Genomic DNA, 72,089 nt, shown 5'->3' with positions numbered 1-72,089 from the left:
TAAGAAAGAGCTTTCAAAGACATAATAAGGCAATGTAGCTTAGGGCAGCATTAAAAGGGTATAATTATATTGATTATTATACACAGGTAATATGTTCAGGTAGTTTTCACCAGGAAATGCACTGTCCTATCCAAAGATCAAAACTCAACTTCCTAACTCTCCTATCACAGACACATTGTGCCTCCTAAAAAACCACAAAGAACTATAAGGCGTTCTGTTCAGGTGGAACGTGAAAGTGTATGGATAATGAACAAGGAAACACTTCTAAGATAAAGGGCAGGGAGATGTTAGAGATTTCTTGGGTTCAAAAAGATACCAACTAAAATAAAAAGCACAGCCTACTGAGAAAAAAGCAGTGGAAGACCTGGTTTGATTTTTCAAATTAATGTTTATAATTCATTCATTATGATCTAAAAAGAGCAGTGTCTGTCACTTCTAATTTCTGAAGACAATTTTGCTCAACTCTTAGAATGGAAACTACATTTCTTTGTAGTAGAACTGAATCCCAGAACTTAATCACTTAAGTAAGATAGGCAGCTTGCTTTAACCATTTTAAACTATATCCATCAAAATTTTTGGCATATCTCTTTCCATTGTTAATGATTTCTAGAAAGGATTTTGTTTTCATTTAAAAATAGTAAGGTAAGTGTTATTTCAATCTTTCACAATACTTTGTTTTAGCTTCTGGAACTATTCCAGTACCTTCTTATCTTTTTGCCAAAAACATAAAATGACTTTTTGTTTTTTCCATCAGTTGTAAAAAGTGCTTTAAATGTGCCCAGTGCGAACAGTTTACAATGATTCATTTTAAGTACCTATTCTGAGGCACATACTTTCTTATTAGCATATAACAGGCTAGCACTTTTTTTAATAGACTAAAACTCTTTTATAGGTTAAAATGTCTGATATTAATATCTATCTTGTTAGTAATTATAGGTATGAGCCTTATTTTTAGCAATTAGATGTGTTTCAGGAAATATGGTTACATCTTTAAAATCCAAATCCCTTTCATATGTATCTAAGGTCCATTAATTAAAAGAACCCAGCTGCATTTTATAAAATGAAGAACTACGCCTAAATGTTTTGCTTTACAAATCAATTTATAATTTTTTCTCTTAAAATCCTTAAGCTTTAAATAAATGAAGTTTTAAATAAAATAGGAAGAGGCTTTAAATGGATTACAGACACCTCCTGAGTTTGTGAATATTAGAATTTTATAGTCTGAATACTGAACTTTTAAATTTACATGACGTGTTAAAAGTTTGCCCCTCTCTTTATCAAAGTAGCTCCCAAAGCCACTCCATTTTCCCCTCTGTTGTTCTCTTTGAACTTAGTACCTTTCCTAAAATAGGGGCTAATAGATGTTACAACATCCAGTTAAGGTCAAAATAACATGCACTATGTCTTTCTCCTAAAGGATTCATAAGAGAAAGAACTATAAACAGAAGCATAAACACTCATCAACATCAGTCCAAACAGACAACATACTTGAAGAATTTGTCTACTTAAGCAGCAGATCGTCATAATTTTGTTCTCCTTTAGTACTATTTCAGTATCTAGCAAAGTAGATATAATCATTTCCTTTAACTCTCTGTTCTTGATTTTTCAAAAACAAACTTAACATTTAGAGCAGTTTTAGATTTACGAGAAAGTTGAGAAGATAGTGAGGAGAGTTACCATACTCCTGACATCAGTTCCCTTTTCATTAACATCTTACATTACTATGGTACATTCATCACAACTAACAAACATATATTGTTATTAACTAAAGCGTATAGTTTATTCAAATTTCTTTAGTTTTCACCTAATGTCTTTTTCTGTTTCCAGGATTCCATCCAAGATACTATATTGCATATAGTAGTTCTTTAAGCCCCTCTTGGCTGTGATCATTTCTAATATTTTTCTCATTTCGATAACCAAAATCAAGATCACATATATTTTCTCATATGTTTTCTTCTAGAAGTTTTATAGTTTTGCATGTTACATTTAGATTCATGATCCATTTTGAAATAATTTTACTGTATTGGCTCTGTCTAGGTTTCTTTTCTTTTTCTCTTATTTATTTATTTTTTGGCATATGGAGAGTTCCAGCGAAATTTGTGGAAAAGATTATTCTTTCTCAATCAAATTGTTTTTGCATCTTTGTCAAGATCAGTTGCCTATATAAATATGAGCCTATTTCTGCGTTGTCTATTCTGATTCATTGATCTGTATTTCTGTTTTATCACCAATACCACACCTCCAGAGGTAGCTTAATAGTAATGGGGCGGGGGAAGGAGAGAGGGGGAGAGAGAGAGAGAGAGAGATGATAAGAAATTGTCTTGAATAATTATACAGGCTGTCAAGTCCCAGGATCTGTAGGGTGAGTAGACAAGTGGAAGCCCAGCAGAGCCAATGGTCTAGTTCCATCCCCCATATCTCCTCCCTCTTGTGTTTCCCTCCCACCCTCCCTATACCACCCCTTTAGGTGGTCACAGAGCACTGAGCTGATCTCCCTGTGTTACGTGGCTGCTTCCCACTAGCTGTCTAATTTACATTGGGTAGTATATATAAGTCCATGCCACTCTCTCACTTCATCCTAACTCTTACCCTTCACCCGCCCCGTGTCCTCCAGTCCATTCTCTATGTCTGCATCTTTATTCCTGTCCTGCCCCTAGCTTCTTCAAACCATTTTTTCTTTTTTTTAGATTCCATATATATGTGTTAGCATATGGTATTTGTTTTTCTCTTTCTGACTTACTTCACTCTGTATGACAGACTCTAGGTCCATCCACCTCACTACAAATAGCTCAACTTTGTTTCTTTTTATGGCTGAGTAATATTCCATTGTATATATGTGCCACATCTTCTTTATCCATTCATCCAATGATGAACACTTAGGTTGTTTCCATATCCTGGCTATTGTAAATAGAGCTGCAATGAACACTGTGGTGCATGACTCTTTTTGAATTATGGTTTTCTCAGGGTATATGCCTGTATTGGGATTCCTGGGTCGTGTGGTAGTTCTATTTTTAGTTTTTTAAGGAACCACCATACTGTTCTCCATATTGGCTATATCAATTTACATTCCCACCAACAGTGCAAGAGGGTTCCCTTTTCTCCACACCCTCTCCAGCATTTATTGTTTGTAGATTTCTTTACGATGGTCATTCTGACTGGTATGATGTGATAGCACATTGTAGTTTTGACTTGCATTTCTCTAATCATTAGTGATGTTGATCATACTTTCAAGTGTTTGTTGGCAATCTCTAAACATTGTGAAAATGACTATACTCTCCAAAGCAATCTACAGATTCAATGCAATCCCTATCAAACTACCAATGGCATTTTTCACAGAACTAGAACAAAAAATTTCACAATTTGTATGGAAACGCAAAAGACCCCGAATAGCCAAAGCAATTTTGAGGAAGAAAAACGGAGCTGGAGAAATCAGGCTCCCTGACTTCAGACTATACTACAAAACTACAGTAATCAAGGCAGTATGGTACTGGCACAAAAACAGAAAGATAGAAAATGGAACAGGATAGAAAGTCCAGAGATAAACCCATGCACATATGGTCACCTTATTTTTGATAAAAGAGGCAGGAATATACAATGGAGAAAAGACAGCCTCTTCAATAAGTGGTGTTGGGAAAACTGGACAGCTACATGTGAAAGAATGAAATTAGAACACTCCCTTACACCATACACAAAAATAAACTCAAAATGGATTAAAGACCTAAATGTAAGGCCAGACATTATAAAACTCTTAGAGGAAAACATAGGCAGAACACTCTATGGCATAAGTCACAGCAAGCTCCTTTTTGACCCACCTCCTAGAGAAATGGAAATGAAAACAGAAATTAACAAATGGGACCCAATAAAACTTAAAACCTTTTGCACAGAAAAGGAAACCATAAACAGGACAAAAAGACAACCCTCAGAAAGGTAGAAAATAATTTCCAATGAAGCAACTGACAAAGGATTAATCTCCAAAATTTACAAGCAGCTCATGCACCTCAATATCAAAAAATACAAACAACCCAATCCAAAAATGGGCAGAATATGTTCTTTTACTTTTAACCTATCTGTATCTTTATAATTAGATTGGATTTCTTATAAATAACATAGTTCTGTTATGTTAATTATTTTCAGAGCATTTTTAAATTTTAAAACAATTTAACGATATTTAAACTATTAGTATTTTAACCTTATAAAATTTTACTTAAATGATAAGAAGTAGTAGTAGCCAAGAATCAGATAAGAATTACCTTGGTTTTTAGAATACATTTAGAAGTGCTGAAAGACCTCTTTGATCTTTTAAAATTCAAATTTACTCTGCTGTTCATTTTAATTCCTCTCATGACATTTGATTTTTTTATAATTAGTTTTTAATATGCTTCCAAGGATATCTGGGGTAAAATCAGGATTATAATTGCTTCTATCTGACATCAAATTAAAATAATTTATTGAAATACTTTCCTTTGTGGTTATATTAGAAATGTAGCTAGAACTATAGTCCATAATTTTATTGTCTTCTATTGTAGATAGATGATGAGATGTCTTTACAGCTGATCAGATGTTAGTATAATTTAATAGGTACTTGCAACAGGTTTGTAATCAAGAAGGCAAAGTTTCAAATCCTTACTATGCCAGGTGCCAGATATATGACTATGAACATATTATCTAAACTCTCTAAATTGCAAATGTCAACTAATATAGGATTCAAAAAAATAAAATGTGGACTCAGAGAGTTGTAGCTTCTTGACCCTGCTTTACCATTTATTAACTATATAAATTAAGTCCACTTACTTAATTTTCCAGAGTCTATTTTCTCATCTGTTAAATGGGATATTACAATTTAGTCAGAGTGATTTTTTAATTAAATAAATTTTATATTATATTATTAATATAATATAAATTAGAAGGTGCCTAAAAGAGCTTAACACAATATAGCTCCTAAATAAAATAAAACTTGTTCTTAATTCTAGAATTAGAAATCATCAAGATTAATAAGATTTTTGAGTTTTTCTCATCTTTTTATGGTTTTTTGTTTCTTTACCATTACAGTTTCTCTCACTAACATCTCTCTGTAAATCCCATCTTATCTGGCCATGTGCTTGAAAAACAGAAAACTAGATGTGTTATAAATTAGCTGATAAAGCTAAAGTAGAGATAAAATCATGAATAATCAATTTCTATAAAAGGCAGAGACAGAGGAAAAAATGACAATGAATAAATTGAATAAATAGAAAACATAAAGATCATATTGGTAATTACAACAAATGTAAATTGTCTGAACACTCCAACGAAAAGGCAGAGGATATTCACATTGTTTGAAGTAGCAAGATCCAATTTGATGCAAAGTAAAAGAAGCCAGACACAAAATATTATACAATCTATGATTTAATTTATATAAAGTTATATAAATGACAAAATTTTAGTGATAGAAAAAACACCAGTGATTGCCAGAAACAGGGATTGAGGAGATAAAGTTGATTTCAGTTGGATTTGACAGCAGTTTGGGAGGTTATGTAAATCTTTTATATCTTAATTGTGAGACTGATTATATAACTATTTGCATTTGTTAAAACTCATCAAATTGAGCACTTAAAATGGGCAAATGTTACTGTGTAAAATTTATACTTTAATAAAAATGAATTAAAAAGAGTTTATGAACATTCATATTTAGAAATCAGGAATGGTTTCCAAGAGGCCTTCTTCTCTGTTATGTTCTTTTGGTTTTCAGGCTTTTATATTTAGTTGTGGATTTGCAGAGAAGAAAAAGATTATCAAAGTATCCAGTTTATGTAGGTATTCAGAAAATTATTCTTAATAATTTCTAAAGTTGGATACTCAAAAAGGGCAAATTTGAGGTGAGGAATCAAGTCAGTTTTAGCACAATGTATTTTTTAAACCTAAAATGCCTTGAACATATGGCCTTTGTGATTCTCATTTCAGTTTTCCAAAATTATACTCCCTCTTCTTTAGCTGGCAGACTAAAATCAGTGGCAGCTCCATTCTAGAAACTGGTAACAGTGAGATTCAGATTCAAAACCATTGCATAGTTGAACAGGCTATTTGGAAGAAGCTTCTTTATATTATACAAGGCAATAAACATATTCTTTCCACAGTTGCTTTTCCATTGCCTGAGAAATTTCACAGGGATTGCTCATAATCATTAGCTTATATTCTGGTGCCAGTAGGTTAGCATACATTTGTTGTTGGTTAATATTGTGTGTTAACATCACTATTATGTAATACAATTTTTTTAAAGGAGATGAAACTTGTAAAAATGTAAAAGGTGGTTTGAGCTAGTGTTTGAGTGAGCAATGAGAGAGTATTTTAAGAACCTGAACCAAGGATTTAAAGTTAAGATGGTAAAATTCAGACCCTTTCTGCAAATGGGCTTTAACTATAGGTGGAGCAATTTAATGACACATCTTTTAGCTATTTGTTGCTTACCATGAAGTTAGTAATGGTGAGAAATTTGAACTTTATCCATAAAGTAATCAGAAACAGAAAATGCAAGCATATGTAGCAAGTGACTAGATTCCCTCTCTGGTAATTTAAGGTCCTGGAATTCACTTAAACTAAGATAAATTGTCAGAAATGTCCCCCTGGGTGTCCATTAGAGCTTTATGGCAGATTTAAGGACTTGGAATAGCTTCACTCTGGACCCAGGAGGCCTGAGCTTCTCTTTGATCAATTATTGTACTTCCATTAAAGAATTTTTACTTTACTGTGGGGGCATCTTGATCACTCTGCATCTTGCTTCAGTTGTCAGATCATCTAAGTCTTTTATTTTAAAGGTTATCATTCCTCTCTGCTAATGTGTTCAATGTTTAAGGAGTCCAATTCACAGTTGATACAAATTTTTCCTGCTGGACTAAGAATCGACTTCACTTTGCAGTGAAAGATGTTCATCATAAAATATCCTAGTGAAATTCATGGGCTATCCTCTTAAACAATTTGGCTGATAGAGTAAAATAAATAGTAGCCTTGATGACTCAGCTATGTTGACAACTTTCTATGATAATGAGTGCTTGATATATGCTGTAATAGTATATTGTGACTATGTAGTATTTCTTTGCATTTCAATGTTGAAGTGAATGGTCTGCATTGAAAATGGTTAATCGCCACCAAAGAGATTGTTAGCTATAGGTTGCAAATCTCTTGTTCTTTGAGTATTTACTAGACCGGTTATTAAAAAATCACATCATACAGTGAAGTGAATGCTCACACCTCCTATACTAAAAGCATGAAAATTAATTAGATATCTGGTAGATGCTTTGATTTCTTGAAATATGCTATATATATATATATACACACACATATATGTGTAGTATTACTTTAATAGTAGTATATCAATATTTAGTAATCATTAAATGAAAGTTCATCTTTGTTACTTGGTATAGTCCCCTTTATTTCTAATTTCTATTTCTTTCATTTATTTTGTGTTTTAATAGCACTTCTATACAGGCTTTAATGTTCAATTAAAAACAAAATTGGATTCCTATTGGTTTGGATTAATAGGTTCAGAAGCCAAGTTAATAAAATATACTCTACTATACAAAAAAGATCAGGCTAACATCTTTGTTTTGCAAGTTAGCAACATTCAAACATCACAGTCTTAGAGAAAATTCTTGTGTCAATTAGTGCATAGTTAGTTGGCATAGATCCAGGTCAAGCAGTCACAGAATAATTTCATGTATACTGTATTCCATTATTTTCAATAGCATCAAATATACTCAAAAAAGTTACACTCATAATGTTATATAGTTTAGGATGATGGTAATGGTAAGAAATGTGATATTTATAAATATTATATCAGTAAAATCAAGAGAAGGGAGAAATAGGCTTTCAACTTAAACTAACCACCATTACAAGTTACTAAGAGGACAGAACAATGCTTGAATGTTGAATAACAATCAACCTGATGTACAAGTATCATAGTATTGCTCATTATAATTTAAGATTTGTGTTCATAAGAGTTTGTTCTTCTGTGTACATTGAGCTTGATGTATGTTATTGAATAATAGTTTTATTTGAAAATTTTATGAATGCCATATAACCATTATTGCATTAGAAACTGACTAGAGGTTAAATGTTTATGGATAACCTTAAATCCTTCTGAACCCAGTATTATCTCAAATTAGACCAGAATCTCAAATAAATTATAGTCCTTAGGTATATTCTACAATCAAAAGATGAAGTTCATGTGAGGAGATAACGGATGACTTGGATCTGTTCCTTGTTTCTCTGAGGAAGAAAGTCATTTATATATTATTCAAAAGGTGGAGAGGAGAGAAAGAAAATAAGCCTAAAGACAGTGTTATCATAATCACAATTTGGTAGTTGAGGCAAAGGAGTGTGTGTTCGTATGTGCTTTTAAGTAACTAAATTAAAATGTTCATAACTATACACATTGATGTAAAATTACTCGTTTATTTTCTAAAATTCTCTTTAATTTCATTTTTTGCCATATTTTCCCTTTCCTCTCTCCCATGCTCATATAGATAAACAGGTTTGAGTGTTTAGGTGTTGTATCAGTGTTCTAGGGTGGTCATAACAAAGTACCATAAATTTCATGGCTTAAAACCTCAGAAATGTACTCTTCCATACTTATGGAGGCCAAAAGGCCACAATCTAGGTGTTGACAGGACTGTTTCCTGCTGGAGGTTCTGAGAGAGCATTTGTTCCATGCATCTCTTGTAGCTTCTAGTGATTGCCAGTGATTCCTGGTATTTCTTGGCTGTAGACACATCACTCCATTCTCAGCCTCTGTCTTCACATAACATTCTTTCTCTGTGTCTATGTCTCTTTTCTTCTTACAAGGACACCAGTCATATTGGATTCAGGGCCCACCTTAGTCCAGAATGACCTCATCTTAACTTGACTACATTACAGACATTATTTACAAATAATTCCACTCTTAAAGGTACTGGGGATTGGGACTTCAACATCTTTCTGTGGGACGCAATTCAAACCACAACAAGTGTTTACAGAACATGGATGCACCCAGACGCATATAGTTTCTGTATCTTCCTTTCTTCACACAATAATGCCTCATGGAAATCCCTTAAAGACAACTGTTATAGCTTTAATACATTTTAAAATGTCAGTATAATTTTATTATATTAATTCTCTTATACTTAAAAGAATATACTTTTTATTCTCTTAAGTAGTAATTCTTATCTAGTTTATGGTATTGGAGCTTGCTAATTTATTCATCTATTCATCACTGCTAGACCTTCACTTTTTTTTCCTGGTTTTTGTCACTACAAACCAACTTCATAAGTACCTTAGCACCTATGATCTTACCAATTTGTCCTTCTGTATCTATGTAATAGATTCCTGGGTTTGGGATCAAAAGGGAGATGTTTTAAAACTTTCTAGTGTTTCCAGGTTGGTTTCTAAACGCTACAACAATTTATCTTTCCCTCAACAGTTGATGAGCATAGCCCTTTCCTTGCATCTCTACTAGAATAAGTATTGAAATTTAAAAAAATCTTTTAGTATGATGGGTGTAAAGTGGTATCTTATTGCCTTAATTTACATTTCCTTGATAGTGGGTTTGACCATATTTTCATGTCTTTTTTGGGGATTTGGATTTGCTTTTTATTGTGATGTATGCCTTTTCGCTATCAATTCACATGAACCTGTTGGATATGTAATCTTTATTACCATCTGCATTATAAAGATTTTTCTCAAAATCTGTCATTTGCTAATTGACTTGCATGAAAACTTTTATAATTTTATATGATCAAGTATAAACTATCTTTTTTTAAATATACGTTCTGGGATTGACGATTTTGGCTGAGTAACTTTTCCCGGGAGAAGCTGATCCCTTCATTTCTTAAAGCAATTTTTGTGGACACTGCTACTTGTCTTTCATATTCATTCGGTGCTTATTTCTCATACTAATAGAACCCTTGAATTTCCATTGTGCCAATTACAGCCTAGACAAGAGTGAGCTTGACAAGCTTCCTTCTAGCCTGGCATGGCCATGTTATTCAACTCTTTTACATGAAATGTAAGCAGAATTAAGTCATGCCTCTTAAGTTTCTTGCTCCACACTGGCTAGAATGTTTCTGAGTTACACTGGAGCATAAGGATGTGGTCAATACCCAAGCATTGCAAAGTAACTAGGTGGAAGGAAGGTTGATTCTTGCCATCATGGAGCCACGATACGAGCCCCCAAAATAAACTATCTTGTTTAAGCTGTTGCTATTTGAGGACTCAGTTATAGCAACCGCAACTATACCAGAAATAATATAGCCACCTAAGAACCTCATGTGTTCCACATTTAGAAACAATGTCAAAGGGTCATTAGAGAGAGTAGCATTATTTGGGATTCCATTCATGCTAAAAGATTGATTTGCCTACATAATTGTCTGTTTAAAAAATAAAATATTAGTCCCATTATTTTCCCGCATATTGTTTAATGATTCATTAGTATCTCTGTGTTTATTCAGGAACCTACTAATTATTTTTCTGAAGCAATGCTAACAGATGGCTAAAGAAGTTTAAATAATAATTTTGCAAATATGAATTGCAGGCTCAGAATTAAGTTTGATATTTTCAATGGTGGGTGTGAGATTTCCTGAGGCAGCAGGACAAATGGATGTTTAACACCTGTTAGCTTTATTGAATAACAACAGCCTCTCTCACCCCAAAATCTCTAAGCAAACCTATCTTCACACTCTAGAATCTTCACATTCTAAAAGCATTGTTTGATCTAAAACTACATTTTTATTCTCTTAAGTAGCAATTCTTATCAATGCCATCTTTATCAATATCGATCTTCTTTTATACTAAAACATTTAACTTTAATAAAAGTTTAACTGGAAAGATAAAATTCGACGTGATAAATGTTTTCCTTTTTTTCCTGTTCACTAATGTATCTTTTTCAACCTAACCTTAATGTATCTTTTTCATCCTAATCTTAAACTGTTGTCTTTTTTCAGGTTGTAACTTCAGTCACATTCTCACCTCCCTCTACATTTTCATAGTTAACTATCTTTTTCCACTTTTTCTAAGATCCAGAGCTGAACTTGTTTCTTCCCTATGCAAGAAGAAACTCTTTCCCATTCTCCTCATATTTCAGTATCAGCCTATAAAAGAGAAGCATTCTGTCACCACCTTAACTTTCTCAGAAATTCTGGGAGAAACTTTTCACCTTTACTTACTTAGACTCCTCCTCTCTATATTGGTTTATTCACGACCACCTCCAAGTTTAGACTGGGTCAACCTCTATTTTTTCTCCGGATCTGCCTGGATTAAAATTGGAAAATTGGTTAACAGCTGAAGAGTAGAAGCAGAGGGAATGGAGGCAGCATCATATTTTTGGTGATGTGGGAAGAACGGTGATGAGATAACACAGCAAGCATGACTGGATCAGGTGCTTCTGTAGGAAATCAGGAGTCTATTGGTCCACCTCAAAACCGAACTTTAAGCAGTAGTAATTATGGTCATGAGTGTTAAGACGTCTATGTCTATGTCTACGTCTACGTGTACATCTATGTCTATACCTATATCATCTATATCTATACCTATATCATATCTGTATCATCTATCTATATCCCCTGATATAGTATTGTTTTGAATAGAATTAAATTACTAGACCTCATTCTACATATTTCCTAGAGAGGAAACACACATTTTTTTCCTTTTTAAAGTCACTGTTTATTTACTTAATTAATATTTATTGTGTTATTCAGTTTACTAGATAACCAATAATAAAAGAGTAAACATAAAAAGTAGTTTATCCTTGTGGAATGTTCAGTGAGGTAGAAAATGTAGACTTAAAAAATTATATTGTGTCAAGGAAGAGAAATTAGAAGATGCCTGGAGATAAATAACTCGAAACTTGATTTTTTTCTGAGTAAGAGACTGGACATGGGTCAGAGGGCTTCCTGGTGGAAGAAGCAGGAGAAATATTAATGATACTTAAAAATGAAGGGACGTGAGAGGGCTTCATAGGGACAGAGAGAAGCTCATTTAAGTCTGGAGGGGAGAGAGATTGTGGTACCTTGACAAATTAGAAAAATCTCATTATGGTTGGAATAAACAAGGGTAAGGGTGGTAAAAATGGCTCTTAAAAGAGAGGTGTGGACCAGGCAAATTAAGGATTTCAAATTTTATTGTAAAGAGGTTGCAAACAGAGGAAAGGCATGGACACATTTGCATTTGAGACAGATCACTCAGGAGGCAGCATGTTAAATGGATAGGACAGGGCAAGAGTAAAGGCAGTGGAGAAGAATGGAAGCTTGAACTTACACACCAGTCCAAGCTTCCATTCATGAGAATGGAGTGGAGTAAGTTAATTCTAAAGGTATTTAAGTGGTAGGATAAAATGATTTCCTGCTAGATTTGAAGGCTGAGTGAGGAAAATGCAGGAGACGATGGGGATAAATTCTAGCCTAGTATCTGTGTGGAGGAGGATACAGTTTCCCAACATAAGACATAACTGGAGGGCCATCATTTCTGGGATGAGGGAGTTCTCCCACTGCCTTTTTAGATTTCCAACAATCAAGCCTCCAGCCTCCATGAAAATCCTGTTTCTCTGTATTCATCTGCTAGGGCTGTCATAACAAAATACCACAGACTGGGAAGTATAGCCATATAAATTTATATTCTCACAGTTCTGGAGACTGGAAGTCCAAAATAAAGGTGTTGGCAGGCTTGCTCCTGAGGCCTCTCTCTGCCTTGCTGAGGCTGCTTCTTGTTGTAGCCTCATATGTCCTTTTTTTGGGGGGGTGTGCACGGGGCTTAGCTGCTCTATGGCATGTGGGATAATCCCGGACCAGGTCTCGAACCTGTGTCGCCTGCGCTGGCAGATGGATTCTTAACCACTGTGCCACCAGGGAAATACCCCCTCTATTTCTTTTTCTTTCTTTTTTTTTTAAACATCTTCATTGGAGTATAATTGCTTTACATTGCTGTGTTAGTTTCTGCTGTATAACAAAGTGAATCAGCTATATGCATATGTATATCCCCATATCCCCTCCCTCTTGTGTCTCCCTCCCACCCTCCTTATCCCACCCCTCTAGGTGGTCACAAAGCACAGAGCTGATCTCCCTGTGCCATGCAGCTGCTTCCCACTAGCTATCTATTGTACATTTGGTAGTGTATATATGCCAATGCCACTATTTCACTTCATCCCAACTTACCCTTCCCCCTCCCCGTGTCCTCAAGTCCATTCTCTTAAGACTGTGTCTTTATTCCTGTCCTGCCCCTAGGTTCATCAGAAACTTGTGTTTTTTTTTAGATTCCATATATATGTGTTAGCATACGGTGTTTGTTTTTCACTTTCTGACTTGCTTCACTCTGTATAACAGTCTCTAGGTCCATCCACCTCACTACAAATAACTCAATTTCATTTATTTTTATGGCTGAGTAAGATTCCATTGTGTATATGTGCCACATCTTCTTTATCTATTCATCTGTAGATGGACACTTAGGTTGCTTCCGTGTCCTGGCTATTGTAAATAGTGCTGCAGTGAACATTGTGGTACATGACTCTTTTTGAATTATGGTTTTCTCAGGGTATATGTCCAGTAGTGGGATTGCTGGGTCATTTGGTAGTTTTATTTTTAGTTTTTTAAGGAACCTCTATACTGTTCCCCACAGTGGCTGTACCAATTTACATTCTCACCAACAGTGCAAGAAGGTTTCCTTTTCTCCACACCCTCTCCAGCATTTATTGTTTCTAGATTTTTTGATGATGGCCATTCTGACTGGTGTGAGGTGATACCTCATCGTAGTTTTGATGTTCATTTCTCTAATGATTACTGATGTTGATCATCCTTTCGTGTGTTTGTTGGCAATCTGTATATATTCTTTGGAGAAATGTCTATTTAGGTCTTCTGCCCATTTTTGGATTGGGTTGTTTGTTTCTTTGATATTGAGCTTCATGAGCTGCTTGTATATTTTGGAGATTAATCCTTTGTCAGTTGCTTCATTTGCAAATATTTTCTCCCATTCTGAGGGTTGTCTTTTCATCTTTTTTTATGGTTTCCTTTGCTCTGCAAAAACTTTGAAGTTTCTTTAGGTCCCATTTGCTTATTTTTTGTTTTTATTTCCATTCCTCTAGGAGGTGGGTCAAAAAGGATTTTGCTGTGATTTATGTCATAGGGTGTTCTGCCTATGTTTTCCTGTAAGAGTTTTATAGTACCTGGCCTTACATTTAGGTCTTTAATCCATTTTGAGTTTATTTTTGTGTATGGTGTTAGGAAGTGTTCTAATATCATTCTTTTATATGTAGCTGTCCAGTTTTCCCAGTGCCACTTATTGAAGCCTCATACGTTCTTTACTCTGTGCACACATCCCAGGTGTCTCTTCCTTTTCTTGTAAGAACACCAATCCTATTGGATTAGGGCCTCACTTTCATGATGTCATTTAACCTTGGCTACCTCTTTAAAGGCCCTATTTCCAACTACAGCCACATTGGGGGTTAAAGCTTCAGCATATGAATTTGTGGGGGACACAATTCCATCCACAGACTTTCCCACACTACATTCACTAACTACTAGATTCTTTCTTCACTAGACTTTAACAAATGTAAAGCCAAAGCCAGTATTATTTATGTTAAAAACAAATGTCTACATATTTTATGACATTTCTTTTTTTATATAAATAATTAGAATGCAGAAATATGGTCTTAAAAAATTTTCTATGTCTCTATTGTGTAGGGCTAGGCCCATAATCACTCAAAAAAGAAACAAAGCAAAAAGAGAAACAATGTTTGAATGGCCATGAATATTTTAGAGATTTATACCATTCACTATCAGGTTGTAAGCATCAAGAAGATAAAACACATTATATATATGAGGTATTATAGGTCTAGATAGTTTTTCATTAATGAGAGAAAGAATTCATATTTATAAGGTCAAATAATAAATTTAAATATTGGGACTTAATATTGTAGTCTTCCTGTCTGTAAATTTGCCATATGTCTCATTGTTAACAAACCAAGCTTTTACTTAGCAAAGAATTATTGTGTTTGTGCATTGTGAATTAATCAAAATTATTATAGCCAAACAAGAATGATAGTTAACAGATTAGTTATCATCCATGTTAAACAGAGGCTAAATCCCTCCTTACAGTGGTTCTGAAAATGTTTTACAATATTGAAATGGACTCATTCCTTCAGATCTGTTCTCATAATCATATCATGATTATTCATATTTGTAGATTAACACAGAGTTTGTCTAAGCCACTGGTAAAAATACAATTTGTGTTTTTGTAGAGATTTTCAAATTGGTTATGCATGTAAAACAGCATCATATTTGCATAAAATATCTTAATAAGGTAGTTGAACGGAATAAAAAATCATTAAGAAAATATGTCTTAGATGTGAGTTTACCTCCTACAGGCAAAAATGTGATTATCCTAATATTGAATATAAGTGTCATTAACAGTCTGTGAGAGATAACAGTTCATTCTTGGGTTATTCACTTAGTCAACCAATCTTCATGAAACACTTACCAAGACATCACTATATGTAAGACACAGTTCATTTTAAAAAATAGACAATATTCAAGAACATAAGAAATTAAAAAGACATCAAAGTGGGATACATAACATATGGGATATATAACATTTCCACAATATATCCCTCTATACTTGTATTATTTTTCAAGGAACTTTGTTTGTTTTAATAAATATGTAAGAGAAACAAACATAAACCAGTTAACTTTTGAAAAGAAATAAGTCAATGAAAAAATATGGACTCTTGGAAAGGAGATTAATTATGTATTTTTTTTTTTGATAATAGCCACTTTAAGAGGGTGAGGTGATACCTCATTGTGGGTTTGATTTGTAGTTCTCTGATAATTAGGGATGTTGAGCACCTTTTCATGTACCTGTTGGCTGTTCTATATCTTCCCTGGAAGAATCTGTGTTCAGATATTCTGCCCATTTTCAATTGAATTGTTTGGGGTTTTGCTATTGAGTTGTGAGAGTTCTTTATGTATTTAGGATATTAGCCCCTTATCAGACATATGGTTTGCAAATATTTTCTCCCATTTGGTAGGTTGCTTTTCATTTTGTTCATAGTTTCCTTTATGTTATAGAGCTTTTTAGTTTGATGAAGTCATACTTATTTATTTCTGCTTTTGTTGCCTTTACTTCTGGTATCAAATGCAAAATAGCATTGCCAAGACCAATGTCCAGAAACTTTCCCCCTGTGTTTTCTTTCAGTTTTATGGTTTCAGATATTACATTCAAATCTTTAATCCATTTTGAGTTGATTTTTTTGTATGGTGTAAAATAAGGGTCCAATTTCATTCTTTTGTATGTGTATATCCAGTTTTCCCAACACCATTTATTGAAAAGACTTTCCCCATTGTGTATTCTTGGCACCCTTATCAAAAATTAGTCGACCTCATATGTGAGGTTTTATTTATGGGCTCTTGATTCTGTTCCATTGACCTGTGTGTCTGTTTTTATGTAAGCACCATACTGTTTTGATCACTACAACTTTGTAATATAAATTTAAATCAAGAAATGTGAAGTCCCCATCTTTGTCCTTCTTGCTCAAGATTGTATAAACTATTGGGCATCACTTGTGGTTCCATAGGTGTATGCAAAGATGCTCAACATCACTGATCATCAAAGAAATGCAAATCAAAACCACAATGAAATATCACCTCACATTTGTTAAGAATGGCTATCATCAAAAAGACCAGAGATAAGAAGTGTTGGCAAAGATGTGGAAAAAAGGGTACCCCTGTACAATATTGGTAGGAATATGAATGTGTATAGTCACTATGGAAAATAGTATGGAGTTTCCTTAAAAAAAAATAGAACTACCATATGATCCAGCAATCCCAATTCTTGATATATATCCAAAAGAAATAAAATCACTATCTTGAAGAGATATTTGAACTTTCATGTTCATTGCAGCATTATTCACAGTAGCCAAGATATGGAAATAACCTCTCAGTTAACAGATAAATGTACACGGTGGAATATAATTTGCCTTAAAAAAATGAAATCCTGATTATGCAACAACATTGATGATCTTGGTGGGCTTTATGCTTAGTGAAATGAACCAGATACAGAAATGCCAATATTGCATAATCTCACTTATAGGTGGACTCAAAAAAAAAGTCAAACTCATAGTAACAGAGTATGATGGTGGTTACTAGAGGCTGGGGAGAGTGGGAAAAGGGGCGATATTGTCCAAAGGGTACAAAGTTTCAGTTATAAGATGAATAATTTCTGGAGACCTAATACACAGTATGGTGAATTAGTTAATACTAATGTATTGTGTACTTGAAATTTACTTCAAGAGTAAATCTCATACACACACACAGTAAATATATAAAGTGATGGATAAGTTAATTAACTTGATTATGGTAATAATTTTACAATGTATACATATACCAAAATACCACATTGTGCACCTTAAACACATAGAATTTTTATTTGTCAGTAATACTTCAGTAGAACTGGAAAAAAAGAATACACACTTATTGATTCATTCTGTTGATATTTATTTAATAACTACACTGTATTAGTCATTATTCTTGGGTCTGAACCAAGTGCTGTATTTCTCAAATTCTAACTAGTGAAGCTTCCCTGCCTCTGTCATTTGCTGTAGACTGATAATTTTGTAAAATACAGTGTATATATTCTTAATTATTGCAACATTATCAATTTGCTCTTAAAGTTTCTAAATACTAATGCTCATTTTCCATACTTTTGTTGTAGATCAGTAATAAAAATTTACAGAAAGTCAAAACATCAGTCCATGCTTTGAGTTGCACTGTAGAAGGAGATATAAAATAATAATGCAGAGGCTCTGAACTTCATTTCAGTAGAGAATTCATCAAATAAATAAACTAAAATGTAACACCAATACCATGATATATTACTTAAGTCTTAAGTAGTACAAAATAGGTCGGTCTATAGTGTACTAACAGAAACCAATTGTATAAGCAGAAAAAAAAAAAATCTCTGCAAATCCAAATCCAAAACCAGTACTAATGGTTTCCTCCAAGGATAGAGACTAATGAAGTGGGGAGGGAGTGTGAGGAGGATGTTGGTAACACTTCTTTTCACTTTTGACTTTTTATACCTTTAAATTTTTAAAATTTCTGTGCCTCTATTCCTTACTCAAGATGATTAATTAATTTACAATTATAATTTAATAATATAATAAAGGTGTAAATATCTTTTAATACATAAATACCTTTTAGTAAAAATAAAGATATTTTCAATACTCTTTTAAAATGTTAATATTTTAATGATAAAACTATTAGTTTTAATTCATTTAATCTTTGCTCATGTGTTTTATACCTAACCTGCTCCTCTTACACCATAGGACACACACACACACACACACACACACACACATACATACACACACACGACTTATGTGATATATGATATTTATTCCAGTTGTTCTGCCATTGATTTCAAAAAATTATTGTATATTACATTGTGTGCTGTGTGATTATTTTCTCTTAAATGTGGGTTTTTTAGTGTCCTTTCTTGTAGCTATCTTTTTTCTTCCTGTTTTATTGAGATATAATTGACATACAGCACTGTATTAGTTTAAGGTGTACAGCATAATGATTTGACTTATATCATGAGATGATTACCACAATAAATTTAGTAAATATCCATCTGCATGAAAATAATATTAACATTTAAATATTTATTCAGTTTCAAAGAAGGTAGTTTGAATTAGATGTGCTAAGCATTTGTGGAAAATAATTTTTTTCCTTAATTCCACTGGGGACAACACATCCATCCAAATAAAAGATCAAAGGATTTAAGTATGGTGAGATTTGAGCATACTGTTTCTTTTCTTTCAGTCTGATATTCTAGTCATGCGTGTACCACATGATAAGGTCAATTTGAACATGGATGCGGATGATAGTTTTTCAAAGGGAAATCCCAACACTTATTATTCAACTTTTCCTGTTAAGAAGATTTTCAGATATTTGAGCATACTTTTCCTGAACATTAAAATCTGAGAATCCAAGTAACATGAAAAATACAGAAATCATAAAAAGACCATCTGTGTCATACTTTCGGTTCTGTTGCTAGGAAGATTCACAAGGGTAAACTTGGCCCCATCATATACTGATGTCATTTCTGGACACTGAAAGTAGATAAAAGTCATAAGTGCATTAAAACAAATAAAGGCAATGATCATGGTTGCAGGTTTTTTACCTTTCATTAGTAAGTAACTGAATAAACTGGCTCATTCAACAAATAATCTCAGCACTGATCTTCTATCTGGAAGATGGGTGATGCAAAGTGCTACATGTGGGAAATGTAATCACAAAAATAATAAAATCTAGGGTTCTACCTGTAGTATTGGTAATTCAGGAAGAGGTATGTCAGGTGAATAAGTACTAACAATACACAATGGAATATATTATAAGCTGTAGCAGATGTACCAATAAGTCTAAGAAAAATGTAGATTAAGGAAATGTCACCTGAATTTAGGGCTTCAGGGTGAGTTTCACTAAAAAGTTTATCAAACATCAAGGTCTAACTGTCAAGGAAATGTGCCCAGCCCCATCGTCTTCAGACATACATGGAATACATTGTGTTAAGTTCTTTCCACAAAGAGTCAAGCTCCTTAATGGGTTGACTCCAGGTTATCAATTAGACAGCTCCAGGTTGTTCTCAATTAGAATGCCGTCATATCATCTTAGCGCAGTTACAGGGATATTAGGTGTTGAGCAGTCTGGTCTAGTTATAGGCTCCTCAATCCGGTTGAGAACGCCGTCATATCATCTTAGCGCAATTACAGGGATATTAGGTGTTGAGCAGTCTGGTCTAGTTATAGGTTCCTCAATCCAGTTCACATCCTGGATTGTAATCTCTCCTGTTTTTCCTGAGCACATACCCAGGAAGCAGCTTTGACCTGAAGCTGAGTGAGAGGACTATAGTCTGCATCTTCCACTGACTGCCATCTTTTTAGAATTAGGAGGAAAAAGCTCTTGATTATTAACTCTTCTTTTGTTCCTAATTGTCCATAGTTTTGCAAAAACTTGGCAAGATAAGGTTTGGAATTAGACATGCTTAGGCTCAAGCCATTACTCTGAAATTTGCCATCTGTGTGACTTGGATAAATTACTTTACCCCTCTACACCCTTGATTGTTCACTTGTAAGATGAACATTAGGTAAAATGATATGTATATGTCTGGCACAGAGTGAGCATCCAATAACTTTTACCTACTGTAATGGTAATAGCATCACTTTTATTTAGCGGCCAACCATAAATCCTCTGCATTTAAGGCCAGGTGTACAGTTCCCTTTGTCTAAAAATATCTCCATTGATTTTCCACTTACCGAGGCCCACTCCATTTTTATGATCCTGTTTAAGTCCAACCTTACATTTCCTACAATAACTAGTTATGGTCCTCAAATTAAATGTTTATTTGGCTAAATGCAAATTAGTGTTTGATAGTCAAGTGAGAGAGTTAATAAGTGGTTAAAATATGCTAAGATTAATGCATATTAGTTAATTCTAGTATCATAATTTGAATACCAGACACAATATGATTGGAAGAATAGTTAGGTTGCCTAGGTTCAAATTACAGCCCCGTTATTACCAGGTGTGTGACTTTGGGCAATTTGTCTCACCTCCCCAAACCTCAGTTTCATCATGTGGAAAAAAAAAAAGATGTTAAGCATAATATTTCATAAGGTTGAACTTCTTGATCTGTGATCAGTTTTTTCAACTTTATTGAACATGCTGTGACACCAGTGGCTATGGTGCCACCAGTATCCATTCCATTGTACTGCAAAAATATATACCAATACTGGTTACTTCTAGGACAAGATTTGATTATAGCATATCCTCACTGAATATTTTAAGCTTTATCTGATTTGAAGAATATTTACTGGCTCTGGAGTCAAATGGCCTAGATTCAAACTTTGGATCTCCCATTCACTATCTCATAATTCATAGAGTTTTATTCAAAAGATTGGTGATTCCAGAGAGGTATCTGACGATGAGTTTTCTTGGGAGTTTCTGAACAGCATTTCTGGCACTGTCAATGTACATTAAAATTTGCCATTTTTCTTTTCCACAGAGTAAAGATTGGATATGTTAAGAAGGGAAGAGCAATAATAATAGATAAACAGCATCATTAATCTAACAGTAAGCCAGGAATTTGAACACCTGGATACATAAAACTGAGTATTATCTAACTAAACATGGGTGCTTGCATGCCCAAACAGAGTTTCTAATCACAGCTATCACCTTCTTAATAATAATAATTTCAAACAACTTCATGAAAATATATTGAATTTTTTATTCCAAATAGTGTTCATGAGCATATGGATGAAAATATTTGACTTTATATTGATTTTTTAACTCTGAATGTAAAAAAAGTATTGTATATTACATTGTGTGTTGTGTGATTATTTTCTATTAGATGTGGGCTTTTCAGTGTTGTTTTTGTAGCTATCCTTTTCTTCTCATTTTATTGAGATATAATTGACATATAGCCCTGTATAAGTTTAAGGTGTACAGAATAATGATTTGACTTACATCATGAGATGATTACCACAGTAAGTTTAGTAAACATCCATCTAGATGAAAATAGTATCAACATATAAATTAAAAAAAAAATTCTTCTGGAAAACCAACTTTTAGTCAGTGCATACCATTCCACTACTATTCCCAGTCATAGCAACAACCCTAGAAAAGTACTGTCAGAAATTAAATGGAAAGTAAAAGTGAGTTTCTAGGGACCTCACACAAGCTGTCTATCTTCAGCTTTTAGATTGTATTGGATTTCATGTTGCTGAACAACTATAATGATGATAGGCCCATTTTAGAGATTGAAGCTGTAATGACAATAATTAATCAATCATTTATTTATTTACTCATTAATGTAATCAAGTAACATTTTCTGAGTGCTTATCATGGCCCAGGACCATACTATCTTTGTGATAGCAAAAAATACTGCTTTTTGTTTGTTTCCACATTAAAATATTTTCTTCAGCATGTATGGACTGGAAAATTTTGCATAAGAGAAGTTCCACATGTAAAATAGGAAAGGGAAATATTAATATGTAGTCTACTTTACATTTATTACACAAGAAATACATGAATAGATGCTCTTACTATCATGAAGTACAGAAGCTGGAGAAGAATATAGAATAAAAAGTGAAATCCCCTTCAATGTTTCACCCACAATTTATATGTACCCTTCAGAATTTTTGAAGTGTATTTACATATACTCCCATATTCCCATATATAAAATACATGCTTATTTATTTATATGCATATACATATGTACAATTTTAGAGTTGTGTGGGTTTGTTTTAAACATACATCAGTTTGTGCTATAATATGGTTCTATAATTTGTTTTGTTTGTATCTACACTTTGGAGATTTTTCCATGTTAGTATATTTAGCCATACTTTTTCTTTTAACTGAAGCATGGAAGGCTAGTGCAGGGAGGTGTGCTTTAAAGTTGATCATTAAAATTAACCTGTAAGATGGCTATTACGATCACCAGTTTAATAAGCCTGCAAAGGTGAAGAACAATTTCCCCATCTTGGAAAGTAGTAAGTACTGGGGTCTGGATATGAATTTAAGTCCTTGTGTGTCTTATTGTTGTTTCTTGTTTTTTTCTTAAATTTTATTCAATATCTCATTTGTACGAGTTTGAAAGAAAGAAACATTATAATTTGTGCATGTGTAAAATGGGATGGTCTAGGTCAAAAGAAGGAATATTGCTTAAACAAAAATGCTTAACTTCTGGGTGCAAAGATTTTAAAAAGACTTGTTTGGATCAACTAGGTTTATTTCAGGTTTTTTTACATCAAACATTTTACATTAAATTAGCAATAATACAGAACTGTGACAAAGGTTCTTGTGAGGAGGGTGGATGGGGTACAAATTAAACAAAAGGGGACAAAAGTTAAGGTCCCTTGTGTCTTTGGGTTCCCCCAAAAGTAGTTGCTAAGGCAAATACGTAGATCTAGGTAGTTTATTTTGGAGGAGATTCTACAAATCACTAGTGAGGAAGTGAGGAAAGTGAGACCAGGAGAGGAAAAATCCAATACCAAGTGCATCAATAGCTTCTAGGTAACTGTGGCTCAACTCTTCAGATGACCCTTTGAGTAATAATGCAGAAACTGCTTCAGACATGTCCCACAAAACATGGAACGAGTCTAAGATTTTCAGTCACAAAATCCCACACCTCAACAGTTGAGAATTGTGTTCAAAGGTATTAATTCCCCTGTCCTCCACTGTGGGTTGCTTCTGTGCTTGGCTGAATGGCCTTTCAAGTCATCAGAGAGCAAAACAGAGAACCTCTTATCAAACAGCTGCAAAGTGTAGGGAAATCCACCGTCACTGAACTGAAATAGGGTGGGAAGAAGTGATATAGTTTAGGGCATCATGAATGTCAGCTTCAATCTCATTAACCATTAAGCAATGAAGAGCCAGGCCTTGGTTAGAATTACAAAGTAGAAGGAAAATCTCTGTGGGGTTCTTCTATCTCTCCATCAATAAACTCTCCTCTTCTTCTTCCTGCATCGACCATCCTAGACTAACCTCCACACAAGCTTTACTTGCATCGTGCCATCATCAAACACATATGTACATCAACAAAAATGTTAAAAGAATGTTAATTGATAAGTTATATTTCACAAATGCAATTAAATTTTAATCAAAAGCCTTCAAAGAAGGGAAGGATTCATGGAACCAAAGAAATGATGTATTACACACAGATGGATGGTGAGATTGTTATTTTGAGACTGGTTTTTATTCTACCTAATTGTAATGAGAAAGGAAAATGAATATGTTCAAGGAAATTATATTCACTAATACATTCGTTTGTTTCTTTTTTTCTTATGTAACACTGATTTATAAAGGACATTGTATGTGCCAGGCATAGTTAAAGGTACTACAGATATTACAAAATACAACCTAGAACAAGGCAGAGGAGGTCACAAAACTCAAGAAACCTTGTCCAGAGAAGAGATGCGATTAATATGTAACAAATAAATATGTGGAATAATTACTGATTCCCAACAATGTTATGAAAGAAACCGACAGGGTGAGAGATAAAGAGTTACTGGCTTGAGTAGGATGGGTAGAGACATTTTAGATATGGTTGTGAGAAAAGGCCTCTTTGAAGATATAATAAAAAGCTGAGTTCCTTAGAGGGGAAAATCAGGCCACCATGTTACAAAACTCTGGGGAAACCAGTCACATCATAGTCTAAATTAGTGTTACCCCTGGAATTGTGTCGTACACATGGCATAGCTATATATGATAGATTTGATGAGAAAGGAAGATTTGGAAAGATACATTCTAGGCCAAACAAATAGCAAATGTGAAGTTTCTAAACTGGCAAAAGGTAAGTTTAATGTGGGAGACTAATATGTGTGGGGAAAAAAATGGGGTTGGGGGAAAGGGGATTAAAAGAGATAGACAAGAGCAGTTCATGCAGACTCATGTAGACCATGAGAAAGAGGTTAGATGAAGATGAGAATAGAGGACAAAAACAAAGAAGGAAAAAGAGAGTGAGAAAGAGGAGGAAGAGGAAACAGAAAAGGAGGAAAAATATAGAGAAGTGAGGGGTAGTAATGTTGCTTAAAGGCTAAAAATTAAAGACCACGGTGATTTAAAATAAATTATTAAGACTCAGAAGACAAAAATGGTAGAACTTGTCAGTATCTCAGAAAAAAAGAAAACCCTAATAACACTTAGAGGTATAACGAGTATAGTTTCTGACATATAAACAACTATAATCTGGAAGGAACAACTAATAAAGAAATAGGAAATGGGAATTCTGCTTTCTTGAGATTTTAAAGCCAAGTTTGTGCAGTAATCCCTATAGAGACAAATATGGACGGAGAGTTTTATAGGATCTGTAAACAAAGATTCCTATCTCCTGTATTATATTTTCTATATTTATAGTTTATTAACCCATGAGACAGATTTTCCTAGGATGTTCTTATTCTGACTTAATTTCAAATATGTCTGAAAGAAAAAAATTGAAGCAGTTATACACTTTGACAGGCATACAGAAATTTTGCTCTGCTACCCACATTATCTGTAGGATTGTCATTCTTTTTGTCTTTCTACTTTGCATTCACAATGTATAGCAACAATTATTTAGTTGTGGAGAAATTCCTGTGTTGTTTTGAAATTAGTTATAATCAGTTATAAAATTTGACATGCATGTATTTTATTGTCCAAAGACATTAGAACTCTCAGATATGTTTTCTATTTGTAGTAGGGATAAGGACAAGATGAGGATTTAATTTAGTTCTCACCCATCCAAAGGTGTCAACCTTTGTTCTTCATAAATTTCTCTGCGGATAAATATTAAGAAAAAATACCTTTGCCTGAAGTCTGGCCTGTTATGTCATTGTGCACTTCATGTTTGCTTAGTGGACAGAATATCAGGTTGAGGCAACACCCACCACAGTATGCATAAGAGCACAACGTTATGAAAGCAGATTTTGCCAAGAGTTGCTGGGCTTGACTTGGCTGTGTCAGTTAAAAAGATTTTAACATCTTGGATCAAGTGTCTAGTATGTGAAGAATTGGAACATGTAAAGATGGGTTGCCTGAACCCATGTAGGTATGCCATTTGTGCAGACAGCATCTCTACACAGCTTCCATGATTAAATCCTGATTGATGAGTATTTAGGGTGTATAAAGGGATGATAACCTTTATTTTTAAATGGATCACTCTGACCACTGTTTGCATGTGTATGAAAGGGATACCACTGGAATCTAGAAGACCACTTAGGAGGCTACTGCAAAGAAATGGAGGGACGTGGACAGGTTCAGTATGTCTCTTGGAGGTAGACTTGATAGGACTTGATAAAAATGTGAAAATGCCTTATAAAATTCCATATACAATTTAGATTTTTGAATCTCTTAAAAAGTGGAAAATTTTAATAACATCGGCTAATAATGAGCTAAGTGGTGGTTTCCCCTTAATTAGAACAGGTGACCTCAGGGTGCTCAGACTGCCCATCCATTGCTTCCTGGTATCTTATACATCTTATTTTATTCCTTGACAATGTATGCTGGGCTGTTATATGCCAGGCCTTTATGAAATGTTTAATACACAATAGCCTTTTTTCTGTGAAGTTGGTATTATTTTTAAGAAATTTCATGGAAGAATGGAAAGAATATTGGGCTTTGAGCCAAAATCGCTGAGCACAATTAATGCAACACTAATTATCCCAGTCACACTGGACCTTTCAGAATCTTCTAATCTGTAACAGTGAGGATAAAAACATCTGTTCAGTCTCCTCTACAGAGCGGTTGTGAGGATCTAATGGGGGCAGTAACTCTCTTCTCTGGCTCTAATACCATGTTGAGTATGCATCTCACTTTGTTCTGCCTTCTATTTTAATTTCTCACGTAGTTTATATGTAGTTCTTCTCCACAAGGTCATTAAGTCCTTGAGGTCTAGTAATGTGCTTGATTCATCTTTGCATGTCCCACAGCTTGAGCATAGAGCTTTGAATACAGTGACACCAAGGAAAAACTTAAGTTTGTTGAGCAAATGTATTAGGGATATTTTATAAGTTGTAAATGGTTCCCAACATATAAATTTTTAGTACATTGATGAATCACTGTGTCCTGATTTTCTACTGGCCACCTGAGCAATACAGGTAGGTCTGCTTTCAGCCTGAATCTAAAGACAGGTACCAATTGCAGTAGTTAGTTGATCTTGCTGGCAAAATTCAAGAAATCTAACTCAAAGTGACTTAAGCTCTAAAGGACTGAGAAGCTCACAGGTAGGAAATGTGAGCGGTATGGCTCAATTAGGGTACTGTTTGTTCTCTGGTTCTTGTGGCTTGGTTCTGCTGTCTATGGATTCTTTTACCTTGAACTGGTTTGCCTGGTTATGGAAAGAAGTTCATAAAATTCTATAGCGTTTTAGGTTTTACATCAGCTCAACACTCTCAATAGGAGAGAGGTGATACTCATAAATGGTGCTATTGAGTTTGGGATGTGATATTTCTTTACCGTGTGAAAATATACATATATATAATTTTTCTTTTTGCTTCCAGTCAATCATTGACAGAAGCGCTGCATTGACTAAGACTAATGAGGGTTCTTTCCTAAAGCTGGCATAGAATCAAGTGCTGCTACACACTGAAGAAATGGTGGAACAGCTGCTGGAGATTCAACCTCAACATCTGATCTGGACTTAATGTCTCCCTCCCCCAATTCATATGGTGAAATCCTAATTCCCAATGTGATGGTGTTTGGAGGTGGAATCTTTGGGAGATAATCAGATTTAGATGAGGTAATGACAGCAGAGCCCCATGATGGGATAAATTCCCTTACAAGAAGAAGAAGAAGAAACACCAGAGTGTTCTCCTTCTCTGCCTTTCCCTCCCAAGTGAGAATGCAATGAGAAGATGGATATCTGCAAGCCAAGAAGAGAGCTTTCACTAGAACCCACCACGCTGGCACCCAAACCATGGGACTTCCCGGGCCGCAGAACTGTGAGAAATACATTTCTGTTCTTTAAGCCATCTAGTCTATGGTATTTTGTTATGGAACGGATCGCTGACTGAGAAAACATCCAATATATTCTCAGCCAGCCTGAAACCCTAGGGAGACTGGTGGCCTCTCCCATTGTTTAGAATCATAACACAGAGACCAGGACATACTTTTCTCTCTCCAATTCCATTAAGAATAAAAACAGCAACCGTTTACTGCCATTATGTTAGATACTTTACGGCACCTTATCTCATGTAATATCCCCAACAGCCCTGCAATGAGTATTACTACCCCTTACAGCGGAGCAAACCGAGGCTCGGTGTAGTCTTAGTGAATAACCCACTACCACAGTTGGTAAGAGGCTATACCAGTATAGTATACCATATACGGTACGTTGATGGCAATCACTTTTAGTAAAGGGCCAGATAGTAAACATTTTATGCTCTGTGAATGACGTAGTCTTTGTCACAACTACTCTGTCACAAAAGCAGCCATATACGATATGTAAACAAACGGATGCGTGGCTACGTTCTGATAAAACTTTATAGCCACTGCAATTTGAATTTCATATAATCTTCACATCAGTAAATAGCCTTCTTCTTTTGATTCCTTTCAATCACATAAAATGCAGAAAACATTCTTAGATCATGAGGGTATCAAAATAAGCAGTAGGCTGGATTTAGCCTGGGGGACATAGTTTGCTGATTCCTGGGATACACTACATCGTCACCCAGAAAAATCTCACTGGATTCTAAGATGGAATTGAGAGCATTTCTGTGGCCATTTGGTTGTTGAAGCACAACTATTAGTCTCACACCCTTATGGAAAGTGCATTCCATGCCTACATTGTCAGTTAGTGACCCACAGACTGGGGTCTAGAGGCTGGCACAGTGAGATCCTGCAGTTGTCTTGATTCTTGACCATTGGGTCAACCCATCCACCTGAATTCAAGGCTTTAGTGATCATATGAGCATGTCCCGTGGATTACTGGACCTTGTAAAGTGCCCAAATCCCGCTAGTGATGTCACCTCTTTGTTGTGCTACCATTGTCTATAATTGTGCATTCACTAAGGAAAGGTTTTCTGTAAGCCTGATATTGACCTATTACTTTTTCTAGTCTATGCCTTTTATTTAAAGCACAAACACTGAAACATTGAGTTAGAGGAGCAAGTGTTTGATGTCTCCTTTCTTTCCCTTTGTTAAGAAATATACCACACCATGCCACTGAAGGCAGTCAGGAGCCAACACCTGTCATTCAGCACCAGCTGAACTTGCTCATCAGCGATGCATCCTGGACCACGTTCAGGTCCAGCCTGAAGCAGAAGCAAGTAGGCAGCTGCCTGGGGGAGAATCAGCACAAACTTGAACAGGTGCTCGGAAGCCTGGATACTTCAAATATTTAAGATGGGAGCCTTGCCCACAAGTAATTTTAAACACACACATTTATCTTTGGTTTTGCCTTCAAGCCCATTTTTAAAAAGCATATCAGTTTCCTTCTGCAGGTTCACTCTTCATTTTAGGAAAGTTTCATGTATTTTTATTTTTCTTTCTTCTTTTTACATGGGGAGTCAATATATTGTCAAACAGCTTAGTGATCTGTTTTACGTATGCCCAGCTTGCTAGGGTATGAATGAATAAAATAAGTCCCCAAACTAAGGCATAAGAAAACCAGTCTGCTTCTTATAAAATCTCTCAGCATAAAAATATAAGGTACATGACCATATTGCCTTTAAGATCTAATTTTAATCTAGTTCTGAATTTGGGTTGTAGAAATTGGAGTCATAGGCAAGAAGCAAAGAGCCCACTGGCTTGCAGACCTTGCTGAATGGAGCCATTGTGAGCATTTGTGAGCAGTGGCTGTATTGGGCCACCCTTTGTCTCCTGAATGCAATTTAAGGCGAGACTTGGGTGTTTAAGATACTTGGTAACCACATGTAGAGATGTGGGGTCAGCCTCCAAAACATGTCAGCCTCCAAAACCTCCATCAGATACCTCAAGTGAGGTCAGCCTCCAAAGCACATGGCTTTGGTAGTTAGCTCTCATGACCATCTGACAGGATCAAGGCTGCTGGAAAAATGTCATTTAAACACCTTGCTTTGTGATTTTGGTTACTATTTTTTGGTTAATTTTTGTTTTATTGATTGGTGGTTCTCATTTTAACCATGGCCTTAGCCCATTATGTTTAATTCACTTTTTTTTTTTTTTTTGCGGTACGCAGGCCTCTCACTGTTGTGGCCTCTCCCGTTGTGGAGCACAGGCTCCGGACACGCAGGCTCAGTGGCCATGGCTCACGGGCCCAGCCGCTCCGCGGCAAGTGGGATCTTCCCGGACCAGGGCACGAACCCGTGTCCCCTGCACCGGCAGGCAGACTCTCAACCACTGAGCCACCAGGGAAGCCCCCTAATTCACATTTTTAATCTCAAAGAGAAAAGACATCAATTTAGTACGTCAACAACTTAAAGATTTATCAACTGCCTTTGAGCCTTCATTTTCTTTCCCATTTGCACAATTTTGATTTTATTTGATATTTCCTAGGAAATGCTATCTAAATAACATAGGTATTCTGCCCTATGCTGACTCCTGGGGTTCAGCTACAGGTATTAGGTTTATCCCTCTTTCCTTCTCTCCCTTCAGCCTTTTGAGATTAAAAGAGGAGACTCAGAGGTAGGGTGGAAGTGAGAAAACAGGAATCTTCCACTCTGTCATTATGGCCACCATACTCATTTTTTCCCAAAAAGGACCAAATCGTGTTTGTTTTCAGGGTGTATCAGACAAACTCATTATTAGTCCAGGGTCTTCCGGGAAAGGAAAAAATAAACAGCAACAAAACCCCTCTCCTCTGGTTTGTTAATACTTGGCCTTTCATTTAGAGAGATTTCTTTCATCCCCCAATTGATGTTTTTAGTTAAGCAGTTGAGCTCATATAAACAATCCTGTGCCTCCTTCCCAGAGGATGAATTAATCAAGGTATCGCTGCTGGGAAGAAGTTGAATCATTTAGCATCTTTTAGTCAAGAATTAAATAAAGTCTTGATATTTATTTTATTTTAAGCATGTTAAAATGAATACATTTCTAACCATTAGTGACATACTGAAGGTTACTGAGATGGTTGTGGATAGAGCTATAATTTTTTAACACCATAAGGCACAATTATATATTTAGCTACAAAAATTCTGTTGGGAAATAGGTTCATTTTATGAAGTAAACATGGGAACTGTCAAATAAATATCAGCTTGATCTGCTTAGTTATTTATAACCTCTAATAAAATAGATAAATCTACTTAGCCAGTAACTGCTTGAAGTCTAAAAATGCTATTTTCTAGATTTAAAAAAAAAGTGTTTGCTTATCAACACTCCAGAGAACAAATAAATCTTAGGATTAATTCTCCATAAATAATCTGATTCATATCATTCCCTGAATGCAATTTACATCAAGCTGTAAAAATGTCTGATCCACAGTAAGCAAGTTGATGATCTACCAAATGACGTAAAATATTTAAGAACTGGAAAGGTAACATAAGCTGTATACATTTTACTTTATCCTTTTGAAGGGTATAACATCTCATTAAGGTAGAGTAACCACTCTAAATCCAATTATTTCACATTTTATATCAAATTGTCTTCTAAAATCTATTTCTATGTTGACCATAATGAAGCCATCAGTTTAATGAAAAAAAATTTAAAAGATACAGGAAACAACTGATGTCTCCAGCTTCATCTTTATAAATGAATTAAATTTATATTAAGTTTCACTATTTCTTTGTGGTGTATCATCTTCTGGAAAAGTTTAATTTTTCTAGCTTTTACACTGCCCAACTGCTTGGTTGGAAATACCAAGTTGTCCATCTACAAGTATTTGATACTTTAGTTTAATTCTGTCGAGAATAATCATACTTATCCCTCGGCATTGTGAGAATTAAATATGATTCTACATGTAAAGCTCTTGCAAAGTGCTTGGTAACTGTTAAACACTAAAAAGTTTAGGCATTATTGTTAATATTAAAATAAAGAATGTACATTAAAACACCTGCCCAGGCAAAAATAAGACTTTGAGAAATGTGTTTCTTCCTTTCTTGTATTATTTATTGTTTTGGTAAGGTAATTTTTTGTTTCTAAACTCAGCTTCCAAAAGAATACTATGCTTTTTTTTTTTTTTTTTAAATGCATAAAAGTAAGATCTTTAGGGGCTTCCCTGGTGGGGCAGTGGTTGAGAGTCCGCCTGCCGATGCAGGGGACACGGGTTCGTGCCCCGGTCCGGGAAGATCCCACATGCCGCGGAGCGGCTAGGCCTGTAAGCCATGGCCGCTGAGCCTGCGCATCCGGACCCTGTGCTCTGCGACGGTAGAGGCCACAACAGTGAGAGGCCCACGTACCGCAAGGAAAAAAAAAAAAAAAAAGTAAGACCTTTAAAGTAAATGAAGTCAATTAACTGATGCATGTACTCAGCAAATACCAGTGAAACTCTGTGATAAAAATTATACTCAGGTTCAGAATATACAAAAAGGGATAATGCATAGATCATACCTCTGAGGCCAAGAACCTCACTTGAAGGGAGACAGATGTGAAAATGATTTTACAACTATGCCATTCATGAGTAAAGTGTTATAATGGGAGTACTAGATGAAATTTAAAACTCAAGTTTTAAACCCAATGCTAACTGTTTCTTACGTACAATATCATTTAATTAACATCTATGCAATAGTTGCTTTTGTATACCTACTTTTATAATGTCTGGGGTTTTTGTTCCCTGCCTTTGTAGACCTAACAATCTGGGTGTTGAAATAAAGACTTACAAATAGTAGAAATATATAGCATTGAGGGTGAAATAATAACACAAATCAACACTGTAAATAATGTCAAATTGCAGTGATATAAGATTTCAAAGGAGGGATTAATAAATTAAGGTGGAATTTTCTGAAAAGCCTTTGTAGTAGAAGAAAAGGCTTTAGTTGGTCCTTGACACATAGATAGGACTTAAATACCTAAAGGCCACAGAGGGAGATTTTCTAGGCTTGTGTAAAGTTTTTAGGCTTGCAAAGGCACAAATCTGAGAAAGTACAGATGGAATGCTATGGTTGGCAAGCGCTGCTTCTTAGTTATACGAAGGAAGGTTTTGTGGGAGAATCAAGGATCATGCCTGTGGGTTTTGACATTCCTTAATTACAATATGGAAGAATTTTCTCCTGTAAACATAGGAGAGAGTTATAGTACCCTGTATATATTAGATATTCAATAAATAATTTAAAATGAAATAAAGAAAACATGGTTATTCATGCTTTCACAAATTGCATTTTGAAAATGGGAAACACTAAAGAAGGGACCCAGTTAGGAATTTTGATAATAATCCAACTGGAAACAAGAAACAACTTAAAGTACTCAATGTATATGCAGTTAAAAAAATCATACTTACTAGCCTTATCTTAATAAACCATAGTGACTCAAAATGACTAAATTATTGAGGGCAAGTTTAGAAGGATCAGTACAAAGAATACAGGTAACCATTGTTCCATTGTCTCAGATCTCTAACAAGCACTGTTGATACAAGATGAACACATGAGACATAGTAGCACAAATCCTTCTTTTCTAATTTTTAGTTATTACATACAGTTTGCTCAGAGCATTAAGACAATATGTCAATAGGGAACTGATTTCACCCTGAACCCCACTATTATAATATATTACTATTTGCACTTTCTTTTACTTCCCTTAAAATCTTTATCCATGTGTATATATGGAATTTAAGGAAAAAAAATGTTATGAAGAACCCAAGGGTAAGACAGGAATAAAGACACAGACCTACTAGAGAATAGACTTGAGGATATGGGGAGGGGGAAGGGTAAGCTGTGACAAAGTGAGAGAGTGGCATGGACATATATACACTACCAAACGTAAAATAGATAGCTAGTGGGAAGCAGCCGCATAGCACAGGGAGATCAGCTCGGTGCTCTGTGACCGCCTAGACCGGTGGGATAGGGAGGGTGGGAGGGAGGGAGACGCAAGAGGGAAGAGATATGGGAACATATGTATATGTATAACTGATTCACTTTGTTATAAAGCAGAAACTAACACACCATTGTAAACCAATTATACTCCAATAAAGATGTAAAAAAAAAAAAGTCTTAATCATTAAATACCTGCAATTTTGTGCTCTTTATTTTCACTAACTCCACTGCATATAGTTTTCATGTTGCTTCATTCAGCATTCACAATGACAATTGTAGTGACTATCTGATATTTTTGAAATTTTAATGTCCCATAATTTACTACCCTTCTATTGTTGGATATTTAGGTTTTTTCCATTTTTTTCCACTGGTAGAGTTAATGCTGTAATTAATACTTTTATGCATATAGTTGTGTTCTTCTTTTGAATTATTTCCTTAGGATAAATTCTCCAGAGAGATATTACTGGGTCAAAAGGTATAAAGGTTTTTATAGCTTTCCAGACAGGTTGCCAAATTGCTTTTCAAAAGGATTTTACTACATCAATTTGTAATACCTAGGTGTATCTCCTGATAATAATGCATGCATTTCCACTCGCTTCCTATCCCATACTGTCCATTATAGAGTCTTCTATGAGTATCCAAGCTGTGGATCAGGTGGCTTATTCTTACTCTATCTCTATTCTCCCAAAGATAATCATGTCTTCTTTTGTTGCATGAAGGAACTCCTGTTCCCACTTATAGCACCCTGCAGAATCATGTCTAGGATTTTCCTTATAAAGAGCTGTGGATAAATAGGATTTTTGCCTCGCTGAGAGAAATTTTTGAAAAGACCTTGCAGAGGGAAGGATAATGGATTAAGGCAGAATCAGTGACATAGACTATTTGTTGAACTAACTAGGTTTTCCTGGACTCCAAATGACATTAGAATCCTATCTAGTATTTTATCTTTTCAATAAATTATTTATAAATCCACAATTACTTTTGATTTTGTCCAGCCCCTCTAGTCCAGGAAGGCATTATTGTTGTAGCATAGCCTCCTCAAACACATTAGGTACAAGGATCGTAAAAACTTTCCTTTGGTGAAAGACATGGCCTCAGATCCTGATGCTGCAATGTATAAACCGCGTGACCATAGAAAGTAACATGAATTCTCTGATCTGTGAATTCCTTATTCAGTGGATGAGGATGGTATTAACTCCTTCTATGGAGCCTGCATGAGATTACATAAGTGGGGTGTTGAGCACAGTGACTAGGACATGGCAAATCCCCAATAAATATCAACCCTTTGAAGGCAGTAGCACAGATTAAGTATGTTTTCTCTATTAAAACCAGTTAAAATATAGCAAGAAGCCCTATGATAGAACAATTTCATTTACTGTTTCAAATATACTGAGAGTATTTCTGAAACATTTTTCAGCCATGGCATATTTGAACATTTGTTAAAAGCTATCAATCCTCTCTCCCTAGACAAATACAAACTTTACATCCTAGTCTTCCAAACTGTCTAAGCTGAGTCCATGAATTTCAAATAAAGCCTTATTTTTACATATCTAATTTCAAATATGAAAAAAACTAAGCTTCCAAGAACTTACATAGTTTGTTCAATATTGTACGATTATCTAAAAACATAAAGCAGATCAAAGTAACTGTACCTATTTTTCCAACATATTTATATCTGGAAATGTTCAGTGGGAGCTGGAGTTCTTAACTGTTATCTTCTCTAAGATGACTTTTTTTTGTAAAAACAAAATAAAAACTGTAAAACAAAAGTCATTTTTATGAAAACAGAATTTTTGGTCATTTCGATTGCTTCTTTCCTGCCAATGCCAAGGCTTACATTTGCTAGACAATATAGAAATTTTACTTCTTTATGTTTTCTAATTCATATTTTTCTAGTACATCATTCCTCCTGGCTTGTGTTACATACCAGGAAGTGTCAGCACATTTAGTTGAATGGAATCGATTTTCGGGATTACTGACTCAAAGGCAAGTCATAAAGAGAATTATTTTCACCGGGATTTAGTTTTTGCAGTGTCTAATTATGTGTGAGACTCCATACATACTAATGTTTTCAAAATTCAAAGAAAAAAATACAACTTTTTTTTTATAGGAGGCAGATCTACAGTTAAAGAAAAATGACTAATTCACAAGTATCTAAGAGACGCTCCCTAAAGAAATCTTGTCAGGCAAGCAAAGCAGCACTACACCATTCAAATGAAGTTGCAGACCTGCCTGTGTAGTGTGGGGAAGGTGGTATGTGAAAGTAGATTTTTATAACAGAATTTTTAAAGGTGAAAAAGGAAACCAGAATAAGGTAATCTTCAACCACATCATGGAAACCTACAATAACAAGAAGAATGACTTTCATTTGCAAGGCTAGTTATCCAGTTAGAATACAGAAATTGTAAGAGACTCCCACTTCCATCTGAAAAACCATAACAATGTAGATAAGCTTCAAACTCACAGATTTGTACAAATCTGTGACAGAGTAAAGGGTGCAATAAAACCTAAATAAATTTTAAAAACATTTTTAAATTATAAGCCTCTCATAGGAGAGAAGAGACACACAGCTATCCTTATTCATGAGAGAGGGAAGAATTCATCACTGACAAGATAAAGAATAAAATAGCCAAAATTTTAATTGTGAACAACCTATTAATGGATGCTTCTGGAAGCGTTTGCCAAATTAGAATTTTAAGGAACCCAGCACTCCCTGTTGCTCTAATTCCTCCATATGGATATTCAACAATTGTTAGGTCCTGTATGTCAGACATTGGTGGTAAGGCAGGACAAATGAAACAAACTCCCCTTAGGTGCATGAGATCTCCCCCAAACACAGGGCAACTGTTTGCTGAATGGAAATGAAGGAGAGAGATATAGTGATGAGAGGATCCCATTTGAGGTACTCCAGACCCTCAACTACCTAAAGTTAAAAGCCGGAAAATATTGTTGAGAGAAATCAGTTTGAGGCACTCTGGATTTCATCTCCCAAAGGCTAGATATTAGTAGAGGAGAGCTGAGAAAAACGCCTCTGAGGAATTGTAAACATTCTCAGATTATAAGGCAGTTTCCTTATTAGAGCTTGAAGGAAAATATTAGGGTGGAATATTGGAGAAGGAAGAGAACACTCCAATGGCCAAATAACAGGTTTCCTGCCTGTAAAACACACAGAGCTCTCTGTGATATTGTCAGTATTCATACCCCAAGTTTTGCTAAAGGGTGGATCCTGACCTTGCCCACAACATTTGAATCTAGTGATGACTTCAATCAAACTAAAGGTGTGACAAATTCCTCATCCAAATCAAATAACGATCTCCTTGGTCTATTGGTCTGATTGAAGACAAAGGGTGATCTTTGGAAGTAAACGTTTTGGCATGCAATAAAATAGTAAAAGAAACAAGAAAGTGTGATGTATGGTCAAGAAAGGAAACAGTCAACACAAGCAGATCCAAAGATTACTCACCTGTTGGAATTATCAGATGGGAACTAAATAACTATCATAGAAATATTAAATAATATATTAGGAAAGATGAACAGCATTCCTGAAAAGATAAGAAAAACAAATGGAAATTGTAGAAAGGGAAAACACAAAATAAAGTATACATTAGATGGGTTTGACAGCAGATTGGGCATGACATAGGAAAAGACCAGTGACTTTGAAGTCAGGTTAATAGAAAATATCCAACCAAAACCCAAGAAAACACGAGTGATTTCAGAACATGATCACACATTTTTTGATGCTCTCCCATCAAGAGGAAACTTTGTGATCTCCTTGATAAACAGAATGTGATTGAAGTGACATTTTGTGACTTGTAAGAGTAGATGCAAAAAGACCGTGGCACTTCTGCTACAGTTTCCAGGGATACACAGTCTTGGAATCCAGCAGCTAGGCTGTGAGGAAGTTCAGGCCAAATGAAAATGACATGTGTTCTGGTTGCCAAGCTCCACTGAAGTCTCAGCTGACAACCAGCTTCAATGGGCAGGCACATGAGTGAGAAAGATTTTGAGATGACTCTAGCTAAAGCCATTGTCAAATCACATGGGAGATGCTTGGTGAGAACCAACTAGCTGAGCCCAGTCAATGCCAATTGCATGAGACAATAACAATAAATGCTTATTTTTTACTCCACTAAATTTGGGATTGTTTAATACACAATATTAAGTCCATGGAACAAAGCTAGAGTGACTAAGACCAGTGAAACAACAGTGAATGATTTAAATGTGTCATATAAATGGGGTCCCAGAGAAAAGGAGATGTAAAATAGGGGAAATGGCTGAAAATTTTAAAAAATTGATGAAAGACACCAACCCCAAAATACAAATAAATAAATACAGCATATTCAAAGCAGGATAAATAAAAAGAAAACACACACGTGTGTGTGTGTGTGTGTGTGTGTGTGTGTGTGTATGTAAAGGACTTATATACAGAATCAAAATCAACAATGAAAAGATGAACTAATTAAACTAAGAAAATGAGCAAAAAACTTAAAACGACACTTCACAGAAGAAAATGTTTAAAATGTTCGTAGCAACTTTATGCATAGTTGTCAATAACTGGCAATAGTCCAAATGTTCCTTAACAAGAAGACAAATTGTGATGTATTCTTATAATGAAATACTACTCAGCAACAATAAAGAATGAGCCCTGGGCCTACTGAACATAAGAAAGCAGACACAAGAGAGTACATTACGTATCATTACATTAACATGAAATTCTCCAACACGCATAAACTATTCTGTAATATGTGAAAATTGTAACAGTGATTTACTCAGTAGAAACTGTAAAAATGACTGGAAAGGGGCATGAGGGAACTTTCTGAGGAGCTGCAAATATTCTACTTCTTATCTTGGGTATAGGTTATAGAATTGTCAAAACATATTGAATTTAATATCTCTGCATTTTAATGAATGTAATTATACCTCAATAAAAATTTAAAACATTTATAAAGCCAGGACTAGGATGCCATATTACTTGAAAAAACATCAGGAAAATTCCCTGCATTGGTATATATTTAGGCCAGCTTTTTCAAGCCTCTCGAGGAAGGGTAGTACCTTCAAGAACGTAAATTTCTTTCTTTTTCAACTATTTAATGGCAGCAACAGTGTTTAATATGATGTGGAATGAGAACTCTATTTTCCCAGCTTCTGCATAGGTGCCCAAAACTTAAAATAATAGGTAACAAACACCTCCAGATTTTAGAGAGATGTGTCAGCCTATATATCCAGGACTTAGTAAATGTTTGTGACCACTGCCCAAATTCAGAGTTATGCATTCACACATACACATACACACACACACACACACACACACGCACACATATTATAATGAGGGAAAGTTAAGTATGACAGGTTGATGATTAACTACCAACAGCCCATTTTCCCATTCTATCATTGTTTAGATCAAAGTGTTCAGCTTAGAGAATCTCCTTCCAAGCTCCCTTGCAAACCTTGATAATCATTTGGCATAGTTCTCATAAGTTAAAGGCTTTGACATAGCTTTTAATGCCCTGATTTTAAAAAAAAAAGGGGGGTGGGGGGAAGCTACAGTGAAATTGAAGAGTCTTTTATTTATTTGTTTGTTTGTTTATGTACTTATTTTATTTATTTTCCTGTTCATGTACCACTTCCTCTTTCTTGAAATCAAGTCCCTATGCCTATAGGTTCTGGAGCCATCCTCTGATTGTGAAGACAGATGCCATATGCTGAGAAAAGGGAAACTGGAAACCAGACAGAACTAGGTCGTGAATGACTTTTGAAGGAGCTCTACAAATGTACAAATTTCCTACTTAACCTCTTATTATTTGTAAATAATAAAACTTCTATCTGGTTAAGTAATTGTAGTTGACTCTCTCTTATATACAGCTAAATTCACTCCCATCTAATGCAGTTGGAAAGTGAAGATTTTTACAAGATTTTAGGGAGTGTTGCCTCACTCACAGCCTCACTCTCACCAGAAAATGTGAATTGTAATAAAATAAAGTTTTTATACCCATCACAGTAATTTAAACAGAAATAATAAAGGAAAAATACATATTGCTGTTGGAATTGGAATTGTTAGAGATCTTCCCAGAATATTCTAGAAACATCTCTTGAAATATAGATCAGTGGAACAGGATAGAAAGCCTAGAGATAAACCCACGCACATATGGTCACCTTATTTTTGATAAAGGAGGCAAGAATATACAATGGAGAAAAGGCAGCCTCTTCAATAAGTGGTGCTGGGAAAACTGGACAGCTACATGTAAAAGAATGAAATTAGAACACTCCCTAACACCATACACAAAAATAAACTTAAAAGAGATTAAAGACCTAAATGTAAGGCCAGACACTATAGAACTCTTAGAGTAAAACATAGGCAGAACACTTTATGACATAAATCACAGCAAGATCCTTTTTGACCCACCTCCTAGGGAAATGGAAATAGAAACAAAAATAAACAAATGGGGCCTAAAGAAACTTAAAAGCTTTTGCACAGCAAAGGAAACCATAAACAAGCATAAAAGACAACCCTCAGAATGGTAGAAAATATTTGCCAATGAAGCAACTGACAAAGGCTTAATCTCCAAAATTTACAAGCAGCTCATGCAGCTCAATATCAAAAAAACAAACAACCCAATCCAAAAATGGGCAAAAGACCTAAATAGACATTTCTCCAAAGAAGATATACAGATGACCTAGAAACACATGAAAGGATGCTCAACATCACTAATCATTAGAGAAATGCAAATCAAAACTACAATGAGGTATCACCTCACACCAGTCAGAGTGGCCATCATCAAAAAATCTACAAACAATAAATGCTGGAGAGGGTGTGGAGAAAAGGGAACCCTCTTACACTGTTGGTGGGAATGTAAATTGATACAGCCACTATGGAGAACAGTATGGAGGTTTCTTAAAAAAACTAAAAATAGAAATACCAAATGACCCAGCAATCCCACTACTGGTCATATACCCTGAGAAAATGATAATTCAAAAAGAGTCATTTACCACAATGTTCATTGCAGTTCTATTTACAATAGCCAGGATATGGAAGCAGCCTAAGTGTCCACTGACAGATGAATGGATAAAGAAGATGTGGCACGTATATACAATGGAATATTACTCAGCCATAAAAAGGAACAAAATTGAGTTATTTGTAGTGAGGTGGATGGACCTAGAGTCTGTCATACAGAGTGAAGTTAGTCAGAAAGAGAAAAACAAATACCGTATGCTAACACATATATATGGAATCTAAAAAAAAGAAAAAATGGTTTGAAGAAGCTAGGGGCAGAACAAGAATAAAGACACAGATGTAGAGAATGTACTTGCGGACAAAGGGAGGGGGAAGGGTAAACTGGGACGAAGTGAGAGAGTGGCATGGGCATATATACACTACCAAATGTAAAATAGATAGCTAGTGGGAAGCAGCCACATAGAACAGGGAGATCAGCTTGGTGCTTTGTGACCACCTAGAGGGGTGGGATAGGGAGGGTGTGAGGGAGACGCAAGAGGGAGGAGACATGGGGATATATGTATATGTATAGCTGATTCACTTTGTTATAAAGCAGAAACTAACACACCATTGTAAAGCAGTTATACTCCAATAAAGATGTTAAAAAAAATACATATATTTTGGACAAGTAATTCTACCTGGGACTTTTTTTGACAGACAAAAAGTACTGGAGCATTGGAACACAGGAATATAGAGTAGTGAAGTAACAATGGCAAAAAGAAAGAAAAAAGTGAATGCCCTTCAATAAGAAAACAATTCAGTAGATCATGAGACATACATACCCTGGAGTATTTTGCAGCTGTTGAAGATAAAGAATTAGTGTTATCTCTTCAATATTAGTGCAATACCTACTGCAGTGTCCTCAGTAGAGAGGGACCAGAGGTGGTGGGAACAACTCACCTGGGTGAAAGTGATTAGGAGGTTCATTGTAATAAAGTTGGGAAGACCCAACTAGAAGACACTCTGCTTTTTAGTATTACTGTATGCTGGTAATTCTACTAATATCATTGATAATACACTTTTCCCCATCAGTCAAGATTCTTCTCACTACTCCTCTGTCTTTGGTATTGCACTGTGTAACAGTTAACTTGGAAAGGTTTCTTTAAAGTACTATTGAGTGGTGAAAGAAAAATGCAAAATATGTATATCATATTATTCTATTAAAAATAGTGATCAAAATCCTATAGCTGTATGCATATTTGTATGAGTGTATATCACATACATAATGCATACACGTATATATGACTAAAATGATTATCTGAGTATGAGAAAAAAGAGAGAAGGCTAATTTCTAGATTGTTAACATGGTGGAGGAGAGGGAGGAGGAAGAAAGAAGATTAGCAAAAATATACTCCATTAAAACTGTATGGGACTTCCCTGGTGGCGCAGTGGTTAAGAGTCTGCCTGCCGATGCAGAGGATGCGGGTTCGAGCCCCGGTCCAGGAAGATCCCACATGCCACGGAGTGGCTGGGCCCGTGAGCCATGGCCGCTGAGCCTGCGCGTCCGGAGCCTGTGCTCCGCAACAGGAGAGGCCACAACAATGAGAGGCCCACGTACCGCAAAAAAAAAAAAAAAAAAAAAAGTATGATTTGATCACATCTGCACATTCGTATACATATAAGGGTGGAAATGTAAAATCAGACAGAAGCAAACAGAATATAACAAATTTTAGTAATTTCAAGCTGAAAATTGGGGTCCAGATTTCAGAGCTCCATACTATGTGAAGACTTAAATATCTGAAATCCTATGTGAAAGGATGGGATAGAGATCAGGCTTGGAAGATAGTCAAGAAACACTCGTCCACCCCAAAAATCCAAGATGTACTCCATGAAGAGGTTCTTACCATTTGCTTAAATTGCACGTTGAGAGAACTGACTCATTTAGTACATACAACATGAACACATAAATATAATTGTCACCCATCATTCCATTGCAAATTTTATTGAGAATGAAGACTAACTTTTAAAATATTTTCTTTAGAATGAACATAATCAAATGGTTAACAGAGAGCTCCAATAATTTTGAGTATATAATTTCCTGTTGGCTTGTTTGTTTAGTTATCCAGAAAATTGGGACGCAAGCCTTAAATTTTTATTGTAAGCTTTATAAACACAGAAACTAAGCCTCACCTAGTTCTAAGAAAGCAGAGCTAGGTGGAGGATCGGGGATGATGGTTTGTACCTGACACAAAACAAACATTTTAGTTGTATCTAATCAGAAACTGGTTTTGTTTTTAGTTCCAGTGTCAAATCCAGCAGTCTGCATTAAGGAATCTGTACAGAGGCACAATAGATTAGTCATTAGTCTCCATTAGTCATTCAAGCTGCTTTGTCCATGTCACTGTGACCTTGCAGAGAACACAGTACCCTTAGAGACGTTAAAATCATGTTCTAGGTGAACCTCACCTCATAAAGTACATTAAGGCTATAATTCTGCCCTGTGTAAAAAGACTATGAATTTACTAAAAGATATAAAAATGTTTTTGTTTTTTTTTTAATCTAGAGTAAGTACATGTTAGGATTTGGGAACTCTTGCTTGTATCAAAGTCACTAGATTTATAGCATCAATAACTTACTACAAATAAATAGAAACAGTTCAATATTTTCTAAATAGTCCTTTTAATTTTAGGCAGAAAGACAATGTGGAGAAGTAAACAGTGTTGACAAGCAAGATGCTTCATTTCCAGGTCTACCTTAGTCAGGTAGTATTGACTTCTTTCTAACAAAGAATAAACATATTTTTCATAAAGAGCTTCACTTTCAATCTCTGCATTCAAGGAAATTGCTATGGAAAAGGTTATTGTCTTTATCTCATTACAAATAAATATTGAGTTGGATAAACATTTCGTTCCAAGTTTTGGATGCTTGCTGGTAATAGATTAATGAACAAAACACAAACCTGTTCTCAAGACATTTGCAGATTCAAGTAGAATGCCATGTGAGAGGTACCCTAATTTTGCTAGTACAAGGAAACTTGTAAGCATAGAAAATTATAAATATCATAATTTTGGTTAGTTTATATACTTTTGTATTAGGAGTTTCCAGGTTAGGATTATGGCCACACATTGCTCTAATTAAATACTTAAAGTTCATGCTTAAGGATCACTTACAAGGTTTTTGAGATCATCAAACTACCAAATCCATACAAGTGAGACAAGATTGAAATGTTTTTACTCCAAATCCTACACCTTAAGCAGAATTACATCAAGGTCAAGCTTGCTTTTAAAGAAATTAAACATATTTCTCAGACATGGAAACTTGATTAGGAATTTAGATCTGTTCACCTTGGAATAGTGCTTGCCACTTTGGAGTCTACTTTCTTGTATGGGTATGAAAATGGATCATTCAACCCAAGCCAACACTCTGACCAGGCACCTTTCTCTCCAATGCTCTGAAATTAGATGATGAAGAATAAAGGCAATTAAATATTTCCACAGATTGTAGGCAAATAACCCGGAATTAGCTATGACTGTTTGACAGGAAATTTTGGCTTTTAGTTTTTCTTAGCAAGCTGCTCATGAAAATATTGAAGTTGCTGATTTGAGATACATTTAGTTCATTTTTCTTTCATCTTTTTTAAAATTCAGTACTTATTGTATGAGTTTAAAAGGCAAAAGGCCAACAAGACTTATTTTTCATTTTCACACACATTTCCCTTAATAGCTACATTACCAATCTCTACCTGGATATTTTAGTTAGATAAATGTATAGAAAAAAAATAAGATAGGCCTAAAAGAGCCTTTGGAAACATCAATTTTTAAAGTTGAAATATAATGCTTGGGTATATTTGCAAAACAAAATAATACTCTGTTCTCCTTTTTTTTTCCCTGTATCGGCAAGTGGACTCTCAACCACTGCGCCACCAGGGAAGCCCTCTGTTCTCTATGATACTTCAACATTTTAACTTGTAGCAGATACCTGTAAATTTAAGCACTGACCCTAAATAAAATTCAAAATTTTTAAAAATTTAGTCAGATAAAAATTTATTCAGACAAATGAATTCTAATAATCTTTTGGGAAATAATTAAATATGATTTGCTTCCTTCCTGTTCAGCTAAACACAGATTACTTAGTCATAGCAACTAATAGTTATGCAGGTTTTGTACATGTTGAGAACTCTTTTAAGCTTTTTGCATGCATTATTTCATGTAAGTCCCATAACAACCCTACGTTGTGCGCATTTATATTAATTAAAAGAAAACTGACTGCTATAACAGAGAAGCCCCATAATTTCAGTCCTTTTATTAAAGAATCTATTTTTTCACAGTCATAAAATCTAATTAGTCATAATTTGGTGCAGGGAATTGTCAGATACCAATACCCATAGATGCTTAAGCCCCTTATATAAAACGGCACAGTATTTGCATATAACCTATGCACGTCCTCCTGTACGTACCCTTTAAATCATTTCTAGATTACTTATAATACTTAATACAATGTAAATTCTATGTAAATAATTGCTGGTACACAGCAATTTCAAGTTTGGTTTTTGGAACATTTTTGAAATTTTTTTTCGAATACTTTTGATTCGTAGTTGGTTGAATTTGAGGAACACATAAATATTGTCCTCTCTTCACTGACAGTTTGAATCTTTACCTAAACAATTCAGGAATGAAGGAAAAAAATGGATGAAATTGATTCTTCTCAGAATTGAAGACCTTAAGAAATGATGCATTATTTTCGGCTACCTAGATCTTGGGTGAGATCCAAGTTCTTTTCCTCCTTGAGACCCAATGGATTTTTAGCTATTCCTTTGATTCTGTGAGTCTTCTCCATATCTTTCCAATAAGTTCCTTTTTTTTTTGAATAATTGGCCTAGACTTTCAGTTGAGTTCAATTTTTAAAAGTAGATATAAAGTAGTATATATCACCAAGGTATTTTTTATTACAGCTTTAGTCTCAAAACTGGACTTAAACTGTTAAGATTTTTAAGTCAATTTGACCACCCAGCAAATAAAGAGAGCTAAAGCTGTCCTTTTATCGAAAAACAAACAAGTATGTCTCTTTTTGTGCCTAGCGCAGCTGTGGCGTGCAGTTCCAAGCATCTGAAGCATGTATCAGCTCCAGTAGACTAGAAGCTGTTAACTGACCAGTGTGTTTTCTCCTCATCCATTTACTGGTTCCCACAAACAGAGAATATCTCCTTATCAGTTTCCTAAGGAGCATACAAAGTATACGCTGACAGGAGATGAACTAAAGAAGATCTCATGCAGCAGTCCATTAAGATTGATGACAAGGTCTGAAATGATACACCGTACAGTTGCTGGATTTATGGACGTCATCAATATTGACAAGACTGGAGAGAATTCTGGTCTGATCTATGACGCCAAGGTTTACTTTGCTGTTCATCATATTGCACCTGAGGATAGGCCAAGTACAAGTTGTACAACGTGAGAAAGAACTTTATGGGCACAAAAGGAATCACACATCTGGTGACTCATGATGTTCACACCCTCTGCTACCCTGATCTCCTCGGCAAGATGAATGACATCATTCAGATTGATTTGGAGACTGGCAAGATTACTGATTTCATCAAGTTTGACACTGTGTAAAGTGACTGGAGGTGCTAACTTGGGAAGAATTGGTGTGACATCCTGGTTCTTTTGATGTGGTTCATGTCAAAGATGCCAGTGGCAGCAGCTTTGTCACCCAGCTCTCCAACGTTTTTCTTATTGGCAAAGGCAACAAACCATGGATTTCTCTTCCCCAAGGAAAAAGTATTCACCTCACCATTACCAAAGAGAGAGAAAAGAGACTGATGGCCAAGCAGAGCTTGAGGTAACATGATTGGTAGAGTCTTTGTACTTAATTAACAACAATACAGCATGATATATTTTTTAAAGTATGTCCAATTAGAGTAACAACTGGCTGTTGTTCAAAGTGACTCTTATCAGTCTCAGTGACCCAGTTGCCAATGACAGAGAGAGAGAGAGAGAAGAAATGAATATATTCAAAGACTCATTGGCAACTCCTGTTGTCTATCTATCATCTATATAGTGAATTTAATTTTTTTCTGATGGCAAATTGATTCTAAATTTCATTGAGCTTTCAAAGCCTTAAACTTCATAAGATAATCTTGTTAAATACAAATATTCTGAGCTACACAAAGGAACATTCTCAGGAGGTCTTGGAGGCAGAATGTAAGCAGATTCTTGTAAATGCAAAATCCCTAGGTCTTGTGTTCTATCTTTAAAAACTATATAGGTTTTTGTATTCAGCTCTATGGAATATTCATTTTTTATTGTTGTTTTTGTTATTTCTACATGACTTTGGACAATGTTCATGCTCTGATACACATATATCATTTATCCTATGGTGTTGAATAGCCTTAGGACACAACCATGTTCCCTTAAGGGCACTAATGATATGTTTGTGAAGCAATCCACAATGTTGCCACGGATAATAACTTTTAAGTTCTCACCTTTAGGGATAGATCATTACCTTTATCACATTGTCATCATCAGTTGTACGTGTATTCATGTATCATACTGGAAGCCCTGGGCTAAAAATATATACTGATTTGAAAGGAAGAAATAAAACTGCCTTTATTCATCAAGAACAAAATTGTACATGTAGAAAACCTCAAAGAATCTACAAAGATACTCATTGAGTTAATAAGTGGGTATAGCAAAGTTTCAGGATAAAGGACACTATACAAAAGTCCATTGCTTTCCTGTATACAAGCATTGAACAAAAGAAATTTAAAATTTTAAAAATACCATTTACAATAATGCCAAAAATGAAATAATTAAGAATAAATCTGTCAAAACTTGGGTGTGATATATTTTCAGAAAACTACAAAACACTGATGAGAGCAATAATAAAGGACTGTCTATAAATAGAGAAATATTCCATGTTCATGAATTGGAAGGCTCAATCATTAAGATGTCAATTTTCCCCCCGATCTATAAAATAATTGCAATTTCAATCAAAATCCCTGCAAGCTATTTTCTAGATATCAACACACTGATTCTGAAAATTATATGGAAGAGCAAATGACTTGGAATAACAAACACAGTATTGAAAAAGAAGAACAAAGTTGGAGAAGTTACACTACTCACTTTAAAGACATATTATAAAAATAATAAAGTGGTATTGGTAAAACAGTAGACACTTAAAACCCAACAAAGATATTCAAATCATTTTGGACAAAGGTGCAAAGGCAATTCAATGAAGAAAGTATAGTATTTTCATCAACTTGTGCTGGAACTATTACAGGTCCATATGTCAAAAAAAGATAAAAGGAAAGAACAAAAAGAACTCAGACACAGCTCTTGCACATTATAGAAAAATTAACTGAAAATGGATCACAGACATAAATGTAAAAACTATAATTTTTAGAAGAAAACATAAGATAAAATCTAGATGTCCCTGTGTTTGGTGATGAATTGTTACATACAACACAACATAAGCATCCATGAAATAAAAATAATTAATAATTTGTATTTTATGAAATTTATTAAATTAAATTAAAATTTCACATCTGTGAAAAACACTGTTATGAGAAAGAGAAGATAAGTAGCACAACCTAGGAAAAAATTTTAGCAAAATATATACCTGAACAAGGACTTGTAACCAAAATATATAAAGAACTCTTAAACTCAACAGTAAGAAAACATACAACCCACTCTAAAAAATGGGCAAAATGAGCAAAATATCTGAACAGACACTTCACTAAAGAAGATACACAGATTAGAAGCATATGAAAAAAAATGCTCAATATCATTTGTCATTAGGGAAATGCAAATTAAAAACAATGAGATACAAGTTTTGGAATGGCTTAAATCCAAAACTTGACAATAAAACTTACTTGCAAGGTGGCAGAGCAACAGGAACTTTCATTCATTTCTGGTAGAATGTAAAATAGCACAGTCACCTTGGCAGAGAGTTTGACAGTTTCACCATATGATACAGCAATTGTGATCGTACATATTTACCCAACTGATTTAAAAACTTATGCACATACAAAATCCTACACACAAATATTTATAGCTCTTTTATTCAAAATGCCTTTCAATAAGTGAATGGATAAACAAACTGTGATATATCATACAGTGGAATATTATTCACAATAAAAAGAAATGAGGTATCAAGCCACACAAAAATATGGATGAATATTAAAGCATATTGCTAAGCTAAAGAAATCAGTCTGAAAAGACTGTTTACTGTATGACTCCATTTATATGACATTCTGGAAAATATAAAACTATAGAAACAACAAAAATATCAGTGGTTGCCAGGGATTTGGGAAGGAGAAAGAGTTTAACAAGAAAAGCATGTGGGTCTTTTTAGTGCATTGAAAGTATTCTGTATGATAGCATAATTATGGGCATAACACACAAGGTATTTGTCAAAACACACAGGACTTTACAGCAAAAATAGTGAAACTTAATATATGGCATGTTGCAGTGCCAAAAAGTGTGAGGTGCTCAAGAAAAAAAATAAATGAATAGAGATATGTCAAAGGGACACAGGAGCCAATGGAAAGAGCTCCCAATGATCAAAGCTGGAGCAATTTTAGTAACAGAATAAATAGTGTTGGATTATAGCCAAAGTAAAAATAAATAACCATGAATCTAGATTGATTATTTAACTTTAAGAGGAAAATTAATTAATCAGAAAGAATAAATAAATCTCCCTGGCAGAAGAATTCTAAATAATTTGTGCAGATACTCTGCCCTCAGGGAGGCTTCCTCAATTACTCCCCACTCCTTAAGTATGGACTTTACATAATGACTTTCTTCCAAAGAGTACAGTATTGAAAGGGGATAAAATAATAATTTTATAATGGAGAAAACTGACAAACTACCTCAGACAGGAGATAAAGTTTAACTCAACAGTGATAAATCAAGTTAATAGTATGTATCCTTGATATTACAAGATGAAAAGGGCACTTAATCTTTGTGGTCTTATTCCTCAAAACACTGCAGCCTAAACAATGGCAGACAAATCCCAACCAAGGAACATTCTATAAAATATCTGATCAGTATTCCTCAAAAATTGTCAAGGTCATCAAAAACAAGGAAAGTCCTAGAAATTGTCACAATGAAGGAAAGCATAAGGAGACATGATCATAATCATGGTCATGATGACTAAATGTAATGTGATATCCTGGATAGGATTCTGTAACCGAAAAAGGCCATAAGGTAAACACTAGCGAAATCTGAATAAAGTATGAACTTTAGTGAATAATAATGTATCAATATTGGTTCATAATCGTGACCAATTTCTAATATTAATAATAGGAAAAACTAGGTGTGGGGTACGTGGGAACTCTGTACTATCTTTGCAAGTTTTACATAAATCTAAAACTACTCTAAAAATTTTACTTGAAAAAACTTACATACTTTTCCAATAAACCTTAAATATGTAAGGCTAAAAAGAAGTGCTGCTGGGTCTTGTGGGCGGCTGGAGTATTATTAGCATCACACGTGTTTACACAATAATTAACAATCTCATCTTTTTTATCTTTCCACTGTATATCCCTATTTTTCCGTCAACATGTAACTTAGGACTCCCTGTTCTTTCAATCAACCCACTTGCTTATGCAAACTTTGCTATCACCTTCAACTTGTAGTTATTATTAATGGAAAAGTAAGCAAATGCTTGAGCCAAGGATTTCTAGGAGGAACGGAGAGAAAAATAGAAGAATAAAAAAAAAGAAATCTGTAAATGTGAAGATACCAAAGTGTAATGAATTTCCTAGACAATCGATTTCCTAGTAGTAATATTTCCCAAGTGGTAAAATTTGGAGGTTAAATCTATAACAGTTAAATTTTACTGCTAAATATTATTTTTAAAATGATTTAAAAATATTATTATCAACTTTGTTAGACTAGTACGCTGAAACTGTTTTCAACTCTGGTCTCATTATCCATGCTGTGAGATCCCATATTGGTGAAATGATTCTTAATCAGAACAATCCTGATTTAATATTTTAGAAAAAGACCATTTTATGTTGGCAGTGATCTAAGATGGATTCACTACAACAAAGTGCATTGTGTACCATGATTAGGTCTAATTTCTAAACTTTAATAATATATTTATAGATCAGAAGTGATATGATAAAATTCTCTAAAGATAGTAACTATACTTTAGTCAGTCTGGTTGTTTTAGTCTTCTTAATACAATGAAGGCCAAGGTCAAGAAAACATCACTCTCAGTGTGAAACCAATAAAAATAAATAGCAAATGGTTAAGATTCACTGTCTGCAGGAAGTATTCCTTTTATGAAGTGTGTGTATATTTGTTGCTAAGGAGATGGGGGACAACCCAGTCCAATCTTCACAATGAGAGTACATCATTCGAAATAACATGAAACAAAGAAAGGTACAACCTAATCAACTCAATTGTCACAGCACAGGTTAGAGTTAGGAGGTATGGATTGTTTTGGACCATATAGAATCAATGATATTTGGCAAAAAAAATGAATTTTTTTGTGTTTCAACCTAAAGTATTCAAGCTTTAGGAGTCGTGGGGGACAAAAGAACAAGAACATTATTACTAATTTTCTTAGGAAAGCAGATACTCTGCTTTTTGCTGACTATAGCTATTTTCCTAGCAATATCCCTGGGTGGGAGAAGACTACATTAGTACACCATACAACCTATAGGAGCTGTTCTTGCAGAAAAGTTCATTTCCTTTGTAACTTGGTGCTTTGTGGTAATATTTAGATCTATAATTTGGCGTCCTCACTGAACTTGCCCATCAACAATGGCTTGAGAAGCTACCACTTCTGGTTTTTAAACTAGAAGTGACTGTTATGTTAAAATGCTAACTTGAAATCCTGGACTATTAACAAGTCACTTGAGAATTTTTTTATATGTGTCAATGCCTCTGAAGCTAATCAATTATATACACATATTGAGCAGCTATGTTTTCAAAGAACTGTATTGGCTATGAAGAGTGAAAAGATGTAGACTTGTAAAACCCAAAGGCCTCATAATCCAGATAGGGAGATGAATGTATACAAAATTAATTTTAATACAAGTTCAAGGGTTATGGGAACTTAGAAGAAAAGGTGATTTATTCTGAATGTTAGAATTGGAGACAATTTCCCAGAAAAAAATGAGAGTTGGGCTGGGTTTTAGACAGAGATTTAACACAAAGAATATTGATAATGGAATTGGTAAACTAGAGACTGCATCTCAGTGACAAGAAAGTGCATGATGTGTTTGGGGGAAGGGTGTATTTTTGGTGTGCGGATATCGTAAGGCATATGATCAGAGGATATAAAGGTGGATTTTTCGATAAAATGTCTTAAATACCTTGCTTACCATTTCTGTAGATCTACTGATTTACCACCTTTTCTGCCTCCGAAAAACAAAACAAAACAAAAAAAACATGGGTAACGTTCTCCCAAGAATATTATTTCTCGTTATTGACAATGATTTTCCCTGTGGGAAATAGAAATACTCTGATGGGGGAGGTAAATTATAACTCGTGATTGAAAAGTTCTTAGTGTGTCCTGCCAAGTCCACCAGCAGCACTCCTATAAAACACATCAAAGTTAGGTGTATTAATTCTGCTGAAGCAATAGAGAGCACATGCCAGAGGAAAACTGGGAGTAACTATGTAGGAGGATTAAGGAGAGATTTTTTTTATGGGACTTTATGTTTGGCGAGTTTAAGGAGGAATTAGCATAGTCAGGGTCAATAGTGAATTAGACATGGTCCAGTAGCAGAGGCTACTTTGTAACTGGGTATCTTCCTAAATGTATCCCTGAACTAGAAAGATCAAAGTTGGGCTAAAGTTGTAGCGGGAAAGGAGCAGTAATCACTCATGTTGTTCAGAAGAGTGGAATGTTTTGTCATGTTTGTGGTGCTCACATAGCCTTGTTGACATCCTGGTTTGAGCATTGTTTCTGATGGGAATATGCAGTCTGGTTTTCATCGATGCCTATCCTACTCTTACTGATTGTCAACAAGAGGCTGATTTTCACTTTTCAGTTCATCCTGCCCCATCCACCAGCATTCTTCATTCTTGGTTGAATATCTGCTGAGGGCACATCAAAGTAGTTTGTTGGTGGTTGAGGTGAGTATTTTTTGAGACTGATATATCTAGATCATTGTAAAATAATAACTATGATTACTCTGTAAAAAAATCTTGGAAATAGGATGCCCTGAAGACATGGTAACTAGTTAGGAGGCTTTTTCAAAATTCTAAGTAAAAATGATGGGGTCTTGGCTTAGATAGTGAGATTAGAAAAAATTAAAAAATAGTCAAGACACTTCCACAGTGGAATCTATGACTCACCAGCCAAATGATGTGGGCCATCCAGGAGTACATCTGAAAGAGTTTTACAGTAAGCATATTAAATACTGATACATAATTAAGCACCTATTTCAGAATACACAGGATGTTACAGGCTTTTCTGTATGCATTGTGGTAATTATATCATGATTGGAAGATGAGTAAATATAGTCTTCATCTCTTTGGAGTTCACTGTCAAGAGAGGTATGCAGATATCTAAAATATGCAATGAAAATAAATAATATAGAGGAGGATTATACAAACCTACAGACAGTGGGGACTTAGGGATCTTCTCCAGGGAGGTAACCTGGAATTTGGGACCCGAAGTATAAATAGGGGAGATGATAGAAGATGAGAAAATATCATGAAATAGAAAATGAATAGTTCATGCTACCGAGATACAAATATGAATATACTAAAGAGCTAATCATAAGTAACCAGGGATGCTAGAATAGAGTGGATAGGTGTAGCTGGGGGTTTTAGGAGCTTAGAAAAATGGGTTAGGCTATAAGTCCATGCTGAGGAAATGTACATTGTAGAAAACTGAGAACCATAAACAAGGCCAATGCAATGAGCAAAAGTGGCTTATCGTACACATTAATTTGTTATCAATAAGTATTTGTTATTAATAATTATCAATAATTAAATCTAAACTGGCCATGGAAAAAACCTACAATAGTCAACTAACTTGTAGTGTACCTTATGCAGAACCACACCTCTACTCTCCTATAGAGAATATTAGCATATTAACATATTTTAATTTAAAAGTATGTTAATTTATAATATATTAATATATAGATTTATAAAAATTTAATTTAAAATATAAATTAACATATTAAATGCTGTTCTATTTATAAAGACTTCCACTGGAACAGATTGCATCATATCATTTAAAATACAGTTCCAGTGTTAACCTTTGTTGCCAGGATTTTTTGGTTTTTTCTCACAGAAAGGTAGTTCCTTTCTTTTCAGGCTCTCTGTTTTCTGCATCATGGTAACCATGGAGCTGTGATCATTGTTCTTTGAAGCCACAATCCCCACCATAGTCTCAGGAACACTGGAGGAAGATAGTTTCATTTTCTTTAAACAATCCTGAAAAGTACACTCTCTGTACACATATCAGAGCATTCCCTGCCATCACAGTTCTGCGTTCCTTCCATTTTGATTTTCTGAAAAGCTTCTTGTCAGAATCTCAGCAAATACACAGGTGATAAATAAACTCCCTACCTCTTGGTGTGCTACATGTAGAGCTGAAGGATAATTCCCCCATGGTGTTTTAAAATCCCAACTAAGAGGCTAACAAGTCACAAAGGTTTGGTAGTACTTACTGTCCCAAAATGGTGACAGATAAGGGCAAATCAACTCAAATTCAGATGCAGTGCTCAGCTGGAAGAATTGCCAATGGCACCTGGCATCCACTTAGGAAGGTCATAATGTTCAGAATATTCCAACGAACAGAGCTCAAGCAGACTTCCATTATTTCACTCTGTGGTGAAGCCATTCTGGAGCCGAGTGTAGTCAGTTTCAGTGACTTGTTCTGTGGCATTTTAAACATCTCTGTTTCTTCCCCTTTCCTTCCCATAGCCCTCCTTCTACACTCCTCTTGGGCATCTCTACTACCCTACTGATTCCTGAAACTGCATTCTGCCTTTCAGAGTTAATTAGTTAGGATGCCCTCCACCACCATTTTCTTAATCTCCCTCATTCCCATCCTCAGAACCTCCTTTATTTCAGACCACTGGTATTGTAAAAAGAACCTTCTTTTCTAGTTTGTTTTCTTTTTTAAGTTTCCTGATTAACAACTTTTATTATTTACTTTATTACTTGTTATGGATTCATCTGGAAGACATTTCTACTAAATTTCATTTTAATCTGACAATGTCTTTGGTTTATATCTCACCTTATATATATTTTATGAATGCATGTGTGTTTATACCTATATATAGTATTATTGTGTATTAATATAAGTATGTAGTTGTATGTATGAAGTTAGCTCTCCTTATTCACTGATTCCTCCTTCAAACATTTCAACATCATTGATTTCAAAGTCAGATATAAATTTGAAACCACTGTGCAAAGTATGTATCGGTATGTCATTGTGTACTGTTTGACTACCAGGAGATTCATCCCTAACGTTGTGATAATCTAATAATAATTAAAATTCATGAAAAATGCCTAGTATAGTGTCTTGCCTGTAGAAGTTCTCAGTAAACATTTGTCCCCTTTCTACCATCTTAAACACCCTCCCACACACACACAGAAAAAGAGAAAGAGAAGAAATGACTCATCTTAGAATTAAATAGGTTTTTAGAACAAAGATGAAAAGGCAAAAAAAAAAGATCATATTTTCAAGAATAAGATATAGAGCAAATTTAGGCAAGCAGTGATGGCACTACTAAAAAGAAAACATCAAGATTAATTTGTATTTCTGTTGTCCTCCATCAAACAGTTCATTAAGAATTAACTGCACAGTCTCAACACACATCACCTCAATTATCCCTTTCAGGTACAGTGAATTTTCCTTTGACCCCTGCTGTAGCCACACTCTGGGTCTTCTTTGTAGTTCCTCAAACTTTCCAGGTATATTCTTGCCTCAGGAATTTGCATTGTTTACTTCTCTAATTGAATGCCCCTCCTCATGTAGTAGACTAACATAATCCCTTACCTGCTTCAGATCTTTGCTCCAATGTTACCTTCTCAGCTAGGCTTTTCTTGAACGCACTAAAATTACAAGGCACTCCCCAACCGTTACCACTCTTGGAAACCCTCATCATGGGAAATCTTTTTCCATAATTCTTATTGCATTCTGAAAAACTACTTATCTGTATGTCTATTTTCTCTTCCCAACCCCAACTAGAATGTCAGTTCCATGGGTTTAGTGCATCCATAAAATATTGAAGAAATAAATGAATAAACAGTAGTTACATATAAAAGAATACTAAATCCTGAGAAGTTATAGGTTTGGAAGATGTTTATCAATTTAACTCAGGAAATCACTCAGTGTCCATTTTTTCCCACAATGGGAGTTAGATTCTGGAGATTATTTCCTCTGCCAAAATGGATAGACTCACTTTCAAGCCTGAAATGATTGTCCTTCACTTTCTCTCTTATGGTGACCAACTAACTCATCCCAGTTTGACAGGGAGTTTCATGATTTTAGCATGGAAAGCCCTTCATCTAATCTAGTATCTCACTAACTCCATCAGGTCCAGGTATACTGGGATGGTTAGTTGCCAGACATCCAACCCAGAACCAAAGTCTATCAATATTGCCTGGCAAACATCTCTTAAATCTGTACACCTTTGTCCATCTCATTGCTTCTATACTACTTCTATCTGCTGCCACATCTAACTTGCAGCCTTAAATAACCTCTTAACTGTTCTAAGCAGAGCTATCCTGAATGTCCTCTATTTTATTTCCACTGCCCCATTTAAAACTCTATCCCATCATACTACTTCCCCTGCTTATAACTCTTTAATGATCTACTACTGCTCTTAGAACGATAATAGAATTTAATATGCCTAGTATGAGCCAGTCTCTAACTTCTCCACCAGCCTCATCCTGTACCAGTCTTTACATTTCACCTAAACAGGGCTTTTCTAAAATCTGGATCTTTTCATGTTCCCTTCCAGCACAAGGCCTTAGTACATGCAATGCCCTGTGTGTGGAATGTTATTTTCTCTCTGCTTAACCTAACCCTCCTTCTCATTTTTCAGACCTACTTCAAATATCCCTAGCTCAGGGAAATATGGCAGACTTACCTGACTTGGTCAGGTTATCCAAATATATTTAAAACCATGTATTTTTTTTCTTTTCTAGTAGCTATTGTCACAGTCACAATTTATCTACTTGTGTGTAATTATTTGTCTAATGTTGGTCAGCCTCACTAGTTTATAAGCTCTACTTTTGAACCTGTACACCTTTATTCATCTCCTCCCTTGGCATATAATCAGTTCTTAAAAAGTATTCTTGAATGAATAAATAAATTAAGAGAGCAAGAACATCAAAGCAATTTGAACAAAATGCAAAGCCCCATAATCATGTCAATAGACAAAATATCTCTAGATATAAGTCAGTAGCCTCAGGCATTTAGGAGAAGGTATATTGGCAAAAGTAACATATCTCAACAAGACAATTGATACAGACTAAATCATAGTGAATAGTTAATGGGTAAAGAATGATAATTATTTACAATTAAAATTATCTGCTGTTTGGAATATAAGCTAGACAACGAAGAGAGAGAAAGAGAGAAACAGAGACAGAGAGGGACAGAGAGATTGAGAGATTTCACTTTTCTGGATAATAGATTACAGACTATTTTCTTACCCACATCTTATTAACAAATTCACCAGTTCATAAATGACAGTAATTTAAAATGACACACAGCTTTGTTTAATCCCTCCTCTTGAGTGTGGGTGAGATATATGACTTGATTCTAACCAATAGATCATAGCAAATGTAAAGACATTTTGCTGATTTAATTAAGGCTAACAATTAAAGCCAATTGACTAGTCAGTTGACTCTTGGTTAAGCAACAGGGAGATTACCTTGGGTGGGTCTGACCTAATCAGCGAGTCCAATAAAAGAAGATTTGGAGGTTGGATATGGAAGAAGTCAGAGATTCTCCTGCTAATCCATATGAACTACCTATGGAGAATGACAGGCAACAGCAGGTGTCCTTTAGCTGCTGAGAACCTCAATCCTACAACCGCAAAGAATTAACTAATCAGCATATGAATTCACTGAACTCTATGAAATTGCCATTGTTTTGTGTGAAACAAATGGTTAAATACCAGAAATTTCATATGGTTCAACCTATATATACAATGTATTCCAGGTAATGTGACTGGTGATCTGCATTAGCATTTTTATCTGCATAATAAATTACAACAAACTTAATGGCTTAACCTAGCACTTATTTCTTGTCTCACTCTTTCTGTAGGTCAGAAATCAAAGCACAGCCTAGACAGGTTCTCTGCTCAGGGTCTTACAGGCTGAAATCAAGATATTGAGGGTCCTGAGTTCCTCATCTGGATCTCAGGGTTCTCTTCCACTCCCGTGAATCTATGTATGATTACTAACCCAGCAATTTTAACATTTCATTTTCTCCATTAGGTTTTGGGTTTTTTTAAGTATTAAGCAACTTTTATAGAATTTGGTATTATTGAAACATCTAGTCATCCATTAGGTATTAACTCAAAGATCCATGTTAGATGGATACATGTATTGAAGGAACTTTATCTGATTATAATTGATGAGATATTATTTAGGCTACATAGGCAAGGTAAATAGTATCCATTAATGAAAGATGCCTTAAGACATATTTCAGTAAGAATGAACTATTTGTCATTTACTGACATTGGATATTGGGAAAACTAATTGGATAATTTCATAAAGTATCTGAATTTCTCTTCAGTACTATCTGAAAGACATTCCGGCGCATAAATCTTGATAATTTAACTTCTCTCTATGCAAAAATTCAAATTTACAATATTTTGGGCTTCCCTGGTGGCACAGTGGTTGAGAGTCTGCCTGCCGATGCAGGAGACAGGGGTTCGTGTCCCGGTCTGGGAAGACCCCACATGCCGTGGAGTGGCTGGGCCCGTGAGCCATGGTCGCTGAGCCTGCATGTCCGGAGCCTGTGTTCCGCAATGGGAGAGGCCACAACAGTGAGAGGCCCATGTACCGCAAAAAAAAAAAAAAAAAAAAAGTTTACAATATTTTACTTAGAGCTAAAAAACTGAATTGAAGACTACCTACCAAGTGTCATATGCTTCACTGATCCTTTACACAGAGGCAATGTATTTTTGTATAAACTTATATGCCATCAACATAGCTAACCTGAAGTACATGTGAATAGGGAATCTATAAGTAAAAGATGTCTTAGTGATTGCTTAAACATCTGGCAGAAAAATACCAATAATTATGTTGTTTCAAGTTAATTTACTTTTTTGAAATATTCCTTGGCATTATATATGAAACATGTAAAAAGAAACTGATTGCTTTGTAAGGGTAGCTATATCTCAACCATAGAAGTAATTTAGTTTTGATTTCCTTTTAGGTGAGTATTTAGAAAGATATGCAAATGTAAAACAAATTTATTTTTTTTAAAAAAAGCACAGTAAAATATTATGAAAAAATAGGGATCATTAGTTTTATGAGGAAGCATAAAATTTTCTCTTGTTCCAGAAAGACATGATTCACCATTCCCTTTCATTTTATTTCATTTGCCTTCTTCCCTCCCTCCCTTCCTCCCTTCCTTCCTTCCTTCCTTTCCACAAATATTTATTGAGTCTCTACTATGTGCCAGGGAGCTGGGGATATAGTGAACAAAACAGACACAATCCCTGCCCTCATGTAGTATATATTCTATCTGGGAAGACAAACATATAAATATAATGTTGGAAATAAATAATATGGACTTAAATAGGTAAGGGAGCTGGAATGATGGAGGTTGCTATTTTAGATACTAAAAGAGTTACCTGTTGGAACATTCTGGGGATGGAGTGAAGGGCACTTTGTTTTTGTCTTATTTTGTTTTGTTTTTTAATATACTGAGTACAGGAAAGGCGAGGTAACTTCTCTCTTCCCAGCTTTTCAGGCTCTCCTTTGCACCTTCTGATTAAGATAAGGAGGCTTGCATTTGCAGAGGACCAAAAGCAGTACAGTACCACCAGTTGACATAGCTCTAGAAGTTGCTCCATGACTAGATGAGCTAGAGTAGAGCGAAACATTAGCAAGTTTCTTCATGGAGTGAGGGCAAAGGAGAGGATGCAGTCATGGTGCTAATAAGTACACACTGCGACAGCCACAGGAGTGCTTTGTGACAAGAAATAGAGAGGAGTGCATTTGGAGAGGGCTTTGGAGGACTCGGCGTGGGGGAGGGGGGAGGTGAAGGGATCTCAAAGGCTAAATTTTCATACTTTGCACTGGAACTGGCTAGTAACAATAATCTTTTCAATCTTTGAAAATTATCACAGGTTGCTGGACCTGTTAAGCTTGAAGCCTTTAAGGGGTGCATGCATAAATTCATGTTAATGGTATTTATGTAATTTCCAGGTGTCCCAGCACTAGCCATATTTTGAAAACTTGATCAACATGGAAAGAACCCTGGATTTTAACTGTAGGAAATGTGGTTAATTTCTTGTTTTATAATTTATACACTCTGTGATCTATGACAAGTCACAAAAACTACTCATTTTGATTTTATGGAATGAACATTTCTCTCTCTAATTTCTATCATGACTCTTTTACTTTATTTTTTCCTTTCTGTGCCTTGTTGTGTCTTATTTATTTTATTATTATTATTATTTTGGGGTAATTTTGGATTAGCTGTAGTTTTTAATAAGTAGCAACTGGGGGTTTTGCTTTATGGTTGAACTTGCGTGTTTTAAACTTTTAATATGAAGTTTAATTCAAAATAGTTATAATATTTTAACATCACTGATATGTTTAGTCATATGTATTCATCTCATTCAATTTTTCTTCTGTTTCCTTATAATTTACTTACAGTCTTTCCTCATTTTTTCTGTTTCTGAATCACTCAAATTCTAACTTTTGCTTTATTACTATGTTGTTCAAATTTATCTTTTTATCCTTATATAGTGAGGATAGTATGCATGGAGTTTTTGTATACATTATTATTTGGTTGCATTCTTGTAGAAATATCATTTCATACTAAAAAAAAGTATGTTTAGATTTTTTTTTTAATTCTGCCAAAGTCAAAGTATAATATTAGAAATTTTGAACTTTAATCTTTAAAGATAAGTGAGGTATATTACGTACGTATTTGGTTATTTTTAAAATGTCAGGCATGACAGTATTTGATTTAAATATGAAGATGATTATGGTAATATAAATTCCCATTAAAAATTTGCCATCTTCTATGGTTTTTTACAATTTTTCTTTTTTTATAATGCACGGGTAATAGTATTTTTTTCAATTTATTACAATTTTTCATTATCTTATAAATTATTAGATAAGGTGTCCATCATTTTACCCTTAAAATGTGTCTTATTTTTCATGCCGCTTCTTAAGAATGTGCTTTATTCTTCATGTGCTTCTCAGACCTTTATTTTTAATTTATATGATCTTTTGGTAATCACGAAAAGGTAATATGAGACAAGCATTAAAGAGATGATGAACTAGGTTTAGGTTATCGTGGATAAGCTTTTATCCTCTTGACAGCTCAAAGGCATGAAGACAACTTTCTGAGGTTAAAGAAATAGGTCCATTTAAAACTGGAATTGCATTTATCATTGGTGTCATAGTTGGAGTGTGACAGGCGGCTGTTAACTCTGGCAACTTGTCACATACCAGCTGTTTTGTCACTATTCAAAGGTCCCACAGGCAAATTCTGAGCAAAAACAATTAAATGATAAAGAAACAGAATCACATAAAACTAACACCTAATACCAAAAGACCTTCAAATTTCAGCAATCAATAAATAAGGTGAGTTCCCATGGGGAAGTGTCCATCACAAGAGCAATGGAGACATTTACTTTCAGCATCTTCAAAGAACAAAATCAAATACTGTGATTCTTCAAAGCCTCTAGATTTTATTTTGACCAAATTCATAGGTCAATAAGTCTATTTTTCTTTTAAAATTTCAACAAGAATGCTACAGTACAACAAATTATTTCAAGGATGTTCCTTAAAATAAAATTCCACAAAATAAATACCTAAGATATCCTAGTCACAATTTGTAATCTCTACTCTTTGAGGATTTTATGGTTGGTACATCAAAACTCTAGGTAAAACTTCAAGACATCCCAATTTCAATGGGATTCATGTTCAATACAAGTTGTATTACTTTAGAGAATATGGTGACTTTTTCTAGTTCTTCCTCTTAACTTTTTGAAACTAATGGACTTAGCATTGCCTGTGGGATGAAAACAAGTTGACTCCCAATTTACCTGGTTTTAAGTGAATATGCTTAGTAGTAGTAGATAAGATGGTCAAGGAACACTGGATTCCTGTCATGTATGGAAGAAATTTCTCACTTGCAATGGGCTTCACGGGATCCTGGAATCACTCTTTGGCTCTGTGATTGGGTCAAATCGTCCTGGTAACACCTTGGTCCTTGTTAGGTTACCTCCACTTTATCAGCATTGTCAGTACTTACCTAACTGGGTTCTGACTCTTGGGATGACAGTCCTAGAACAGAGTAAACCAGGTCAGGTTCTTTTAATAGAGATCCTAGAACCCAGAACAGAGTGAGTGAGTCGCACAGAGAAGGAAGAAACATTAGCCTGAAACAAGGAGATAAGTCATAAGGTTAATGTTCAAGCTCTGGTATGAGATAAATCTGGGTTTGATTTCTGATTCCTTCACTGTCAGCTGTCTGTGGCTATAGGCAACGGATTTAAACACTCTAGGCTGTAGCTATGTTTATCCCCGAAGTGAGGAGGCTCTACCTTCTCTTAATGTCACTATGAGGATTAAATCATATGATCTTCATAAGATTATTAATAGAACTTGTGAATACTACCTTAATAAACATTCCTTATTGTTTTGGCTGTTTCTATGTTCTATTTATCATTATCATCATCATTGTCATTTTGAATTTTGTGGCTTCAAACATCGTAAAATCTGCTTCAATTTTTTTTCCTCCAGGAAATATTTTCTGACCTCCTTCCCTTACCATGAGGGATCTATACCACCCTGAAGGCTATACATATTTACCTGTGCTGGCCTTATCTTCTAAGACAGTGCCAACTCACCGAGTGTAAAGATTGGATTTCACCTGTCTACATTGCTGCTATCATACTTAGCATAATGCTTTGAATGTATTAAGAGCTAAGTATTGGTTGTGGAATTGAATTGCTACCTGGTTTGGGTATAGCCTGTTATGGAGCTTTAGTGTTTCTTAATGTATTGTTGCAAAAAACACGACTTGTAATTGGAAGTCTTTTATTACAAATTCAACATTTTTTATGAACCCATAAATGGGTCATTATGATTTAGATTTTTTAAAAAACAGGATGATCCAGCTTCCCCCCACTACATAATCTCTGAATTCCCAAATCTAATTTTCCCCTAGAGAGTTATGAAAACTTTCCTTTTCCAATTGCAAATTGTCTTATTATGAAATTGAAAGTGAGCTTTTGGTAAAATACACTTGGAGAGGGATCATAGAGTAATTTTTAGGTATCCTATAAGCCAAATAAATAAATAAATAACAAAATTGCTATTTGTTCTAGCCCTGATAACTCAGAAATCTATTGGATACTTAGAATGATGAAGGCTCTAGGAGCCTGTTTTTTTTGTTTCTTTGCTCATCATCCTGTTTTCAAGGATTCAGAGGATCTAGACATGCTTTATGAGGAGTAAAACTACTCTAAATATTTAAGAGTCGCTTAATATTTAAGATGGGGGACCCATCTAGACTAATTCTGATCCCCAATTTAGAATTAAATTTGGTAAGAAATGCCTTACACTTCTCACATGATCTCAAGCTTTCCAGAATTAAACCAAACAGGAAAAGTGAATTTTATGGAAAAATAAGAGGCAGGTAGAACACTCCTTAGGTATCTAAAGCAAACATGAGAATGGTGAAAATACCATAAAGGATTTGAATCTTCACTGACTGAAACCACAAAATAGGAAACTAGAGAATGATCCAAGTTGAAGCAGAAATGCTGTGATGGGTGACAGTTTGTCTACCACCTGGGACCCTGTTAGGGGAAGAGGTAGCATTTGAAGGGGCTGGGCTCTGGCATCTTTTGAAATAATGGCTCAAATACAACTGAAACTATATCAGTAGATTTATTTTGTGAGTCTGAAAGGGGTGATGTATAGTAGTATCTATGTCATAGAATAAAGTTGTAATGCCCAGGAGAAGAGCAATTCTGGTCACCAACACTAAGAGAAGTGCTGGAAGTCCAATTCCAATTAGATATAAACATTAATGTTCTTTTACTAAAGCCTTAATCATGACATACATTGTCCTAGATTATGGAATCATAGAATGTTATATCTGGATACCATCTAATCCAATTACTTCCTTTTTTTTAAACATCGAAGGAATTATAAATTCAGGGTAATTTGCTCAAAATATTTATTACGTATTTCAAGTTGCAAGTATGTGTGTGGTTTTTTCTGGTTTTTTAAAAATTTATTTTGGTCACACAGCACAGCTTGCTGGATCTTAGTTCCCCGACCAGGGATTGAACCTGGGCCATGGCAGCAAAAGCACAAGTCCCACAAGTTGCAAGTGTTGAAAGGCCAAAACAAGTGTAACAACAACAATGAAATTTTCTCAATAATTGGAAAACCCTAGGGGAGAACTGTCTCCATGAACAGCTTCATTCAGGAGCTCAAATAATATCACAAAGGACTTGATTTCCTACATATCTCAGTTCAGTGCACTCCCCTTCCCCAGGCTGGGCTTCACTCTCAAGCTCTGAGTATGAACAAGGTGACCAGCTGCTTCTGCTTCACATCCATTGAGGTCCAAGTCTAGGAGGAAATAAGTTTTCCTTTCACATTGCCATCCACTTGTGCCTCCCACGGAAGTATGGAACATTGTCTTAATTAGACCAGATGCAGGCTAAGTTCCTACTTGTGAGCCCATCTTTGTTGCCAGGACAATGTGAAGCAATGATTGACTTAGATCTGATGTAGAAAGTGTATTTCACTCTTAAAAATGACGGTCAGAATTCAGGTTCCATGGGCCAAGAGTAGAGGTGGAGAGTCCCTCACAAGAAAAGAAATGAGATATTACCAGGAAAAAGCAGATACAAGCTGAGGTAGTAAAGAAATATTTTTTTAACTTTTTATTTTATATTGGAGTCTAGTTGATTAACAGTGTTGGGTTAGTTTCAGGTGTACAGCAAAGTGATTCAGTTATACATATACATGTATCTATCCTTTTTCAAATTCTTTTCCCATTTAGGTTGTCACATAATATTGAGCATAGTTCCCTGTGCCATACAGTAGATCCTTGTTGGTTATCCATTTTAAATATAGCAGTGTGACATGTACACACTACTATAGTAAAGAACTATAAAGTCAAGAATTAATCCAGACAAAGCTATCAGGGTCCTTCACTAAAATATTGCATCCCTTAAAGTCTTCATATGTAAAAACATATAATCATGTATGTGGTGGGTTGTATTTATTATACACCCATATGTGGTACTCCTCTCAGCAGGAGGAATACACTCAGATGAAACCTGGGACTTGTTTTGTGAGCAGAGACAACATGTGACAATTTTGAGCAGAAGCTTCAAGAGCCAACACAGGGTTCAACAAATTTGTTTTTCCTTCTGCCATCACAACCAGTGGTGCTTCAGCTAGGAGACGTCTCTGTTCGTCTGGTTTTCGGAAGTGAAGATGAATTGGAGCAGAGCCATAGGTAATACATAAAGGACATAGAACATGAGAAAGGAATAGATCTTTCCTACTGTAATAGACTAAAATTTTGGGATTGTTTGTTATCACCGTATGACTTAACTTAGCCTGACTGATACAACTCCCTAAAAAGAATCACCAACCTCACTTCTCTTTTGGCATTTATAAACCAAGAAAAATCTTTTCATCTACTGCTTTTCCTAAACTTCTTGCTCCCCAGCAAAGCTAGAAAAATCATTTTAATATGATATAATATTATTTTAGTTTTTGGTAAAATTAACTGATTTAAGTTTGCTCTATGCCTAATCTGAAATGTGGCACATACTAGTTCTGTGACTTTGGACAGATCTCTCTATCTCTTCAGATCCTATATTCTTTAACTCTGAAATATTGTGTTGATGACTAGATGACTTCCAAAATCACTTCTGTCAATGAGTACCTATGGTTCCATGAGTTCATACTCTTCTTTCTTTTATAGCACCCATTATAATTTGTAATTATATATCCTTTTGTTGTTGCTTTTTAGTTTTATCTCTCCACACTAGACTCTAAGCTCCATGAAGGCAGGAACTATCTCTGCCCTTTTCACCACTGTACACTCAGTAACTAGCAAAGTGCCTTATGCATAGCAGGATGAATAATGTTGTTATTCATTTTCTTACAAATGTGATATGCATCTTGGCTTGAATGAAACATTATCTGGATTAATAGCTTTGAGCAGGCATTATCTTGCAGTTGTCCAAAACAAATGTCTATGTCCATATCCAGACATAATGTGTAAAATGTAATCTAGAGGTACATATTTTTACTGAATCAGAAAATGTGCATCTTCTTTGCTGTTGACAGTATAAAAACCATACAAATCATTCTAGAAAATCATTGCCAATCCAAGAAAACTGTTAAACTCACAGGTCTGTCATGCTGGAAATTAAAGCATGGGATGGTTTATGAGTTGATATTCAACGATGTGTACACAGAATGTTAGGAATTTTTTTTTTTTTTTTTTGTTTTGCCGTACACGGGTCTCTCACTGTTGTGGCCTCTTCCGTTGCGGAGCACAGACTCTGGACGCACAGGCTCAGCGGCCGTGGCTCACGGGCCTAGCCGCTCCACGGCATGTGGGATCCTCCCAGACCGGGGCACGAACCCGTGTCCCCTGCATCGGCAGGCGGACTCTCAACCACTGCACCACCAGGGAAGCCCTAGGATTTTTTTTTAACTTGACATTTAAAAAAAAAAATTAACATTTATTTGAAACAAAATACTACTAATGGTGGTTTAATTCTTAAGCAGTTCTCCATTTTGCCTCTAGATGTCTCACCTGGAATTCCCATTGTAGAAGATTATTCTGATGCAATACCCCACTGTAGGCTTGGCTGAAATGTCATCTTGGGAAGTAAAAGAGTGAACCATGTGAATTTAACTGCAGTTGGGTCAAAACATTCCATCAGTATTTTTTTTAACTTTCTGGAAAAATGCAAATAACAGATGGTGGGAGAATAGACAGATTTATGAGAAAAATGACTTGGTATTAGTCATTCCAATGAGCCACATCCCAAGTAAGCCCTGCCTTTTTAGCTGTGATAAACAGTTTCCAGGTGTAACCCTTGATGTTGGGAAAGTGATATTTAAGACAATAGTCATCAGCCCATCTTAACAGCTTTTTTTCCCCACTTCAAAAATAATTCATACCACATATATCCCAGTAGGCGAGGTATGGAATCCAACATATTAATATGTTTTAAGAATATGACTTATAGAAAAATAACAATGACGTTATCCTAGGAAAACTGGCTCTACAAGTTAAGCCAGAAGCAAAAGTAGTAGTTTTACTTCTTGATATAGTAAGAAATATTTTGGTAATGGGCAAAAATAGAAGCTTATTTATTAAGATTTTTTAACATAAATAAATGAGAAATAATACTCTTGCAGATATTTCAATTAGTAAAAATATGTTCCAAGTACCATATGTTATATAGATTAATATACTATATATGCAAATGGTATGACAATATTTAGTGTATAGTGGGAATGTGAAAAAGACAGATGATCTGCAATGGTTTAGAAAAAATATTACATTTCAGGTAATATTCAAACTACTTCAAAATGCAATAGAGCATAATCACTTGGGCTTCTACCACAAAATCTAGACTTCTCTAAAGTGAGGTGTGTGTGTGTGGGGGGGAATCTCTTCCTGTCCCTAAAATAGGCTAGAAAGAGCAGATTATCAATATTTATTTGTTGAAAAAACTGAGAATGAAAGGTGAGCAAAATCTGATTATTTTTTTGCCAATTTACTAAAGAAATGTTTTCTTTCTTTGTGGATTTTCATTATACTATGCTTCAGTTTCTATGTCTTAAGTTTCTTTTGTTTGTTGTGCTTTATTTTGAGCCCTGCAGATCTAAATAAAAAGTTAGAATGACTTTTACTGATCAGTTTGATTTTTATTCAAATTGGACACCAATAAAACTAGTAAAATGTATTAGTCTCAGAATATTTGGTATAACTACTCCAAACCAAAAAAAAAGATTAAAAAAACTCAGTGTGCCCCATGTTCCATCTGCTTTTGTTTCATTTTGATTATTCAACTATTTTTTTCAGTTGATTCAGGTCAGTTTGATCATTTAAGTTACATTTACATATATGTCACTTTCATATTTAAAAGCACTTTTCAAAGAATTATTGCAAACTTCCTAATTATCAATGAACTTTTGGGTCTAACATCCAAGGCTCTCCCTGAGCTAGTGCTAGCCTCCTTTTCCAGACTTTCTTCTTCTAATAATTGTAAAGCGATCTAAGATCTCTTCTTACATTTACTATTATGGTAAATTGTTGTTCATTTCAAATATTATTTACTTCATGATGCCTATTCTGGTTCTTTCAAGTAGACATGATGAAATCTGTCCCTACTTATGGAAATTGAAGTACTATTATGTGTATACTTATCTCTAGCTATTGGTTTGTAACTTCAGTAGTTCCCTGGGTGAAATGAAAAACTGGTTCCCATACACAGAGGGCAAGGAGAGACTCAAGAAAGGAACAAATCACTCCAGATCGGTAGGTGGTGGTTTTAATAAGCAAGGGGACTTATGAGGCTCATTTTGGACAGCTCTAACATGAGTAGATCTTTGCACCTACCTTCCAGAATCTTAAAAGTTTATATAGAGGCCTTAACTGGGTTCAGTCATGTATTCAGTTCAGATGGTCTCAACAACACCTTATCTCTCAAGGCTAAGTCCTTGAAACACCTGCTAGCATGGAAATATTAGGAGTGACATGTATTCCAAGGAGAGGGAGGAGATAAGGAGCCTCCAACTGCATGGGTGACTGCGTGGGTCCTGCTCTTGGGTCAACCAGAGGTCATGATGACCTCCTCCAACATAAGCTTCTGTCCAGATTTTAAATTGAGATCAGCAGTTGTAACTTATTCCTAAGAACATTGCTTGACCTTCAACAAAAGTTGGTTAAAATAAATTCTATTTGTCAGTTTTCCAGTTAAAGGAATTGATACGGTCAACATTATCCATGGGAGGAAGGAGAGTATGACACTGATAAGTTCCTGTTGGGAAGACACCATTAGAAAAGAGAAAGAGAGAAGCTGAGAGAAGTTCATGAGAAAAGACAAAGAGGTTAGAGAGATATGAAAGAAAAGGAGTAACAGGAAGATTAGAAATAGAGTGAGCAGCAAGAAAGGTAAGTCTTGTTCATAGACCTGAATGGTATTATTTCTGAGATCTTCTGTCTTAGCTCCACCTCATCTTGAAACTCCCAACTTGCCTGATAGCAGTTCAGTAGGAATACATCAGCCTTTGAAGTATTTTGGAATCCATCCAGGGATCAGCCAGTCTGTGCAAGTCCTGAGAAGTGAGGAAGGTAAGCCAACTCGTGGTCCCTTGTCCCTTCTCTTGCACAGCATGATGTTCCAGTAGCTTCAAAGATACTTTTTCCTCAAATAGTACCCACTCTTCAGAGCAAATTCTGAGTGCTTCATCTATGGAGCAGCTGGAATTCCTTAGAGATCATCTATCAAAATCCAGAGGCTTACATTTACCTATAAAATTGGGAAGTATTCAAATTTCCAATCAGTTGTGTGTCAGTTGTGGATGATTCATTGAGATTATTTTGGTCTCAATTTTCAAATTCTAAAGGATGACTGTTAAGCTAGAGTTCTCGGAGAACTCTTCTAGGTATAAGATTCTGTTTTGCTATTCTGGAAATTAAAGTACAGACGTTTAATTCCCTAATCATAACACCTCAAATTTTTTGTTTGTTACTAATGTAATGGTAATTATAGATATACATATTTCTATCTCAGATATATATATGGTTTAATTTTAAAAGAAACATGATAGCATTTAAAGTAGTTATCAGTGCTATAATGATGTAGCGCAGTGGTTAAGAATCTGGTGCCAATGCAGCGAACACGGATTTGAACCCTGGTCCGGAAGATACCACATGCTGCAAAGAAGCTAAGCCTCTGCGCCACAACTACTAGGCCTGCTATCTAAAGCCCACGAGCCACAACTATTGAAGCCCGTGTGCCACAAATACTGAAGCCCACGCGCCTACAGCCCATGCTCTGCAACAAGAGAAGCCACCGCAGTGAGAAGCCTGCGCACAGCAATGAAGAGCAGACCCCGCTCGCCACAGATACAGAAAGCCCGCGTGCAGCAACGAAGACCCAATGATGAAGACCCAACGCAGCCAAAAATAAATAAATAAATACATTTATAAAAAGAAACAGTAGTTATCATACTTTAAACTTTTAGAGTCCTCTTTTCAGTTAATCAGAAAATGAAGTAAACTTTATTTTTTTTATAAATTCAACACATAAAAATTTATTGAAAATCTATCATGGGCCAACCCCTGCTAGGCGCTTGGATTATAGCAATGAGGAGAATAATTCTTTCCTTCCACATGAAGCAGGTAGTTGAACTGACTAAAAGGCTAGTAGATCTAATTAAATTATGTGTTTTGGATATCACTGCTTTTAAAATTCTAATCAATAGGCATTTGATATTTTCTTTAAACAAAGCAATCAAATCTGCTTTTTAAAACTATTTTAATGGTGCTAACAATAGCAAACATGTTTTTATTAGAACACTAAGTGTTTCATTTATAAATGCAGGTAAGTCCTGACAAATATATGTAAGTTGTTGAGAATATAGAAAAAAATACATTGGAGCTGATGCAAAGTTTATGATTTGCTTTTAAAACTCTGTAAGAAGGCTACTTGAACTTAATGCTAATAGTCCAGACATGTGTCATTTTAGGGTTCTGCCAGAAATAGATGGCTGTTTCAAATGATACAATTGATGAGCTTTTAATAAAGATACGCTTTTCTTTGCAAGTGGTGTGGGAGGGTTTAGAGAAACCAACAAGGTATGGATCAGCACACATGGGCTAGCAGCTCTGGGACTCTGTGACCACCCCTCCCCCAGAAGTAAAGAGGTGGGTGCCAGAACATGGAGATGTTAGCATATAGGTAAGACAGCTTAGGAAGCACTATGGCCTTTGATAGAGTGACACAGCCAACCTGTGGCCACCTGGCCAGGAGAATTACATTGAAATAGATACCCTGGACACAGTCTCCTCTTCCAATTCAGTCTATGACTGCTTTTCATTGGCCCAATCCAAGCCAGAGAGCATGGTAGCTCAACGATGGGATCCATAGAGGCCAATTTTCTGTAGTGTAGAACAGAATAAAGAAGGCTTGTACATGGACCTGCGCAAGAATATGGAGGACATGCAGAACAATAGGGTAATTAGAAGTTATTAAAATGATGTCTTGATGATCTTTCTAGTTTAACATGGAAATATTACATAACAGAAAAGTTGATTTCTATTTTATTTTGAAAGCAATTTTCAAAATTCAAATTAATATTTTAATTACTCATTTCTGTAGAACATTATATATATATATGGATGACAGTGTTTTCTCCAATATTAGTAAAAACTTTACCTTTAGAATGATTTAATGATAGTGGAAGTGTTTCTCAGCTTTGAATTGCTAGATGTCATCCAGTAGGCACTTAAAAATGGAATAAAAGTATGAAGGGAGAAAAAAGTATATTCATGTACAAACCTCATCACAAGTATTTTGATCTGGTTCATTTTAATTCATAGAAATAAACAGATACTTTTATTTTTATAACACTGAAAGTGCACTACCCTAAAATCAAACCAAAATAAAACAATACTATACTTGATATTGTTATGTGGACTTAATAATATTAACACCTAGTGAATACAAGCAGAATGCATGGTCTGGATTTCTCTTCAGAAACAGATAATTATGATCATGTTCATTTTATTTATTTTGTTCCTCTTTGTACCTTTATTGTACCCAAATTAAAATGGAGAAAAATTCTAAGTATTCTGTAATTTTTTAAAAAGTAACAGACTTGTTGATAATACAGAATAGCTATGAATTTTTATTGAACAAATCACTTTGTTTTGCTTTGCTTCTATTTTAAATCTAAAGTTGAAGATGAAGGAACTAGATGGAGATTTCTAGTTTATTAATTTTTTTAATATCAAAACATACACACTTTTAATACATAATCTGGCTTAGATCAAGCTGCCTGCTCCATCAAGGGCAATGTCTTTGGCCAAAGTAGTTCCTTGCAGTTCAACATAACATATGCTAAACATGTACCAAATATTTTGCTACGACTTGGCAAGTTCAGCACAACTGGCAAACCCTTCATAAGAAAGGAAGGCCACAATGTCACATTGGCATGAAAATAGAATCTGGGCTGAGAAGTAGAGAGAAAAATAAAAGTTCTCTTAAGGTCAAGGGCAACAGCTGAGCAGCACTGGGGCTACCTGTTTCAAAGGATACAGTGTCTTGTGTTTGTAGATAAAATGTTGGTTTCTATGGGGGGGAGGCTGGTCACAGGAACAAATATCCCTGACTCCCAAACAAAATAATCCCCAATAAAATGGATGATGTAGCCCTTAGTAAAAAGGGAGATAACTATTCATGGGAAAAAATGCATGACCTCACCCTTTCAGAATACACAGTGATTCATCAACATTTTCCAGCTTTCTTGCCTGCTTGTTTTGAATCTCACAGCTCTGTCCCTTTCC

The 72,089-nt window shown here is 35.1% G+C and overlaps 1 pseudogene; it reads left to right on the top strand.

The window, feature by feature from the left end:
- The first annotated feature begins 27,373 nt into the window (after positions 1-27,373).
- Positions 27,374-46,437, top strand: LOC111172125 (small ribosomal subunit protein eS4-like; annotated as a pseudogene).
- The last annotated feature ends 25,652 nt before the right edge of the window (positions 46,438-72,089 follow it).

Source organism: Delphinapterus leucas, chromosome 8 (genome assembly GCF_059928025.1).
Source record: "Delphinapterus leucas isolate spDelLeu-1000000601 "Yukka" chromosome 8, BTC_Dleu_Yukka2, whole genome shotgun sequence".
NCBI lineage: Eukaryota > Metazoa > Chordata > Mammalia > Artiodactyla > Monodontidae > Delphinapterus > Delphinapterus leucas.
Note: the sequence above shows the minus strand (reverse complement) of the source record. Positions and strands in the feature narration are given on the sequence as shown.